The following is a 52,264-nucleotide window of genomic DNA, read 5'->3' on the forward strand; positions in this document are numbered from 1 at the left end:
TGATAATAATTGCAACTGGAACAAATCATTCCATAAGATATAGCTGAAACAAATATTGAGCAGTCAAAGTCCTTGTTTGGTAACTTTGCTCTGTATCTGATTCCTTTCATGCATTGGCAGATCTGGTGATGAGATACTAGAGATATACAGGGATATACATTTCACATTAATTTACATAAAATCTAGATCCCTACACAGATAACATGAATAATTTAGTCATATTCCAATGAAAAGCACAAAGAGACATTCTCTAAACTATCGAGAAAATATTCCAAGACTGATGGTTACTAAAGCAACATTAAAGCCTCACCATCCATGAAGACCTCTCGTAACAAACAGAAATGTATTTCTGCCATTATTGGTGCAGCTTTATAATACTCATTATGAAGTAGAATAACACAGTAAATAATAATCCCCGAATTTCTACGATGTGGTAGAGGCCTACAATACAGGAGTTATGAAAAGTATTATACACTAGCATACCTATGTCCTCAAAAATGCAGTCAACTTTATTAATGTTACAAAATGGCACATGAGTGCAGGGGGAGAAAACATATAAGTGTATATATATATATATAAAGAGGTATGTTATAAGGTATTTCTCCAAACATTTACTGTTTTCCTCATAATTTTTGAAAACCTGATTAAATTCGATGATTAATATATAAATTCTGTTATGATTCTTATTAGATAAGAATTTAGAGATATATTCCATTGGTTTATTCCAAATAGATAACCCTTAAACATGTAGGTTTCCTGGAGTTTTAATATAAATTAATAATTAAAATAATAATGACAATAATAAATCAAAAATAAAAGAAGAGTGCCATTGTTATCAAGTGAACGATAGTTTGACATCTCGTGTGTCTTCAACCGGTTCAAAAATTAATTTTGTCAATCTACTTCATTTTGGCGAATATATAAAGGATTGAGGTACCTCCTCCAGATATAGAAACAAAATAAAAGAAGAGTGTCATTGTCATCAAATCACAAGATGTCAAAATATCCTTCACATGATGACAATAGCACTCTTTTGTTTTTGCTTCTATATCTAAAGGAGTTACCTAAATTCTTTATATATTAATAATAATAATATTAATACGAATAATAATAATAATAATAATTATTATTATTATTATTGTAAAGGAGTATGAAGTAGCATTTCATGAATTTTAATTTTCATTTTGATTTAAATGCAACTGAATATTGACCTACACAAGTTTCCATTACATTGATTAGTAACCATTGTAATTGTAACTTTACTGTAATACTGGTACAGTTTCTTGAAGGTCTTCATTGTGATATCCTTTCCGATCGAACTGGTGAAAGTTTCATGTTAATTTTAGTATTACATTAAATAAAGTGGTGTTAAACGTTAATTCAGATGTGAACTTTATTTTGAATTCCAAGAATTGATTGGATAATTTCTCGTTTGTTTCTTGGAGTCAGTTATTTCAAAATATATCATTCGATTGATTATATTATGATTGATTATTTAGCACTTATTTATATTGTGTAAAATTAATTTCCCTTCTTATGTAAACATCTTAATTTTTGTTCGTGTCTAAAATTTATTACATTATACTTTTTGATAAAATTCTTCTATGCACAGGTCTTATTTATTTGTCCCTGGTCTATAAGCAGTACTAATTATTTCTCTAGATTGCTAGGCCTTTACAGTTCCAGGCTTGACAAGCTACCACTAAAATGGCAAAAGTGTATTGACAATATAGATGCATAGCTTGATGAATAAAACAATTCCTTGTATTTATAAAACATGAGCAAACTTTTTTCGTTTCTACAAATTTCATACTTTATGACCTAATAGAAGCATTTTGTACCAATGTGAGGAAATATATGAAAATATTCACAAAGAGGATATGCAAAGTTCATTTTACACAATCCAGTGATGAAATTATCAACAATTCATTTATCACAATTTATGAAACCAACAAAAATAAATCAAAATTTAAAAGTTAAAAAAAGACTTACTCTTTTTAGTTTCTTGAATATTTTATCAAGTAAGTCACTGCAAAATATGTAAATGTGAAAATTCCAGATTAGTAAAATGAATCTGTCATTATGAGGCTAGAGTCTAATATTTCAGTCTTTATCTTTTAACTGAAAGAAAGAATGAAATGGAATCAAGAAAAGGAAGTGAAACTAAAATTTAAGGAAATGTATGGCAGCTGAAAAGTTATAACCAGTGAGAGTGATTGGATCAGAGAAGGAAGGTGAGAGGTGAACAAGGAGTAAAGGAAAGTAAGAAATTAAGGCAGTAGTTTGAAAAAAGCAATTTCTCAAAGAAAGATAAGTAGGAATATACTGAAAATTGTAAGAGTGGGAGAAAAGATGGAGAAACTATTTGTGACAGAGGTAAGTAACAAATAAGAGGAACCATACTTTAAAAATAGATTTATTCACACACACACACACACACACCTTAAAATTAGATTTATTTACACACACACACACACAAACACACACACATACACACATGGGAAGGTAATAGTGATGGAGTTGGTGATGTGGGCATACTCCTAACCGAGAAATGGGTGGGTAAGATCATAGAAGTAGTTAGTGTATGTGATAGAGTACTTATGCTCAGGCTAGTCTTGCAGAATAGTATAGCTACAATTATATCTGTCTGCACCCAACAAGTGGGCCAACCAAATGAACAGAATGACCACTTTTATTTTTGATCTCCAACACCAACTTCAGGAAGCCAGCAAGCCACCTGATAACCTATTACTTAGGTGACTCTGTTAGGCAGATAGATTTCATTCTCACCAGACTGCATGATGCATGACTGCTCTTAAATGCAAAGACCCACCCTGGTGAAAAATGTAGCCCCAGCATAGACTAGTCATTAGTGACTTTAGACTCCAGGCCAGAAAGATGCTAAGAAGCAGCCAGTCTGGAAAAGAAGGATCTGGCAGCTTGAGAACCCTTTGTTTGGTCAGAGTTAAACTTCACTTTCTTTAGTGCATAGGTCAGCAAAAAATTTGAATTTTGTTGATCAGTATTATAAATGAAATAGCTGCCTTAAGAGATATGAACCTAGAGAAATGATGGATTATTATATTAAATGCCAAACAAATTTTCTTTAATGCCTTCTGTTGATTTCCATCCTTCTACTATTCATCAATAATACCAATAGTCTAATTGAGTAAGATTTGGAAGTATAGCAATTTAGTATACATATCCATCATATTATGAGATAATAATTTACAAGGAAATCAACAATGTCCCTTGCTCATTGCTTTAAAATTATCAACATTTCCAGGAGAGGTTTTTGTTTGCTAATAACTGAATTAATCTCAACTGATCAGATATCTCTAATTGCTGGGATAATCTCAGCTGATCCCCTATACACCATAATTGGAACCCTGCTATATATATATATGTACTTATATATTAACAGATTTAGGCATATGTTTCTTGCATTACCTCTCTTCATCTGAGCTGTCCATTTCATCTTCCTGAAATTAAAAGAAATGATATTGAACGTTAGAAGGAATGACAGAATTCCAACTTGTTACAACAGATTATACACAGAAGACCTTACTGAATATAAATAGTACAACAGGTGAGAGTAGTGACAATTTTCTGATGGAGATTATGCAATCCATATTATCACAGATACACATGATTTCTTTTTTTCTTATTTATAGTTTTAGCATGGTACACTGGTTTTGACATAGGATTTGAATGGAAGAAATCTTTTAACTAAAAACAGTGTCAAATGATGATATGAGAATTATTATTTAATCAATTTAAACATTGTGTAAAATTCAAAGTCATATGAGACTTAGAAATGTATACAATACCCCACAACTAGCTTTAAAAATGACTAAAAAGAAGAGACGAAAGAGTGTAAATAGAGAACAATTAAAAGGTCATGTTACTGAATAGTCATTTAATTTTCATGTATTGGACGATCTTTTATTTGACGTACCTTGAAAGAAAATTGCACCTACAGCCCTGATTAACATTTTAAAATCAAAATTCCAAACAACCTCTCTCTCAGATTGATAATAATTGCAACTGGAACAAATCATTCCATAAGGCATCTGAATAATTCCCAGATGAACACAATCATGATTCTATATAATATATTCCTGGCAGAATATAGCTGAAACAAATATTGAGCAGTCAAAGTCCTTGTTTGGTAACTTTGCTATGTATCTGATTCCTTTCATGCATTGGCAGATCTGGATGAGATACTAGAGATATATAGAGATATACATTTCACCTTAATTTACATAAAATCTAGATCCCTACACAGATAAGATGAATAATTTAGTCATATTATAATGAAAAGCACAAAGAGACATTCTCTAAACCTATCAAGAAAATATTCCTAGACTGATGGTTACTAAAGCAACATTAAAGCTTCACCATCCATGAAGACCTCTCGTAACAAACAGAAATGTATTTCTGCCATTATTGGTGCAGCTTTATAATGCTCATTATGAAGCAGAATAACACAGAAAATAATAATCCCCGAATTTCTACGATGTGGTACAGGAGTTATGAAAAGTATTATACACTAGCTTACCTATGTCCTCAAAAATGCAGGCAACTTTATTAATGACACAAAATGGCACATGAGTGCAGGGGGAGAAAACATATAAGTGTATATATATATAAAGAGGTATGTTATAAGGTATTTCTCCAAACGTTTACATGTTTTCCTCATAATTTTTGAAAACCTGATTAAATTCGATAATTAGTATATAAATTCTGTTATGATTCTTATTAGATAAGAATTTAGAGATATATTCCATTGGTTTATTCCAAATAGATAACCCTTAAGCATATAGGTTTCCTGGAGATTTAATATAAATTAATAATTAAAATAATAATGATAATAATAAGAGCAAAAATAAAAGAAGAGTGCCATTGTTATCAAGTGAACGATAGTTTGACATCTCTTGTGTCTTCAACAGGTTCAAAAATAAATTTTGTCAATCTACTTCATTTTGGTGAATATATAAAGGATTGAGGTACCTCCTCCAGATATAGAAAAAAATAGAAGAAGAATGTCATTGTCATCAAGTCACAAGATGTCAAAATATCCTTCACATGATGACAATAGCACTCTTTTGTTTCTGCTTCTATATCTAAAGGAGTTACCTCAATCCTTTATATATTAATAATAATAATAATAATAATAATAATAATAATAATAATAATGATAATTATTATTATTATTATTATTATTATTATTATTATTATTATAAAGGAGTATGAAGTAGCATTTCATGAATTTTAATTTTCATTTTGATTTAAATGCAACTGAATATTGACCTACACAAGTTTCCATTACATTGGTTAGTAACCATTGTAATTGTAACTTTACTGTAATACTGGTACAGTTTCTTGAAGGTCTTCATTGTGATATCCTTTCTGATCGAACTGGTGAAAGTTTTATGTTAATTTTAGTATTACATTAAATAAAGTGGTGTTAAACGTTAATTCAGATGTGAACTTTATTTTGAATTCCAAGAATTGATTGGATAATTCCTCATTTGTTTCTTGGAGTCAGTTATTTCAAAATATATCGTTCGATTGATTATATTATGATTGATTATTTAGCACTTATTTATATTGTGTAAAATTAATTTCCCTTCTTATGTAAACATCTTAATTTTTGTCCGTGTCTAAAATTTATTACATTATACTTCTTGATAAAATTCTTCTATGCACAGGTCTTATTTATTTGTCCCTGGTCTATAAGCAGTACTAATTAATTTCTAGATTGCTAGGCCTTTACAGTTCCAGGCTTGACAAGCTACCACTAAAATGGCAAAAGTGTATTGACAATATAGGTGCATACCTTGATGAATAAAACAATTCCTTGTATTTATAAAACATGAGCAAACTTTTTTCGTTTCTACAAATTTCATACTTTATGACCTAATAGAAGCATTTTGTACCAATGTGAGGAAATATATGAAAATATTCACAAAGAGGATATGCAAAGTTCATTTTACACAATCCAGTGATAAAATTATCAACAATTCATTTATCACAATTTATGAAACCAACAAAAGTAAATCAAAATTTAAAAGTTAAAAAAAGACTTACTCTTTTCAGTTGCTCGAAATATTCATCAACTTCTAAGTCACTGCAAAATATGTAAATGTGAAAATTCCAGATTAGTAAAGTGAATCTGGCATTATGAGGCTAGAGTCTAATATTTCAGTCTTTATCTTTTAACTGAAAGAAAGAATGAAATGGAATTAAGAAAATGGAAGTGAAACTAAAATTTAAGGAATTGCATGGCAGCTGAAAAGTTATAGCCAGTGAGAGTGATTGGATCAGAGAAGGAAGGTGAGAGGTGAACAAGGAGTAAAGGAAAGTAAGAAATTAAGGCAGTAGTTTGAAAAAAGCAATTTCTCAAAGAAAGATAAGTAGGAATATACTGAAAATTGTAAGAGTGGGAGAAAAGATGGAGAAACTATTTGTGACAGAGGCAAGTAACAAATAAGAGGAACCATACTTTAAAAATAGATTTATTCACACACACACACACACACACCTTAAAATTAGATTTACTTACACACACACACAAACACACACATACACACATGGGAAGGTAATAGTGATGGAGTTGGTGGTGTGGGCATACTCCTAACTGAGAAATGGTTAGATAAGATCACAGAAGTAGTTAGAGTATGTGATAGAGTACTTATGCTCAGGCTAGTCTTGCAGAATAGTATAGCTACAATTATATCTGTCTGCACCCAACAAGTGGGCCTACCAAATGAACAGAAGGACCACTTTTATGATATTCTTCTGCAGGCTACCTCCAAGATGAGTGACAATGATCTCATATTCATGACTGGGGATTTCAATGGGCATGTTGGACGGCAGCCCAGCATCTACCATCGTGTTCATGGGGGCCATGGAATTGGTCCCTGAAGCGAAGAGGGAGCAAGGCGACTGGAGTTCTGTGATGCAAATAACTTTTTGATCTCCAACACCAACTTCAGGAAGCCAGCCAGCCACCTGATAACCTATTACTTAGGTGACTCTGTTAGGCAGATAGATTTCATTCTCACCAGACTGCGTGATGCATGACTGCTCTTAAATGCAAAGACCCACCCTGGTGAAAAATGTAGCCCCAGCATAGTCTAGTCATTAGTGACTTTAGACTCCAGGCCAGAAAGATGCTAAGAAGCAGCCAGTCTGGAAAAGATGGATCTGGCAACTTGAGGACCCTTTGTTTGGTCCTTTCTTTAGTGCATAGGTCAGCAAAAAATTTGAATTTTGTTGATCAGTATTATTAATGAAATAGCTGCCTTAAGAGATATGAACCTAGAGAAATGATGGATTATTATATTAAATGCCAAACAAATATTCTTTAGTGCCTTCTGTTGATTTCCATCCTTCTGCTATTCATCAATAATACCAATATTCTAATTGAGTAAGATTTGGAAGTATAGCAATTTAGTATACATATCCATCATATCATGAGATAATAATTTCCAAGGAAATCAACAATCTCCCTTGCTCCTTGCTTTAAAATTATCAACATTTCCAGGAGAGGTTTTTGTTTGCTAATAACTGAATTAATCTCAACTGATCAGATATCTCTAATTACTGGGATAATCTCAGCTGATCCCCTATACACCATAATTGGAACCCTGCTATATATATATGTACTTATATATTAACAGATTTAGGCATATGTTTCTTGCATTACCTCTCTTCACCTGAGCCGTCCATTTCATCTTCCTGAAATTAAAAGAAATGATATTGAACGTTAGAAGGAATGACAGAATTCCAACTTGTTACAACAGATTATACACAGAAGACCTTACTGAATATAAATAGTACAACAGGTGAGAGTAGTGACCATTATCTGATGGAGATTATGCAATCCATATTATCACAGATACACATGATTTCTTTTTTTCTTATTTATAGTTTTAGCATGGTACACTGGTTTTGACATAGGATTTGAATGGAAGAAATCTTTTAACTAAAAACAGTGTCAAATGATGATATGAGAATTATTATTTAATCAATTTAAACATTGTGTAAAATTCAAAGTCATATGAGACTTAGAAATGTATACAATACCCCACAACTAGCTTTAAAAATGACTAAAAAGAAGAGACGAAAGAGTGTAAATAGAGAACAATTAAAAGGTCATGTTACTGAATAGTCATTTAATTTTCATGTATTGGACGATCTTTTATTTGACGTACCTTGAAAGAAAATTGCACCTACAGCCCTGATTAACATTTTAAAATCAAAATTCCAAACAACCTCTCTCTCAGATTGATAATAATTGCAACTGGAACAAATCATTCCATAAGGCATCTGAATAATTCCCAGAACACAATCATGATTCCATACAACATATTCCTGACAGAATATAGCTGAAACAAATATTGAGCAGTCAAAGCCCTTGTTTGGTAACTTTGCTCTGTATCTGATTCCTTTCATACATTGGCAGATCTGGATGAGATACTAGAGATATATAGAGATATACATTTCACCTTAATTTACATAAAATTTAGATCCCTACACAGATAACATGAATAATTTAGTCATATTCCAATGAAAAGCACAAAGAGACATTCTCTAAACCTATCAAGAAAATATTCCAAGACTGATGGTTACTAAAGCGACTTGGCCTTAACATACCCGAAGACTTCTTGTAACAAACAAAAATATATCTTGCATAGAAAAAAAATATTACTGAATAAACTGGTCTTCTTCTTCTTCATAACCAAACAGTATTTCATCCCCATCAACTCTACAGATCCTCTATAAAGCTCAGATGAAACCATCAAATATGTAGTTCTCATATACTTGAGATGGTACTGTTGCTACACAAAGTGACATCCTGGAACATGTGAAAAGAAAAGCCACATGACTGATTAAGCATTCACTTAATGTCTAATAGAGAGTCATGCTGACTCCTCTCTCTCTCTCTCTCTCTCTGCATTTCTGCCACTATTGCATTGGCTTTATAATATTCCTTATGTAGCATAATAACACAGAAAATAATAATCAACAAATTTCTAAGATGTGGTGGAGGATTACACTAAAGGGGTTATGAAAAGTATCATACACTAGCATACCCATGTCATCAAAAATGCAGGCAATTTTATTAATGATACAAAACAGCACATCAACACAGTAGGAGAAAACATTGATAAATGCCAGCTATCAAGTAAATGTATGTACACACACACAATCGAAGCATTTGAAGAATTTTATACAGTTGTAAAATTCGATTGAAAATAACTTCCACATGATACGCGCGCGTGTATGTGTGTGTGTGTGTGTGTGTAGGTATGTTATAAGGTATTTCTCCAAATGTTTACTGTTTTCCTTACGGGTTTTGAAAAATTGGTTAATTTCAGCGATTAGCATATAAATTCTGTTATAATTGGTTTATTCCAAATAGATAATCCTTAAACCGTATATGTTTCCTGGAGTATTAATATAAATAATAACAACAATAATAGTGATGGTGATGACAATATTCTGCCCAATACTATAGATTTGCTTGTCAGTTGTTTGGCCTTAACCACCTTAGTGGCTGACAATATGTGCATCTTTAATCACAACCTGAAGTAGTGTGATTAGTGTGCATCATAACCATGTGTTGAGAGGAATTCTTTGGGGTTTAAATAATTCACCTCTGGAAACATGGGTGTTTCATTCAATACCCTTAAGCAACCTTTATTCAGGGGCTTTTTGAGTGGGATGAGCTATTCACCCCGAAGAAAATTCTAACCTGCAAGGTCATGCGCTTTTAATCTTCATGAGATCACTATGTCAGGCACATGTGGTTGTAATGCACGCGCTTGTTGTACAAGTCAAAATTGTCACGTCCTGTCACAGGAAAGATAAAATAATGAAGCCATTACAGCGTCGGCTCAGGTGCCTTTTGGAATTATGGATAGGGTTTGTCTGAAATCACTAGACAGGAGAGAAATGCCTCCTATGGAGTTAATGCAGCCCCTGATGTCTTTCAGGGTCCTGTCCAGTGCTTCATGGGATCCTTTATGTGCCATGGTGCATTCATCCCAAACAATGACCTGGCACCTTTGTAGCACTTCTGCCTTGCCGGAGTCTTTTGTATTATTGCAGGTGGCTGAGTCAGACACAGAAGCATTAAATGGGAGTTTGAAGATCGAATGAGCAGCCTACTCCCGGGCACAGTAGAGTCATGGCAATTCCAGAAGAAGCTACAGCTAAAGAGATCTCCTTTTGTTGGCGTACTTTTGCAAGGAGAAGTTTAGTCACGAATGTTTTACCAGTTCCTCCTGGGACATCTAAAAAGAAAATACCACCTTTGCATTCACGAATGGAAGTGTAGACAGCGCTGTATGTGTGCTGCTGGTCCTGAAGCAACCTCGGCTCAGTTCCGTCGATGTATTATTGAAAAGCATCGATGTCGGAGGCTGTTTCCTGAATAATGCATATTGGTAGTATGTGTGAGCTCGTTCTGCTGACTTTTGGTAGACTATAAAATGAAAGATCGTAACTGCTGGAAGTAAGTAGGCTGCCCTCAATGTCGAGTGCTCTGTTGAAGAATTCATCATTGAAACTGATGTTTAAGTGGCAACAGAAGTTGTTCTTGGTGGTGGTAGTCCTCTGAAAGGTCTTCCTTGTATTTCTCCCATAAGGTGACAGGATCACTGAGTTCGCATGTTTGCAATAGCACTGCAAAGAGTTTTTGAAGACTCCTCGCTGAGCGTATTGTAACAGCTTCCACCATTGTTGTGTCAGACTGAGCGTCGTCTTCTAGCAGTCTGCTTTACAGCAGGCTCGCAGTATGTAGTAAAAACTTCACCTTTGAAGTTTTTCAGGTTGTCAAAAGATGTCAGTCCCATGACCTCATGCAGCAGTAGGCAAAAGTAAAATAATTCTTGTTGGTTAGGGTGAACTGTGTAAACTCTTCCAAGGGTGGGGTACACGATCTTAAGTTTGGCTGTCCCTCGACGGGTTGTCCTTGTTTTCTTGATTCCCAAATGTGTGTTTTCTTTTTCCAAATGTAATATGATGGAACCTGAGGATACAGGAGTGTCTTGGCAAAGGGGTCATTGTGCATAGTCTGAAGAAGGCAGTGAGCACGGTATCCATGGGTTCTTGTGCCAGCTGGAGAAGTTGACACCCTGGCTGCTCTCAAGATTCAAAACTTGAAAATAAATCGATTTTTTCAGTTTGATGTGGTTTTTTGTCGCACAGGGATGCCTTTGGACATAGAACAGACACTTGATAGAACTGCTATTACATGTGGTTTTTTGGCTGTAAAACCAAAGAAATTGGACTTTCCAGTAAAAAGTTTTCTACCGTGTAATTTTGCAAAATTGCGAAAAATCAATTTTTTTCAAAGTTTTTCGCAATTTTCTTGGGAATCAGAGGCCCCAAAGTAGTGCCAGAATATTTGTTTGAAATGTCACAACATAACGGTCCTGTTGACACCAAAATTATAAAAATGGGACGTTCCTGTAAAAACTTTTCATGTGTAACTTTAACCATTTTTTGCAAAAGGTGTGTGTGTGGTGGGGTCACTTCAGTTTTATCGAATTTTATCCTAGAAGGGTGTATCTGTAGGCATCGGTAATGTAGCCGTGACCTGCCTGGGTAAATTTGCTATTTAATAAAAAAAAAAAATCATCAAAATTGGATGAAAAATGTGGAAACGCATAAAAAGCATACACACACACACACACACACATATTTTGAGTTTTATATATATATGTGTGTGTGTGTGTGTATGTATATTCGTATATAGATATATGTATATATATGCATGTATATATATATATAGAGAGAGAGATATATATGTGTATGTATGTGTGTATGTACGTATATGTGTATATTTCAATTTTAGATGAGATATAAGCATATCTTGATCCTCTGAGGACTGATTTTCTAATGGCAGGCCACATGTACTCTATTCCATTGTATTAATTTTAAGATCCCAAATTGGATAGTTAGTGTTGTCATGTCACTTTGCTGTGGCTGGCATGGCTATACAATTTACAGAATAGACAGTGTTCAATTCCCATGGATTGCCATAAAACTTTTTCTCTGTCTTCTTGTTTATAAGATGGATAACACCACACCTTTGTATTGAATGAAATATGTTATTCATTGACAAACTTCTAGTTTACTCTTTTACTTGTTTCAGTCATTTGACTGTGGCCATGCTGGAGCACCACCTTTAGTCGAGCAAATCGAACCCAGGACTTATTCCTTGTAAGCCCAGCACTTATTCTATCGGTCCCTTTTGCCGAACCGCTAAGTGACGTAAACACACCAGCATCGGTTGTCAAGCAATGCTAGGGGGACAAACACAGACACACAAACACACATACACATACATATATATATATACATATATACGACAGGCTTCTTTCAGTTTCCGTCTACCAAATCCACTCACAAGGCATTGGTTGGCCCGGGGCTATAGCAGAAGACACTTGCCCAAGGTGCCACGCAGTGGGACTGAACCCGAAACCATGTTGTTGGTTAGCAAGCTACTTACCACACAGCCACTCCTGTGCCTGTGTAATCCAAGTTTTTTCTGGTTTGTCTAATCCAAGCAAAGGTTCCTTATTTGGACAATTGAAGTTGTAATGCTGCCTTCCTGTAGTGGTTAGCAGACATGTGTTTAATTCCTGTAGGTGATGTTACAATGGTTTTCCTCTTCTATATTATATATACACAAATATCTCTCTAGAATGCATGTTAATTGAAGATTTTCTTGCTACACCTTACTAAGGTACACCTATATATGCTCTATTAATTTATGGTTTCATAAGGAATGTAATGAAACTAAATCAAGAGATGTTAATATTTCACAGCTTTGATTAGCTGTCCAGAGAAATTAAGAAATGGCTCTATGGCTCTCTGAATATGAAAAGTAGTAGTTAGGTTGTACCAATATTAAAAGTTTTCTACTTCTGGTCATATGAAAACTAGCAGCTTACTCATCAAATATGAAAAAATTTTAGCCTGGTCTACCAGTATGATATATAGTAGCTGGTTCTTCTAATATTAAACAGTATCCAGCCATAGTAAAATGAAATCTTATACACTGTCATTAATAATCTCTTCTACTATATTCAAAAGGTCGAGATTTCGTGGGGAGGGGGCTAGTTGATCAAATCGACTCCAGTACCCAACTGGTACTTAATTTATTGACTCTGAAAGGATGAAAGGCAAAGTTGACCTCAGCAGAATTTGAACTCAGAAGGTAGCGGCAGACGGAATACTGCTAAGCACTTTGCCCTGCTTGCTAATGAACACTGACATTAATAATATTAGAGAAAATAGAAGCCTATTGTGCTGGATCTACAATGAGAGATGGCGTAGACAGTCATACCGATTGGAAGAATAGTAAATGGCTACACAAGTATGAAGGACAATAGCTTGGTCTACCAGCATGAAAAATAATAACAGGTTGTACCAATGTGAGAAAATATATCAAAATATTCATAAACAGGATATACAGCATCCATTTTATACAACCCATTGATGAAATTCTCAACAACCCATTAATCACAATTTATGAAAACAGTACAAAAAGAAAATAACCTTTAAAAATTAAAGAAGACTTACCATTTGTCTTGCCATGAAAGAATTGTCATCATGATCTAAGTCACTGGATAATCTGTAAATGTGAAAATTGCAGATTAGTAAAGCAAATTTATCATGATGAGCCTAAAGTTTAATATTTCAGTCTGTCTTTTAACTGAAAGTAAGGAATAGAAGAAAAATTGTGTTTTTGCATAAAATGGACTCAAGAAAATGGGAAAGGAAGTAAAATTAAAGGAATTGTGTGGCAGGTGAAAAGTTATACCCAGAGAGAATGATTGGGTCAGAGAAGAGTGACAGGTGTAATAATGGCAGAAAGATGGAGAAACTATTTGTAACAGAGACAAGTAACAAATGAGAGGAATCATACCTTAAAAAATAGATCTATTCACAGATAAATATATATTTACAACACTTCCAATATAACATCAGTCACAATATAGCAACAGTCCCAAAACAACATTAGTTATTAAATAGATATATCAAACCATATCCATATATATTTAGTGTTTCTGTGAAATTATGTCCGATGAGAGATCAGACTTTTAGGATAAGAATCAGACTGACCAGCTTCATTGTTACCTTGCAATTCACCAAGATCCACAGAATCTATATGGCTATTATTACTTATATTTATTTTTTCATAACACATAGTCATCAATGCTTCAAATATCAGCTGATATTTTTCATCAGATGAGAGAAATTAAGGAAAATACAATGAAATTTTTCAGGCCATAATGGTAACAGACATAGAAAGTGGGAAGATAATGTAAATGGTTGATGGTATAGTTGGGTAGACGGTATAAAGAAAGTGGAGAATTATTATTGTTGTTGTTGCTGCTGTTCGTCCAAGTCAGCTCATCTGCCTTGTTGCAGAGCCAGGAATCGTTTGTCTCTCTGAGGTTTATGTGCACATTGCTTTTTGTAGTGTTTTAAGCTGCTTTCTTTGAGGCCAATGTGTTGTCTTGCTTAGTGACTCTGTACGCTTCATGCTTCTCATTAAGTAGCTTCCGAATTACCTCATCTTTGTTGTCGAGCAGTTTTAGTATTTATGCAAGTTCTGACCTAGATGAGTGATCCAGGACTGTATAACGTCTCCGAATGCCACCCAGTCTACTCCTGTCCATTCATTTCCACTATTGAATTGGCTCAACTTACTGTCCACGTGGTCCCAGCTGACATTCAGTTTCGCATTGTGTCATTTCAATTTGCTGACACTTAGTCACTTGTTTGCCTGCTTCACTTGGATGTACTGGATGTAGGCTGGATGTGCATGTCCTGATTGCAATGATGAATCTGTGATCTGACCAGCATTCCGTACCACATATGGCCTTTGTAACCACCTGCCTCACCTCCTGACTATGTCATATCCAATTAGATGCCAAGGTTTGCTGCAGATGAGAGCTGCTGCGGATATTGCCAACTCCACTTCTCCCAATATCTCGATCCATGTAGCAACTCTGGCACTGAAGTTGCTGAAAAAGACGTGCTTGACCTTCTTAGACACAATTACTATGTAAGCTTCCAAGTCTTCCTAAATCTTATCATTAAAATCCTCAGAGCCAGTCATGGTGGGGTTGTAAGTACTGTGATGGTGCTTTCTTCTGATGTGAAGCTGCAGAGGCATCAGTCTTTTGGGGATGTTGGTTATCTTGCTGATAAGACTAGATCTGGGGGTAAAATCCATTCCTCCTTCACATTGTTCATCACAACTGAGGCCAAACTAGAAGAGGGTTAACCAATTTGCTCTCAGTCAGCTGACCTTTGTTTGCAGGTCTGGCCTCACATGGAGCTGCAATGTGTATGTTGTACCTGCCGAATTTCCTAACAACAAGAGCTACCAACTCTCAGGTCTGCTGTTTTGGTGCTGTCCATAAGTGCTCAAACATTCCATGAGCGAATAGTGAGGGATGTCAATGATGTTTGCATCTTGGTGTTTCGACTGCATTGCTTGAATCGCTGCCTTCAGTGGTATACAGACCAGAATAAGATGAAGTAAGCAATGTTTATGGTACCTTTGCCAGCTGTTCCTTTATGCCATGGAGGTGACCTGCACTCTCTTGGAGCTGCTCAGACATTTACACATCTGCCAAATTTCACTGCTGCTTCGGTCAGTGGAGCATGAAGCCTGCCCTGGGCCACCTGTCTTCAAGTTTGTAACTACAGCACCCACTGATGAATCTTACACTTACCCACTCACACATAACTATTGTATTCTGACACACACCTGTTTCTTCTTACCCTTTTCTAATCTCATTTTCACTTGAGTTCCACATAGACATCAACAGACTCTCTGCTATTAGAAATCACATACTAACTACCACTTCTTGTATCCATTACCATGTTGACCATCTGAAATATGACAAAGACAATCCCCTTCTCCTTCCCTTAATTTTCCCTTTTTTCTCTCTGAAAAGACTATATCTTTTGCCTCAATCTTTGTTGTCTTTTCCTTTTCCACATGGCTTAATTCATTGCTTTGTTTTATATTTATATTTTTTTAAAATTATTTTTGCTGAGGAGCATTAAGACCAGGATTTCTCATGAAATCAGTCTCATTCTTTAATTGCTGCTTGCTCTCAGCTTCTTGAGAAGAAGAAACAGGAATCTGTAGAATTGTTAAGTAACAATAAAACTGGTCATTTTGATCTTCATCCCAAACTGGCAAAAATCATGGTTTTGTGTAATTTTTTGAGATTTTTTCATATTTAATATTCTTTTCTACTCTAGACACAAAGTCCTAAATTTGGAGGGAGGGGGCCAATCGATGAGATAAAACCCAGTATGTAACTGGTACTTAATTTATCGACCCTGAAAGAATGAAAGGCAAAGCCGACCTCGGCAAAATTTGAACTCAGAATGTAAAGACAGACGAAATACCACTAAGCATTTTGCCCGGCGTGCTAACGTTTCTGCCAACTTGTCGCCTTCCTCATATTTAATATTACATAATTATATACGTATGTTGTGGTGGTTATCATTCATCCTCCATGATGTGGTCATTTCAGTTTCAACACACAAACTTTGGTCAAGTCTCTTGTTACAACAGTTGAATCCACAAATTAGTGAATACATTCTCCCCACCCACATCTTTATATTTTGTCAGTCTGTCTGTCTGTCAATCTATCTATCTATCTATCTATCTATAAATTTATTTTATCCTCTCTTTCTCTATCTCTCTCTTCCTCCCTCTCTTTCCATCCCTCTGACACCCTCTTTCTCTTGCTCCCTTTCTCACTCTCACTGTTTATGAATATAATTAGGATCATCATTTACAGATTCTATGGATTTCCCACTGAGTTCACAAACCAGTTTCAACTGCTCCTTACTTTGCACAAATCTGTTCATTTTATAATAGTAAAAGAAATCAATATCACAAAATCTCAATTTTTTTCCCCAATAAAACTGTCTGCTTATTAAAATTATTAATCCTTAAGAGAAATAAATGTAGAAAAATAACGGACTGCTATATTTAAATCCTGTCAACATTTGGTTTTTTGAGCCTTCAGTTGATGTCTGCCTTTCTGTTATTCTTAAATAATACTTGTGATCTAATCGGGTAAGATTTGGAAGAGCAGCCATTTAGTATATTTCAAACATTTAATGAGAAAAGACTTATATAGAAATCAATAATAAACTGATATTGGTAGTTGTCTCACTTGTTGGTTTGGGGTTATCAACGTCCACGAAAAATATTTTTGTTTACTAATTGCTGGGATAATCTCAACTGATTAAAGATTTTATCTTTCTATATACCATAACTGAAACCCTGCTATATATATACTTATATATTATCATATTTAGGGACATATTTCTTGCATTACCTCTGTGTTGCAAAGACTTCCAAATGGAGATCCTGGAAATAAAAGAAATGGTATTAAATGTGAGAAAGAATGATTGAGATCCATCTTCTGACAACACATTATACGAAGAAGAGATTACTGAATATAAATAGCAACAGTTATGTGGTGGAGATAATCTAATCCATAATATCTCAGATACACATGGTTCCATTTTTTTTCTTTGTAGTTTTAGCATGGTAAATTGATTTTGACATGGGATTTGGATGGATAAATTCTTCTGGTTAGAAACAGTATCACATGATGATGAGAGAATTTCTATTCAACCAATTGAAACATTTGTTTAAAATTTGTAAGCCGTATCAAACTAAGAATTGTATACAATACCATACATATACCTTTAAAAATGACTAAAAGGAAAGGAAGAAAGAGTGCAAGGAGAGAACTATTAAAAGGTTGCTAAACTCTAAATGCTTTCTGTTTCATTCTCTCTCTGTTGATTTCTTCTTATTCCTTTTTGTCGAGGAGCGTAGGCTCGAAACATAAAAGACTTTTCCAATTTTCCTGAGCGTCAAACTAATGCACTTGCTTGTTCCTACACCTGTCTTCATCTTTTGTTTTTCTATGAATTTGAACTATATATATATATATTGGTTTGTGTGTGTGTGTGTGTGTGTGTGTGTATACAGACACGCACGCACACACACACACACACACACACACACACACACACCCACACACCACACACACACACACAGATATTTACTAATGGTTCACAACATAAATAATAATATATATATTATCTTACTTGATAGAGAATCCCGTCTGAAAGTAGGTTATTCAGGTGTCTATAAATTTTTGTCCACTTCAACAAAAACGGCAAATATTTCAATTTATTCTTTGCTGTAACATAGATTTCCCAAAAAATAATTCATTTTATATTAAAATGTCCTTTAACTAAATCAAAATATTTAATATCATCAATATGGCTAATATGACATCTTATAATATTCCTTCAGACCAAGGCGACAATCTATCTTTATGTTCTGAGTTCAAATTCCACCTAGGTCGACTTTGCCTTTCGGAGTCGATGAATTTAGGTACCAGTTGTGTACTGGGGTCGATCTAATCAACTGGCCCCCTCCCCAAAATGTCGGACCTTACACCTATAGCCAATTTTTTTTATTGTTCATATTATTTCACAAAACAGTGAGCTGGCAGAATTGTTAGTGTGCTAGGTGAAACCCTTAGTATTTCTGCCAGATAGTGTTCTGAGTTTATATAAAGTGTCAAAAGTTGTAAAATGGGTTTTTGCATGAGCTCTCTGCAGACAATTGCAAATGACATGTTGATTGTTGTGCATCATTTTGATGCACAAATACCTTTTTTGGATAGAGACTTAACTGAGATGAGAAATAGATAATTTGCCATAATGTTTAGTGAAAACATCAGTAGCTCATATTTGGTGAAGATCCAACTCAGCAGTCCAGAAGTGGTTGGCATCTAAGGAAGATTCTTCTGAAATTATGGTAGGATATGCATGGAATAATTCATTCCAAGCTGCTACAGGATAACCAAACAATAACAACCAATCTATACTGCCAAAAGCTAGCATGTTTGAAAGCAGCCATGCATCAAAAACACCCATCATTAATAAACAAAAATGAAATCATCCTTCATCATAATAATCCTAACACTGCAAAAATGGCCAAAGAAGTTTGAGAAAAATAGACCTGGGAAATTATGCATCACTCACTTTATTCTTCTGATCTCGCACCAACAGATTATCATCTCTTTAAAAGTTTACAAAATCATTTCAGTGGATTAAGACTTAATTGAAAAGTAGAAGCTGTAATTTCCTTTTTCCCTTCTAAAACTAAGGATTTTATGAACGTGGCATTAAAAAACAGATGGAAAGTGGTCACAGATGAGAGTAGTAACTATATTATTGATTAAATAAATACGATAGTTTTTATAAATTCTTTTACTGAAACTTAAAAAACAGACAGAACTTTGTTACAACCTGATATTATCTACTTATGTATAATATTGAATATACATACACAGTTTATAGTCATGATGCTGCTGTTTTTAGCTGAGAGAAAATCTCCATAGATATGCTTTATTTAAAACACATATAGGAAAGAGACCAAAATTCCTCCTGGCAGTAACTCAAGAGAATGCCAGATGCATACAGTCTTGTGGTGGCTTGTCAATTATGTGTACTTGCTGTGCTGCATACTGAGACAAAATCTGTCCTCTCCAACATATAGGAAACAGTAAAAAACACATTCACTGATATTTCAAATAACTACTGGGTTAAATATATATTCACTGCATGAAATTAAAATAACTATTTATGCAGCATAATAAATGTATGTACACAATTCACAGGCAGGAGTTAAGTCTTCTTATGACTGAGTGTAATAATAAATGTGTGAAATTAATGGTTATCAAAGAAAAAGTCAAAGTAATTAGCAATCAATAAGAATATCTAAATTATAGTTTATTATTATTTGGAGAGGAGAAGAGAAAAAAGAGCAAGGTGTAAATCACTTATGGATAGTGCCACCCAGATTGGGATGGAAGATGATGTTGTGTTCAGATTCCCAAACATTAATAATGGTCACTTTGTGGGACATATAAAAGTAAAATAATGAATAACAGTAATTAAAAGACTGCAGGTTAATCTTCAATATTAAATAAGGAAGGGTAACTGATGCTAGTTTAACTCCAAATATTTCATTTGGGTTATTATTAATGCTGCTGAGTTTTTTTCTTATTTCAGGTAAAAAGTAATTATCATGTTCTTGAAGAACATAATATTCATAATATTCATTGCCAAATATCAAAAATATTTCATAACAATCTATATAAGTGTCATACTGACTGAACAATGACAATAAAACTTGTTTATAATATAGATAATGTAAGATAGGATTACTGTTTTAATGTTCGGAATATAAATAAAGGCAATTGATAAAAGTCATCACTATACTAAAGGGAAAATAAAATTTATTTAATAGATTGCCTCTAATAAACACTTGTTGACATGGTTAATCCCAGTACTGCCTGACTGGCTTCCATGCCAGTGGCATGTAAAAAGCACCATTAGAGTGTGATTGATGCCAGTGTTGTAGGACTGGCTCCAGTGTTGGAGATACGTAAAAAGCATCATACAAGTGTGGTTGATGCCAGTGCTATCTGACTGGCTACCATGCCAGTGGCACGTGAAAAGCACCATTCGAAAATGGTTGATGCCAATGCTGCTTGACTGGCCCCTGTGCCGGTGACATGTAAAAAACACCCACTACACTCTCAGAGCTGTTGGTGTTAAGGGCATCAAGCTGTAGAAACCTTACCAGATCAGATTGGAGCCTGGTGCAGCCTCCTGGCCCACCAGTCCTCTGTCAAACTGTTCAACCCATGCCAGCATGGAAAGCAGATGTTAAACAATGATGATGAGGATGATGCAAAATAGTTTTATTGAATAATATTACACATTATGAGAACCAATTTGAGGTAGAAAAGTGCAATATTTTTATGAAATCAGTAAGTTTGATGTTAAAGAGCAGTAATGTTTATCTTTCTATAAGCTTCTGTTGTCCGTGCTCTAGACCCCTTCTTATCTTTAGTTTATATATCATGTTCTAGACGAGAACAATTTTCAAGTAATTATTTCTATGGATAAGATCAAATTTGGTACCTCAAATCTGGGAAATATTCATCGGTTCAGCAATTATACAAGCATACTGTTTTTAATATCTATTTACAGTAATGTAGAGAAGGGGAATTTTTAAGTTAAATGTCTTTACCACAGACAAAGTACAATGCTAATGACAACATGTAAAACACTGACATTCCAGAAACTTTTTAGATATTTTTTATTACCTTTGAACACAGCCTTCTTGATTACCACATCAAAGTCTTCACCTGAGTGTATATTGTAAACAGATAACAAGTGTAGTTGTTCCAGGGACTTAATCACACATTTAAACAGCTCATTTATCTCATCTTTATTCAAATTCTTTTTAAATTTACGGATAATTTCCTTTCTGATCTCATCTCTCAGTAGCGTTATTCTAGAAAGACAAATTATTTCAACTTTTTATAGTGATGAAAGAAAGTTGCATATAAAGAATAATATAAGATCTACACTGATGTCACAAACAAGATAGACTTCTTACCTTGGTGCCCTAATGATAAATAATGTCATCCAGGCTACACTAATAGTAAAATAGATAACAAATGATGTTTGCTGAGGGACCTCACCCTTGATGGAACAGAGCTTAATTAAAGGAGGAAGGGTACCATCCATAATCTTTACAGGACATCTGAGATTGGTGAAGAAAAGACATGAATAAACTACAATTCAGAGATTATTGCTAATGAATTCTTGGATCTTGTAAATAGATAACCTAGAAGTCATAGTGTGGGTAGGCCTGACAAGAAATGGGGAGTTCAGCAGATGTGAGAGTGAGAATGGCTGGAGTAAGATAGAGACAAATGGATGTGGTTCTAATGAAGGAGTCTAGTAGAGGGGAGGAGAGCCTGGCTTAATCAAGATAATGAGAAAAGGAAGTGGTTCTATGTATGGAGTTTAGCAGAGCAGAGAGAGAAAGTATATAGAGAGGAAAAATATAGAGGAAGAATATAGAGAGGAGAAACAAGTGGTTCTAAGACAAGAGTCTGACAAAGAAGAGAGGAATATAGAAAGAAATATAAGTGGTTATGAATTTGAAGTCTAGCAGAGGGAAGCGAGAGTATGGCTGGAGAAATATAATGAAGAAAATAAGTTGTTTTAAAGATAGAGTCTAGCAGAAGGGAGACAGAGTATGCCTGGAGAGAGTTAATGAGGAAAGAAAATAGTTCTACGGATGGAGTTTAGCTAAGGAGTGAGAGAGTGTGGGTAGAAGAAAATAATGAGGAAAGGAAGTGGTTCTAAGCATAGAATCTAGTAGAGGGAAAATTGAGCATAGCTGGAGAAAGATAATGAGAAAAAGAAGTTATGAGAATGGAGTCTAGCAGAGAGGTGAGGGAGGATGACTGGAGGAAGACAGAGTGAAATGGAATTAGTGCTGAGAATGGAATCCAGGAGAGGTGAGAGGCAGCATGTCTGGAGGATATTAACGAGAAAAGGAAGTTGTTCTGAGGATGGGATTTAGCAGAGGAGCAAGAGAATGTTGCTGGATGAAGATAGAGACCAATGGGAATGGTTCTGAGGATGGAGTCTAGAAGTGGGACGATATAGCATGGATGGAGGAAGATAATGAAGAAAGAATGTGGTTCTAAGATGGAGTCTAGCAGCAGAAACAGGGAGTGTCACTGGAGGAAAATGGAGAAAAAATAAAAGTGGTTCTAAGGAAAGAGTCTAACTGTGGTGAGGTGGACAGAGCATGGATGGAGGAAGGGAATGAAGAATGGAAGAGGTTCTAAAGACGGAGTTTAACAGAAGGGAGAGAGAGAGAGAGAGAGAGAGAGAGAGAGAGAGAGAGAGAGAGAGAGAGAGCATAGCTAGAAGAACAGAATGTGTAACGAATGTGGTTCTAAGTATGAGTCTAGCAGAGGAAAGAGGATCATGGCTGGAGGAAAATAATTAGGAATGGAAGTACTTCTTGGAGGTGGAGAAGAGTGAAAGTAATGAAAGTTAAAGAAAGAAGTGGTTATAAATGAGGAAGGAAATGTGAAATTTGTGGAAGTTAGTGGAATAAAATAAGGAAAGGAAAACGTTCTAAGGATGGATTCTAGCAGAGAGGAGTTAAGGAATGATTGAAGTAAGATAATGAGACATAGAAATGGTTCTATTTGTGTTGAGTAGGGAGGGGAGAGAGAGAGAGAGAGAGAGAGAGAGAGAGAGCATGGCTGGAGGAAGATAATGAGGAAAGGAAGTGTTTCTGGGAAGTACTGGAATGGAGAAATGACGAAAGTTGAGGTACATAATAATTGCCTATTACAGTAGAGGAATAATATCAGGGATAAACAAGTGATGAGCGTAGGACATGAAATGTGAAGCAAAAGTTTCCTGAGGCAGTGGGAATTGTGGTGAGGTAGAGCGTTTCACGAACAAGCATGTGCCAGAGGAGTAGGTTATTAGTTCTGCTGTGGTGGGCAGGCTTTCTCAAGCACAGCAAGGTGCTAAATATCTTGGTCCTTTGACATCTCCAAGGATCAGCAACTTGAGACTGGCCCCCAAAGCATCACCCCTTGTCTTTCTGAGTCTCCTTCTTTGTTATGACGTGCATGTACACGTTGGTTGTAAAATAACATTACCCAAATAAATATTTGGAATGTGGTTGTGTAGAATAACCTATCGCAGAATTATGTTCACAGGGAATGCGCTCCAAATTACTCGAATGTAGGAACGATACAGTCGACCAACACTGTCAACTGCCTTGACAGTTCTCACAGTTCTTACTCATTGAAATCCATTAGTCCACTTTCAGTCACGTGGGAGGGGGTGTTCACGATTCTGCCATATCTTCCTTTTTTAAGAATTAAACTCATGCGGAGTTTAATATCTTTTACGTTTAGGGTCTAATTACAGTGGTTCGGTTCTTTTCCTTTTTCTGGCACTTGGACATGTGGTTTCAATCTATTTAAGTGTTGGTACCTCAAACATATCATAAAGTACTTCCTTGGGAATTTCATCTCTCGTGGCCGTTTCTTCCGTAAATCGTTTTCTAAGCAGGTTTGTCTTTTATATTCAAAATTTTTACCTTTTACCAAAGATAACACTTTTCCAATCTCTTTAGTAATCACACTGCCCTGCCACATTTCTTTACCCTTTCTATATATTTTAAAGAAAACTATATCAGCTATCTTGAGATATTTTGAATTATATTAATGTTTGCTATGTTACTCGGTAACAACTTGTCAAAGACGAATCTAAACTTTCTAAGGAACATTAATTCTGCAGGTAACATTCCAGACGGGGTTTTTGGATTAGGTGTTACTCGGTACATTCATAGAAATTGTTGAAGTGTTAGGTCATCCGTTACTTGATTGTTCGCCTTATTAAAACACTCTTAAAAGCATCGATAAAACGATTGTCCATTTGACATTAGTTGATACGTCAGTGTAGTCACAAGTTAGATAACGAACATTTTACAAGATTTTCTGAACTTGTCTGGAGTAAAATGAGTTCCATTATCAGATACATTTGTATCCAGAATACCATATCCGGTGAATGATTTGTGTAAAAAGTTTACTGTAAGCGGGGATGTCGGATTTTTACATTTATGCATTTCAAGCCGCTCAGAAGAACTGTCTACCACAAAAACGTAATATGAACTTATTAAGTGGCCCTGCTTAATCAACATGCATTCAAGAGAATGGGTTATCTGTTGCCATTTTGTGGTTGATGATTTTGCTGCTAGGGCACAACCTCTGCATGTTCTCACTAGTTCTTCAATGTCATGGCCCATCGTTGGCCAATACACATAAGTTCTGATGAATGATTTTATTCTCAAAAATCCCTGGGTGGCCAATGTGAAATTTCTTTAGTATTCCTTTCTGTAATGTAGCTGGCGCTACTAATCCTTGTGTGTACATTAACACATTGTCACAAATTGAGAAAAGGTTCGAATTTGTGTTGCGTTCTGCAAGACACATATTTTTATTTCATTTTTTCAGCCTTCACAATTCCTTTCATTTTCTAAATAAATTCATTGTTTTCCGATTTTAATTTTGTCTTGTAATGTAACTGATAATTCACATGTGACATGACATAGAATATTTTTAAACTTCTTTTCTCGCTCCCAACGCAGCAATCACGGCGTCTTCAAACGGCTCAGTATTTTTTGGTATCAATATTGACAATCGGTGTGTCCTAAATATTTAGATTGTATGAACTCCGCCTTAAAAATCACAATTTAGTAATATGATACCCCAGCATGGCAATCTGTTCACAGTATGGGTAGGTATTCCTTTCTATGACCCATATATAGATAATAACAGACGATGATATGTCTGTAGTCAAAAATTTATAAGGTCTAAAAATCTATGAAATATTTACACTGTAAACATAATCGCGAGAGCCTCTTTTTCGATTTGGCTGTAATTTATTTCTGCTGTAACAGTGAACGTGAGGCATGAGCCACAGTCTTCATGATGGTAACATCTTCATATTTATGTAGTATTACTGCTCCGATACTGTACCCACTGACATCTAAAGGTACTGTAATCTCCACTGCAGGATCGAAATGTGTTAAAGACAAATCTGATGATAATATCTTTTAATTTCGACGAAAACCTTCTGACAATTTTCAGACCATTTCCACATCTTTTTTAGTAGATTATTTAGTAAAGCTGTTACCTTGTGCATATTTGGTATATAAATTTCATAATAGATTATCAGGTATATATAATAGGATTGTAAGGTAGACATACTTAATGGAGTGAAGTATATTTTAAATCGCATCTGCCTTCGGTGGATCTGGTCAACCACAATTTTTATCAATGTGTTGTCCTAAATATTTAATATTCGCATTTCTCCTCGCTCAGTTTGAAAACATAATCTCTTACTTTTTCAAAAACACATTTTACATGCGTGACATGCTGATCTTGGGATTCACTTTTAATTAATATATTATCCACATAGGCCATTATGAAGTCACGCTCTGCTAGCATCACAGCCATCACTCGATGGCTAGAGCAACTTTTATGCCAAACAGAAGCCGAGTAAATTTCTACAGACATTTATGGGTATTAATTGTTAGTAGCTTAGAACATTCATCTTCCACTTGAATTTGCATCAGAAAGATCTAATTTCGAGAAAAATTTACCACAATTCAGTTTCGAGAAGATTTCCTCTGGGATAGGTAATGGGCACTAATACTGTCTTAAATATTCTCTTACTCCTGTCGAGAAAATTGCACAAGCACGTATTTTATTGTACTTTTTTCTAACGTATATACTATTGAACTCGCCCAGCCTGAGTAATCAATCTTTCCAATTACTCTAATTTTTTACAGTCTGTCTAATTCTTTATTTATCTGTTCCATTGTTGCAAATGGTAAATTACTTGTGTGTTTGAAAACCAATAATGAATTTTCTTTTACCTAAAAGTTGGCTTTGAATTTATTGCACTGATCTTACTTGTCCAAAAAACCATCAGGGGGCTACTTTATTCACTTCTTTTCAAAAACTTTCTACCTCTGTATTTGAACTAGCGTATGACTCCATTACATTTTTACAAATCTTGTTTATGTACAAATCCCATAAGTCAAACAGTTCCATCCAGTCAATCCCAGAAAAGTTGCTTGTATTTTTTTATACATAAGATTTCGCCTTTAAAATCTTACTGCTAATTTTGTCTTTAGAAATTAATTTAATTCCTGAGATACCACGTGCAATCATCGAGGATTTTTGTAGCATAGATTTCCCGATTCTTTTCCATGTGTTTTCAATAATTAAAGTAATGTCATTACCTGTATCTAGTTGTTATTTTACATTTCTTATTAATTTTTACATCCATAAATTTCCTTTGCATCCCGTTTGTATTTCATGTCGCCGTAAAAGTGGTGACATTATTTTTCTATTGAACTCTTTTCTTGTTTATTTTTTGGTGGAGGGGAGTCCAGTGTGATTTTGTATGACCTATCATACCATACTTGAAGCATTTTAGATTTTTATATGGATTAGTTTTCTGCTTTTCATTACTGTATATAAGAGCAGTTAATCACTTCAATTTGTTTCCTATCATGTCTTAAGTTTATTATTCTCCAGCATTCCCCAGCTATTCCTTGTAGTGTTAGCTTCTGATTCTGCTCAAATTTAGTCAGCATTCAGTTACAAATTTCTGCATTTGCCATTAAACCGTGCATGAAAATTAAGAATTTTGGTAATTCATTGATTTTAAATCTCTCGCATTCCCTTATAACAATTTCAGCATATGTAATAAAATCATCGTCCTCTTTTTTGTATTATTTATGCAGTACCAGCGCATATCAAATAAAGAATTTTTCATTGAAAATTTTGGATACAGTATCCACAGTTTCTTCAAAACAAACTTCACCCAGTCTCTTTGATAATATGTAATAGCAATATTTCTCATCTTGGCTAGCCCTAACTTTCTCAATGAGAGTCGAGATTTTTCATCTTGTCAGTCGAAGCCATCTTCACTAAGAATTTCTTTATACCTTCAAACGTAAGCAGGAAAGTTACTGCCCTCATTTAGGTCACATGCGAGTTCTCCTATGGAGTTTGCGACCATGTCAGGAGTGAATGAACTGAATGTATTTTCTATTTTATTCTGTATTAGCTGTACTAAGATTTGCTATTGCTTCTGAAACCCCAACAACCGTTGATGCTGCTGCTGCTGCTTCTACAATTGCTAGTTTTGTTGCTGTTTTTGTATCAACAACAACTGTCATTGTTCATGTTGCTCTGTTTGAATTAGAGCAGCTGGTGAACTTCCCGCGTTCTAGCAACAATCTGCCCAGCATGAGCTTCGAAATAATCTCGTCGCCAAAAATGTTATGACATGCGTTTACACGTCGGGGTGTAAAAAAGTATTACCCAAATAAATATCTAACATGTGGTTATCTAAAATAACCTATTGCAGGATTATTATGTTTACAGGGAACCCGTGCCACTTGAACGTGGGTACGATATTAATCCTTGACACATCGCCCTAACATAGTAATCAATACGGTCAACCAACACTGTCAACTTTCAGTCAAGTGGGAGTGTTCAGGATTCTTCCACAACAATCTTCTACAAGTTCCTTCTTTATGCAATTGTCCTCACCAATATGCATCACATGACTGAACCACGACAGTCTTCTATTTTGCACACAACATTTGATTAGTAACAGGTAAAACCTCTGAAATTTTTCCCACAATTTAATTTCGAGAAGATTTCCTCTGAGCTAACTAGGTCACCTGCTAATTAGGTCACCTAAGTGAAAAAAAAAATTTACTCTTACTTCAGCACAATGACAAAATTATTATTCGATCAAAATAAAGAACAAACCGAATAGATAAGTCTGTATGCTCTTCCTTTACAAATCCAAATAATTTTCGGTAAACACTTGCCATAACGTCTGCTGCTCCACCAGATCCCTGATAATAAAAGAAGAAATTTAAAGAATTCATTAAAATTAGATCTTCAAATAAGAAGTTATCTAAGAATGAACAAATATTTTGAAAATTCCTTTAAAACACACACATACTATCCAATAACGTTGTCTCTCTGTAAATAAAGGCATTATATAAAACGAATTTAATGTGAGCTTAGCTGTAACACATTTCAGGGATGATTTATAGTGACATTATCAGAACCAAATTTCAATGACAATAGTAAAATAGATAGAGTCAACTGTTTTTTCTGGTCTGAGACTGAACTAAATTGTTCTGGTACTAATTCCTTAGAGCCGAGTTGTGACAATATAAAATAAAGTTATGTACATAGAAACACATGTCTCAACAGTGGATTTGAACTCAACACATGAATGTTAACCACTTTACCATCTCCTCCTTCTCTCTCTCACTCTTTCTTTCTTTCTTTCTCTTTCTCTCTCTCTCCATTCATTCATTTCAATGAAAGAGAAAATAATTCTCAAGTTAACATCAAACATCAATCCAAAGAAGCTGTTGTTAACTCCTCCTGCGTTGCTCTTACTTCCATTGCAATCTATAAAGTATCATGAATCTGTGGTTTGTGGTTTACTTGTTCTTAATTTTGTTGTGTATAAGAGACTGGGAACAGGAGGTGCACAGGGTGCAAGTGCACCTACTAACAATTTTGGTGTGTGCAAAATAAAAATTTGAGCCCTGTATATATGTTTCCGAGGATGAGGGAGCAGTGTTTAAAAATTGATCTGTAAAAATTTGTTTTCAAAGCAAGAACCATGAACTAAAATGAAAATAAAACCAACAACATTCCTAGAAACACATATTACTGAACTAAACCATTTTTAACATCATTATTAGTAGAATATATATATATATATATATATGTGTGTGTGTGTGTGTGTGTGTGTGTGAGCGCGCGTGTGTGTATGTGCATAAAAGCGTTGTAGTTCGCTCGAAACATTGTAATATCAAAGAATGTAAAAAGAGAGAAAAAGAGAGTTCTGGCAATACAGAAGGTTTAATAAAATCTTTATATTTCAGGTGCCAAAGCCATCTTCAGAAGAAAAGAATTGTTTAAGAAAAATTCAGATTGTTCTTTTATTCTGAAGATGGGCCTTTGTGCCTGAAATGTAAAGGTTTTACTAAACTTTCTGCATTGTCTGAAGCTGTTTATTTTTTCCCGTGACCGACCAGACCATCAGATGTTGCTAAACATCGCTGGTCACAATGCGTTCGCATTGCTTTAGCTTTCGAATGACGCCACCCCGCTGGCTAAGCGAGCAGGCCAACTGACGAAAGAGTACAGCAGGGATCACCACCCCCTGCCGGAGCCTCGTGGAGCTTTTAGGTGTTTTCGCTCAATAAACACTCACAACGCCCGGTCTGGGAATCGAAACCGCGATCCTATGACTGCGAGTCCGCTGCCCTAACCACTGGGCCATTGCGCCTCCACTTATATATATATATATATATATATATATATAATATATATAATATATATATATATATATATATATATATATATATATATATATATATATATATATATATAATATATATATATATATATATATATATATATATACGGTTAAGTAATTGAGATTCTAGTGAATTCTAAAGAATTCACATGAATATGGTCCTTAACTAGGATGCACCGGATATCTATATGGTGTTAACCATACGACAAATGGGGTGATTATAAATAGGAAAAAAGCTACAAGAATGGATTAAAATCTCGGTACGATCGTTTCGTACGAGGACATCTTTAATAAGCTACAAAAATGCAGTGAATACAGATGGCTCGTACTCGTCAGCCGAAAAAATATCGGAGAATTCCCAAACATCAAAAGGGGTAGATACAAAAGAGGTTGTAAGATTAGCTGCATTGAAGAAAGTTCGATTCATGGAGATCCGATGAAAGGTTTTAAACCTATAGAATTCATGCATGTCTACATATAGCTCATATTGAATATTTGATCAAGTTGTATGAAGAAATTTTCGGATACAGTCATGCAAAATTTCTGAAAATCCGAGTAAGAGGCAAAGTGACTGCCACATCATGTATAGGAAAGTCTGAGTAAAAACATAGTGACTGTCATATCGTGTAGAGGAACAGATTGTTATTGAAATTTACAAGAATCGCAGATAAGTTCGATTTTTTTGGAGATCCGATGCTTTGTTTGCTTTGTTTGTTGTAAATACCAATAATAAATCACACATAGAAAGAATTAAAAAGAAGATTAATAGGTTCTTTAAAGATTTCAACCTTAGCATAACCTATGAACCAAACATTAAAATAGCTAATTTTCTAGATATTACTTTAGACCTTAACTCCAAACTACATTATCCATTTAGAAAGGAAGGGGAAATCACTAGTTACGTAAATAAATTATCTAATCATCCCCCAAATATAATAAATTCCTTAGTTAGAAATATTTCCATAAGAATATCCAAATTATCATCTAATTGTAATATATTTAACTCACACTCAGGACATTACAATGAGGCGTTATCTAGAGCAGGATATAACCAGAAAATTACTTTTGAAGATACGGAAAAACTAGGAACTCATCATAATAATTTAAGTAAATTAAACAGCAATAACCACATAAATAACAAAAATGATCAAGTCGAAAAGATACATAGATGTGGATCTAATACAACTTATAATCGTAATGATAAGTATAAGGATAAATACATAGACCATAACACAGATAGCCCTGATAAGGCAACCTTAAATAAAATTAAAATAAATAAAATTAAAATTAAGAAACACACTATTAGTAACATAGACAACAACAATGACCATACCAGAAAGGATAGTAGAAATAGATTTACAACGGCAAAGTACCCTAATGATATTAAGAATATTAATAAAAACATAACAGAGAATACTTATAATAAGGGTAAAATAAACTGGGATAAAACTAGCAAACATGCTAACATGAACATTAATAAATACAAAGAATCTGATGATGGGACGATTAATTCTAATAACCCTAACTCTAGTGGGAAAAATTCTAGCAGCCCTAACTTTAATTCTAAGAAATTTAATAAGAAAGACATAATATGGCTAAACATCCCTTTTAACTGTGCGGTTTCATCAGATATTCAGGGTAGATTCAAAACAATTCTAGAAAATAATTTCCCATCCTCTCATAGATATCATAAAATTATTTCTAAAAAAACAGTCAGAATTTCTTATTCAACTCTCCCAAATATGTCCACTTTAATAGCTAAGATCAATAATAATAACATAAAACTAACCAGAAATAATTTAATAAATAAAAATAAAAATACAACGGAAAATTGTAATAACAGTACGAAAAATAATAATTGCAACAATAATAATAATAATAACAATAATGAATGTCATAAAATAAATATAACCAAAAGCCATGGATTTGTTAATAACAATAATAACATAAATAGGAATGATTATGTTAGTAATAGGAATAATACCATGAATGTAAGTACAGCGAATGAGAGTAACAACATTATCGGCAACAACACTACGCATCTGCATAACAATATCGACAACAATACTAATAGCATCAACAATATCAGCAATGATAGTAGGGTTATAGAACCAAACGATAGTGTAGGAATACCGACAAATGATAATACTACTTTAGAAGATAACATCAACTGCAATAATGATAACATTATTTTAGATAGCAGCACCAATAATAATAATAATAATAATGAAAGTAGGGCTTTAGAACCAAATGAAAATGTAGGAATACCTATAAATGATAATACTGTTTTAGATAATAATATTAACTACAATAATGATAGAGTTTTTTTAGATAATAACAATAATCAAAATCATGATAAATTTACCCGCTCTGCTTCGAGCAACAGTAATATAAGACTTCTATCCTCAAGGTATTCCACCTCTAATTATAATGCCCCTAGATGTAACTGCAGAATTAAATCAAAATGCCCGGCCCCTGATTTATGCGGGTTAATTAACATAATCTATAAGTGCTCCGTAACCACAGATAATAATAAGTTCTCTTATGTTGGATGCACTGTAAATTTTAAACAGAGATTGAATAACCATCTCTCATCTTTTAAATTACGTCATAAGGCTGATAGCACTACTCTTTCTAGTAAAATTTGGGAACTAAAAAACAATAATATCAAATATAACCTTAATTGGGAATTAGTCAGAAGAGCAAAACCCTATAAAAATAGCAGAGTAGGCTGCCAACTTTGCTCCATGGAAGCATTTGAAATACTAATGTATAAAAATAATGGAGATATTCAATTAAACAGCAGAATTGAACTTGGAAATTCTTGTATACATGCTCGGTTTAAGACTCTTAAATATTTTAAATGATATTTTAAATCATATCTCAATTGATAACTGTATACTGAAATCATTTTACATAAAATTCATTTTGACTTACATATCACTCCTACATAGTATATTATATATTTAACTGGAAAGATAAGTTCTAACTAGCTATGATTATAATTTTTTCTCTCTCTGATGGTACTATTAAATACTTATTGACTTAAATTATTTGATTTATTTCTATTGGACCATATTATTAATAAATTAAATCTTGCTCTATTTTTATCTCCATTTCTTAGTCTATTTTTTATCCCTTTACAAATATTAGTTAGTTAATTCTCTTAATTTCTTTTAAATTTTTAAAAATTAATTCTGCTAATACCAGACCTATCGTAGTGTATTGTGATGTGATATAATATATCAAAATAATATAATATAATATAGTGTAGTATATTATAGTTTAGTATAATAATAATATAATTGTTTAATTTCATTTAAAAACATTATGTATGTATTATAGTTTAGTATAATAATAATATAATAGTTTAATTTCATTTAAAAACAACCCCATTTTTCTTTCCTTTCTAATGACCTCTTTGTAACGTGACAATCTATTAATAGTAACATTTATAAATAAAGAAATAAATTGTTGACCTCAGTTCGAATTTGTTCCAAACAAACTTAGACTTTTTTGTTAGTATCAAATTGTGCCCATCCCCTTAGCTTCCCCTTTCCTTTCTCTTTGACAGCTTAAATAGCAGTAACTGATTAAATTCCTACCCCCTTCCTCCTCTTTCTGTGATTCTTTGAAAATTTCATTAACAACCTGAACCACTACAATATAAGACTGTCATTTGTGCTTCTCATTCGGACTCCCTGATATTTTCGCATGATTGTACCCTAAATCTCTCCACAAAACTGGATTACGAACTATAAGGACATACACAAATTTTGTAAGTTCAAGACTTTTTCATCGGATCTCCAAAAAAATCGAACTTATCTGCGATTCTTGTAAATTTCAATAACAATCTGTTCCTCTACACGATATGACAGTCACTATGTTTTTACTCAGACTTTCCTATACATGATGTGGCAGTCACTTTGCCTCTTACTCGGATTTTCAGAAATTTTGCATGACTGTATCCGAAAATTTCTTCATACAACTTGATCAAATATTCAATATGAGCTATATGTAGACATGCATGAATTCTATAGGTTTAAAACCTTTCATCGGATCTCCATGAATCGAACTTTCTTCAATGCAGCTAATCTTACAACCTCTTTTGTATCTACCCCTTTTGATGTTTGGGAATTCTCCGATATTTTTTCGGCTGACGAGTACGAGCCATCTGTATTCACTGCATTTTTTGTAGCTTATTAAAGATGTCCTCGTACGAAACGATCGTACCGAGATTTTAATCCATTCTTGTTGCTTTTTTCCTATATATATATATATATATATATATATATATATATTACACATAAATGCCTCACACTAAGAGGGACAAAGTCATTACTACCAAAATTACACTAATCATACTTAATGCAGTTCTTCAAAGCAAGACATTTAAAAAATGAATTTAGTTCTGTATCACCGTGATTTCACATTTAACTTACGTCTTATGATCCTCAGCAGAACTGATTCTGAACACATCATAAATAAACCACCAACCTTACCTAGCGAAGACGAACAGACATCTACAGACGAATAGATGTCTGTTCGTCTTCGCTAGGTAAGGTTGGTGGTTTATTTTATTTATGATGTGTTCAGAATCAGTTCTGCTGAGGATCATAAGACGTAAGTTAAATGTGAAATCACGGTGATACAGAACTAAATTCATTTTTTAAATGTCTTGCTTTGAAGAACTGCATTTAGGTATGATTAGTGTAATTTTGGTAGTAATGACTTTGTCCCTCTTAGTGTGAGGCTTTTATGTGTAATAATGCCCTCTATACAATATAGATATAATTAATTTGTTCAAAAGAAAAAAAAATTATTTTCGAATTCTTTTCTCTTATGAGGTTTTTCACGCTAACTACCTGATAATTTCTTGTTAAGATTCCTTATTAAGAAGTTATCCTTAATTGTTAAATTATATATATATATATATATATATGTAGGTCCCGGGTTGAGTCGGGGTTAACCACAGTAAATAAGGTACTCAATACATAGCAGAGTAAAGTAATTTATTTTATAGAAGGAGCTTCTACAGGACTAGAACTGTTTCATTCAGATGAAATCTTCAGGAAGCTGGCTGTCAAAATAAGTTCTGGTATTTATGCATTTAGGCAGATTTAATGGAGTGGTGGTGGGGGACGTTTTTTGGGTAGGTTGGTATTTAGGAGATAAACAGGGCACAAGCTATTGTTCTTAGGGGAGTGGTCAAAAGGCCAGAGTGTTATTTGAAATGAGAAGAATCAGTGAGAAAATAAATAAATAAATAAATAAATAGAATAAATGAATAGAAACAGATATATGGGATGGGATTTTAGGTAAATTAGAAGACAATTGCTTTTTGGTGGTCAAGAAGAGGTAGGCAGTTTGTTATTGTTAGGTGGAGGGAATAAATAGATAAATATACATGAAAAAACATAAAATAAATATACATACAAACACACATACATACACATGCGAATATACATACAAACACACATACATACGCACATATATATACACACATACATACAGATATATATATATACATACACACATACACACATATATATATATATACATATACATATACATACATACACCTACATATACATATACATACATAGACCTATATATATATATATATATATATATATATATATATAATATATATATATATATATATATATATATATATATATATATGAAAGAATGGAGTCGAACGACGATTTTAACAAAATTCCTTTACTCTCGACACATGTTTCGAAGGCTGCATATTCCTAATTCCGAAGGAATAAAGGGTGCATTATGCCGCCATCTCACCAGGAAAGACAAGGAACTTATGTCAGCACCATGAAGAGCAAGCACTTTTAGATGACTGCCCACATGATGTCCACAGTAATAATGAGTGTTTCTTTAAAATATCCCGTTATAAGCAATGACGTCAAAGTTGGTTGGATGGAGAATGTTCTAAAGAGTTCAAGAGTTCAAATTTTGTTGGGAGGAGAAAGCTCTAGGAAGGGGATAGAGTGCAAGCTGTATTGTATAGGGATGCGTGGGTGTATTCTATTGTTAATGAGTTTCAGTGCTTGTGTGTGTGTATGTATATAATTGGATTCGTGCCTCTGTGTGTGTGTGTGCGTGACTGTGTGTGTAGGGTGACAAATGTCAGAAACATTTAGTAGTGAGGTGACAGATTTGTGTCTGTGCGTTCGATTGTGGGTATGATAGAGAGAGAGAGAGAGAGAAAGAGAGAGAGAGAAAGAGAGAGAGGTGGGGAGATGCAGAGAAAAAGAGGAAAATATATCTCAACAAATTTTGTAGTAATTGTTCATGTAACGTAGTAGAAAAAAAGAAATTGTCTATGGTGGTGTTGTATAAGTGAAACTAAATTATTAAAATCAAAGACGTTATCTATACTAAACATCATTCATATGAGAGGAAAGTATGTCTCTGCCATTATTTGCACTTATAGGATTTTTCTATAATTGTGTTTACCAAGGGAAATTTGGAGAAAAGGATAAAGAAGAGTTCGGAATTACAAAGGCCACAGAATTTCCTGCCTTTATCAAAAGGAAAAGATACAGATAATATGGACCAGTCCAGTTTGAAAGTTATATTGCTGTCCTTAAGACGCCAAACTAATTTACTTAGTCCTGTACTCTGTTGTTTTCTCTTATCTCGGAAAGTTGAATAATGATTGGAAATTCTCTGGGACAAACGAGAAGTTGTCGCGCCAATATAGAAGACACCGGTACTGGAAGAAATCCTACACTGGTAAATGGAGTTTTTAATTTTGGAATTACTGGATAAGAACTTTAATCTGTTAGGGTTTTCCTCCGAGATTAAAACGGAGTTTCTATTGTTCTGATTGCTGTTAACATTACTGCTAGCGTTGATCACTACACTATTTCTATTATTGTTATTATTATTAGTTGTACTATCACCGGCAATATCCCTGACAATAGAAATGCTGTCGTTGTTACCATCAACACTACCACTGTTATTAATTTGACTAATACTATTACTAATATTACCATTGTTAATACTAACGCTGTTACGAATGTTGTTATTATCAATACTACCTCTACCATTACTATTGTATGTTTGGTTGGAATTAGTGAGAATAGTGTTGTAACTCCCGGGTGAAGAATCTTTGTTTAGCAGCTTATTATTATGGGAGGCGATAATTTGCGAAAGACTTTTAGTGTTAAAGAATGCAATCCTTACCCTATACGAATTGATAATCGAGTAATACCTAGAATCCCTGGGAAAGTTCTTAGCTACGGCCTCACGGAACTGTAAAGGAAGGTTTGATTTGATTTGCTTCCCGAAAGGTATAACAAACCAGATATAGTTTTTTGTGGATTTAGAATTGGTCATATTGCTACCATTGACAGTAAAGGGAAAATTTCTATGTTGGAAATTTGGGGTTGGTTGTCTATTTCCTCCCCTGGTCCGTAAATTACTTTTCTTATTTACAGGGGTGCCGACATTGTTAGAGCTGGAATCATTATTCTCACTATTTCTATTGTTATTAGTTTTCTTATCCTGAGAAGCATTTATTGGTTTAGAATGGGCCGGGTCGGTGTATGATACGTTATCTCTATAACCGGCTTTTGATAAGGCGGCGTTGTAAAATTCCGCTTTCTGGTTAAAGATGTCGACATTGGCAGACAATTTCGACAGTCTTAAAGAAATGTTTTTAACTAAATTATCGGTAATTGTTTTGGCATGGTTGCTGAAAATGCTGATATATTTAAGATTAGTTTTCCTCTTTTTCTCTGCATCTCCCCACCTCTCTCTCTCTCTCTCTCTCTCTATCATACCCACAATCGAACACACAGACACAAATCTGTCACCTCACTGCTAAATATTTTAAAGAAACACTCATTATTACTGTGGACATCATGTGGGCAGTCATCTAAAAGTGCTTGCTCTTCATGGTGCTGACATAAGTTCCTTGTCTTTCCTGATGAGATGGCGGCATAATGCACCCTTTATTCCTTCGGAATTAGGAATATGCAGCCTTCGAAACATGTGTCGAGAGTAAAGGAATTTTGTTAAAATCGTCGTTCGACTCCATTCTTTCATTTATTCATAGTTAAAAAAAAACACACGAGAACACGGGATCCCTGCCCTTGGCATATAGCTTCAACCGTGTTTTCTGACGTGAATTTGCTACCCAGGTATCGGTTAACCGAATTATCCATACTAGGATAATTCATTCACCTTCATATATATATATATATATATATATATATATATATAATATATATATATATATATATATATATATATATATATATATATATATATATGTATGTGTGTGTGTGTGTAGATGTGTGTATCAATAAAGATATAGAGAAAATCCCGTTTTTAATCGTTGAATTCACCTTACAGAAGCTGATGATCGTTTCTGTTGTGTCAACATGTTTAGCTACAAAATATATAATTCAAATCAATTTGTCCAAAAATACATGTTAATACAATGTTTTCAATTCGAGCCAAAGCTAGTTCAATTCAAAGTGAATTAAGAAAATATCTCCAGTACAAGAACACGTACAAAAAGAACGTTAAGAAGAATTATAATCTAAGAAATTTTTGTGTTCAACTATTTGTGACATCATTGGATAACAGAATAGTAAAAAAATAAACATATGAACTCTACGTTATGACAGTTAGAAACAAATGTTTTATGTTATATCTATTTATTAAATATACTAAACATTTATCAAAACATTATGCTTATGATATATGAAAAGCAATTATAATTAAGAACTACCAGTGAACTAAAGTAACACCCCTTATTTTTCGAGCCCCATCTGGAGTATTCGAGCAGTTCCTTGCAGTGATGTTTTCTGCAAGTGCTCCACCCTCATTGCAGCCCCTATTTGTTCCATGTACTTCTCAAGATTTTTATTCACTCTTCTCAGGGCTCCGAAAATTTTTCAGCGACTACAACTTCTTAACCTCCCAAGCTAGCCTAGCATATCTATCGACTTTTTCTTCCTTATCGCATATCTTGTTATCAGCTGGGCATGCTATATCTACGATCCAACATAGTTTGTTGTCTTCCTCAATTAAGACTATGCCTGGCTTCCTATTCTCTATCTCATGGTCGCACTGAATCATAAAATCTCACAGGATCTTTGCATTATCATTTTCGATGATGCTTTCGGGTTTGTGCTCATACCAATTTTTTGCCCTGTCAAGTTCATACTTGTTGCAAAGTGTCTAATGGACAATCCTTGCTATATTGTCATGACGTCTCTTATATTCCTTCTGGGCTAGTGGCGTACATTGACTGGTAATATGCCATACGGTTTTACAATTTTGTCCACAAATTCTGCACTTACCACTTTTTATATGTTGCCTATTCTGTATTTGATGTAATTGGTTCTAAATACTTGATCTTGGGCAGCACAGGTTAGAGCCTCTGTTTCCGGTTTTAAATTACTTGTAGTCATCCATAGCCACCTTTTTTCTGTCTGTCTTATCTTTAACATCCCTATGAAATTATCCATGCATTCTTTTCTTTATCCTCCAATTTTCAGTTTCATTCATTCTCAAGTGCTAGTACAGTGCTTTATCATTGCAATCTTTCATCCTACTCAAGCCTGACCTTCTTCTAATTATCGCGGTTCTGTGGCATTTTTTACATACCATGTTATGTTGTTTTCTTCTGCTCCAATGCTATGTTCACATCCAATCAGTCCTCTTCCCCCACTTTTTTTTGTACATACAGTCTGTGTCACTTTTTGGGTGGAGTGTCCCATATCTAGTTAGCAACTTCCTTGTCTTTCTGCCTAAGGTGTTTAGTTTGTCTACTGTCCATGCAATTACCCCTACTCCATATCTAAGGAGTGAAACCGCCCATGTGTTGATAGCTTCAATCTTATTCCGTCCGTTTAATTTAGACTTAAGGATCAGTCTCAGTCTGCGCAAGTACTCCACCTTAAATTTTTCTGTCATTTCATTCTCAGTCAGTTTATCCATTTCCAATCCTGAACTTCGTCTCTTTTATCTGATTCCCAACATCCCCCGACGGTATAGATAGCCCGTCCATACATTTGATTTTGTCTCTCTTCAAGACTAACGCACCACATTTTTTCATTCTGAACTCCATTCTGATATCAGCACTGAAAGCATCAACGAGAACTGATTTAGGATTCCTCTTTACCATAAAGTTTGAGGTCATCCATGAATAACAAATGGTTGAATTTTTGTTGGCGGCTTTTGAATACATACCTAGCCTTTGGTTTCCTAAGTATCAGTGTTAGTGGCATCATGCACATTACAAAGATCAGTGAGGACAGGAAGTCCCCTTAGAAGATGCCTCTCCTGGTTTCTATTGTCCATAAACTTCTTCCATATGCTGCCAGGTCTGTCCCCCACTTCGCCATACTTTTTCCAAGCAATCGCTCAACATTCAATGCAATACCAAATAGGTTCATACACTCCATGATCCAAGAATGTGGGATCATATTGTATGCCTTACGATAGTTGATTCATGACATGGCTAAGTTAGTTTTCCTTTTCTTGTAGTCTCTAAGTACAGTTTTGTTCACCAGAAGTTGATCCTTAGTACATCTGTACATACACTTGCAACCCTTTTTCTCATGTAGCAGGACTCCATTTTTTCAAGGTGTCTGTATATTGCCTCTCCGACTATTCCAGCCAATAATTATCACATAAGTGGCAAACAGGATATCAGCCTGTAATTGTCCACCGTATTGTCTTTTCCGATATTTTTCAAGCACAACACTATCCTACCCATTGTCAACCATTCTGGTGTTACTTGGTTGGCATTTAACAAGGTGTTGAGCTGTGCAGCTATTCGTGTATGACATTCACCAAATCTTTTGATCCAGTAGCCTTGAACTCCATCTGGTCCTGGGGCCTTCCAGTTGCTAATTTTTTGCTGATTTCCTTCACTTTCCTAATTGAAATGACTAGTTCTGCCTGTTTTGGACAGACTACTGTTTATTTCAGTTCTTGCAGCAATCCAGCACTCTTGTGCTCCTTGTCTTTGCTCCAGATGTCACACTAAAACCTTTGCCTTTCATTGTTATCTGGTATCAACTTTTTCTGCGTACACTCTCCATTTATTTCTTTATAGAATCTCTTCTGATCTACTCTGAATAATCTATTCTGATGATATCCCTTCCTTCCTTGGTCGTATCTTACCATCTTTGCTTTCATTGCAACGAGGCGCTGTTTCAGTTCCTCCATTACCACTTTCAAGCCCTTTCTTTCAATATTATACTTGCTGTTCAGAGCCCTGTATTTTTGTTCGCTTCCAAGCTCCCCCTTCTCTTTTCGGTCTAACACAGAAATGACTTTAAATGCCTGATTCACCCAAATCCTAATCTATATATATGAACGTGAGTGTATCTTTGTATGTATATATAATATAATATAAGGGTAAATAATTATTAATTTTAAAATCAACAATTATTACCGAGTAGTTTTCGGGATGGAAATATAACCATTATCGGTAGGAACTTTTACAAAAGTTCTTTATATATATATATATATATAAATAGGGTAAGCAACAGGTTGCTTAGCCACACACCGAAAATTTAGAAATAGCAGTCAAAAACTGCTTATTTCTATTTTCTACCAATATAACTCCACATATAACATATACATGTAACTTACATATGTAAAAAGAAGGGAAAATAATGAAAACAAAGTCTTTGGTCAGTTACAGACGTGTTTCTGGGTTAGAATTATAGATAACTCATTCCCGTCTTCAGCGCAACATTCCGTTAGATTATTGATTTGCAAATACTATTTACCTACCTCTTGCATCCCGATCTCGTGTCATCGGAGATAGCAGAAGATAGTCAGCACAAGCCAAATCCATATAGACGAATGAATTCGTATTTTCCCTCCAAAATTACCATGTGTGTTACAAAAATAGTTCCTCAGAAAGAGAACCGTGATTTGTCATAAGGGAGTGAAAAATTCTATTATTAATAATATAAGGGTAAATAATTATTAATTTTAAAATCAACAATTATTACCGAGTAGTTTTCGGTATTGACTGCTATTTCTAAATTTTCGGTATGTGACTAAGCAACCTGTTGCTTACCCTATATATATATATATATACTCTTTACTCTTTTACTCTTTTACTTGTTTCAGTCATTTGACTGCGGCCATGCTGGAGCACCGCCTTTAGTCGAGCAAGTATATATATATATATATAAAGAACTTTTTGTAAAAGTTCCTACCGATAATGGTTATATTTCCATACCGAAAACTACTCGGTAATAACATAGGAAAAGGAAAGATCCAAGGAAGGGAAGACGAAGAAAAAAAAATCGCCAACAATACACACGCGGTCACAATATATATATATATATATATATATATATCTTAATAAAATAGGAGATGGAATGTGTATTTGACTTTATTAATTTACTATTACCCCCAACTGCCTTTGAGCTAATAACATTCCTCACTACACAATACTAACAAAACTGATAATCTATTAACCTATCCAATCAACAGCCGCAAACAAAATAATCTACAGTCGCACTCACTCTTCAATACTAAAAAATTGCTGACCTGTTAAACTCTCACAACTCTTCAGTCATCCTGCTCATCATCTCCATCGTTTGACGTTCTCCTTCCATGCTGGCATAGGTTGGACAGCTTGACAGCAGCTGACCAGACAAGCATGCACTGTACTTTTGTGTGTGTTTTTGTCATGGTTTTCAGAGCTGGATGCTCTTTCTTATACCTACCACCTTGCAGAGAAGGCTGGGTGCTTTTTATGTGACAGCAGCACAAGCGAGACCAGTTTTGGCATGGTTTTTACAGCTGGAAGCCCTTCCAAATACCAATCCTTTTACAGTGAGGATAAGATGCCTTTTGAGTGGTGCCAGTAGGGTCATCGTGTATCTTTGCAAGTTAGGGCGTGACAGTGAGACAGAGAGACAGAAACAGGTATCTTGCTGTAAAGGAGCCACATGATTACCCACCCAGAAAGAGAGAGAGAGAGTAAAAGAGAGAAAGAGAATGAAAGAGAGAGGGGAGAGGTGGGAAAGAGGGTTATCAAGAAAGAAAATAGTAATCGGTGAGCTGCTGTAATGGAGATAGATGGTTACTTATAGTCGGAGCGGAGAAGATACATGGTTACCCAGAGGGAGAGAGGGAGGTGGAGAGTATTAACAGGAAAGAGGATAGAAACGTGCGCTGCTGTAAAGGAGATAAATGGTTACCTAACAAGAGGTAACAGCAAGAGAAGGTGGGAGAGAGCGTGATCAAGAATTAGGGGAAAAACGGATGTGCTGCTGTAGAGAAGATGCGGCTGTCTTCATTCATACGTATCACATGTCCACTGAGTAACAGAAACTATCTACTACCTCAAGAGAACCTCCTGAGCATTTGAGAGAGCGTCTAAGTGTGCTCTTAGTGCTTATTGTTCTTGTATATCTACCACAAATGAAGATGACCTTATCTGTTAATCTACCTGTGATTCCACTGCATTACTTATGTATCCCAAGCTTCCACTTGATGCACCGAATGGAATTACTTTCACTCCACATATTCATCAGGGTCATTATTTGACAGAAATATAGTCTTATCTTCTCTTTTCCTAACAACAATTCTGGTCATATCTAGGTTAATGTTATGGTCCTTTGATTCCATACCTGGAATTTCTTCTCCAATTCTGCAACAGATTCTGCAATAATAGTGAGACAATCAGTGTATAGCAGTTCCCATGAGCATCCAGTTTTGAATTAATCATCAGGGTCTGAAGGACTATGATGAATAGGAGAGGACTAGAGAGTGAGCTCTGGTGAAACCCTATCTGTACTCTAAATTCATCATTGTATTCATTGCTGACTCTCACCTTACTGACAGCACCCCTGGACATGGCTTGTATGGCTCTTAGCTTCCTTAGAGACCACCAGATAACAGAGCAGAAGACGTTCTCGAAAGCTTTCTTCAGGACGACGAAAGCTAAGTATAATGGCTTACTTTTAGCCAAATACTTTTTCTGCATTTGTCTCACTAGAAAGATGGCATCTGTGGTACTCCTCCAAAGTACAAAACGAAACTGCATCTCATCTAGTTTAATTCTATTTCTAATCACTTCAGCTATAACTCTCATTATAATTTTCAGAAAATGGTCCAGCAGTCTGATACCTTTGTAGTTGTTTCTAGCTAATGTATCACCTTTATTCTTGTAGCAGCTATCTATAATATTACTATACCAATCATAGGGATGATGCTTTCCTGAATAAACTGATTGACTATGTGAGTGATTTGGGTGTATCGCACACCACCGGATATTTTAATCTTCTTGGAAGTGATACTCGATGGTCCAGGGGCTTCCCAGGCCTTCATATCCTTAATTTCCCTATCACACTGATATCATCTTTGATGTCTGGTCCTTCAATTGGTTCAGTATTTGAAAGACTCTCCTTCTGTCATTCTTTTTCCACATTTAGTTACCTTTCACAGTGGCACTTCCATGCATCTTCTCTGACTCACTAAGTGCAGGCATACCATTATCTATTCGCACACATTTCTCACCCACCACATCTTTGCACTGCTTTGCAATCCTGAACACTTCACGCCTCTGATCCTCACAATGTAGAACATTTGCAAATCGTTCACCTTCTCTTATTCCTTTTGTTATGTAAATCGGATGCCTAGCTGCCCTTCTGGCTATCTTATATAATTCTCTACTTCCAGCATTTTTCTAGTTTTTCCAGGTCTGTTGTCTTGCTTTTATAGCACTGTCCAACTCCTTGTTCCACCACCATGTCACCCACGGCCTAGCTGGGATTTTGCACCAGCCGCAAATTTGGTCTGTGTCCCCCAGTAGATTGTCCCATAGGAATTCCAATTATCATCTAAGGTATATTTTCCTACCTCCTCTTTCACTTTAACATCAGAGACTTCCATTAACAAGTCTCTAAATTTCTGTTTCCTTGTTGGGTCCATAACCTTTTCTAATAGGTTTTATCACTCCGATTCATTCTAACACTAATTCTGAAGTCATTAACTAGACTGTGTGTACACTCTTCACCTAGAAAAAAATTCTAATTTGTGAGGAGCTGCCTATCTTATTGACCCGCGAGGAGGTAATTGACCTTATTTATGTTTTTATCAGATTGATAAGTGTTTAGGTGGATATTTGGTTTTCTGAAGGTAGCAACTCAGAACTCTAGCAGCCTTGTTCTCTCCTGAGGGGTCGAAGAGGGAGCCGATAAACTCGCTGAAATTCCAGCATGACTCAAATTTATTTATAGAAATCAAGATTTTTGAGAGAAGCATTGACACGCTGGACATAGCATAAGTAAGATATGGGAATTTATGGACACCATCTCAAAGTTTTAACAAGACTATAGTAATATATGGATAAAACATCATATCGCATCTACAGTAAGGGAATATACAGTAGTGGAACATACAGTAGTGGAACATCATATTGTAATTTTAAAATCTATAAGCATCACAATGTTTTAGCAAACGTAGACAATTTCATAGTTTGAAATAACAGGCTTACACATTTTTGGGGGAGACGTACAATAGTCATCCTATCGTATGAATGTTTATAGCAGCATTGAAGACCGAGTGGGAGAGGAGAAATGAGAGATAGCATGGTCAAAGAGGAAGCAGGTAAACTCGCCAAAATTCTAGCATACAGCAAGTTTATAGAAATCTAGATTTTTTAGAGGAGCATCGACATGTTTGACACAGCATAGGTAAGATGTTTCTACAAACATAGACAATTTAATAGTTTGAAAGGAGCATCGACACATAGGTAGTATTGGTGAACTGGCAGAATCCTTAGCGAGTCTGGCGAAATGCTTAGTAATATTTCGTCTGCCATGTTCTGAGTTCAAATTTCTTATCATTCCTCTGGCAGTTGCAATGACAGGACAGTTCTCGTTTATGATACCACATCTTTTGTATTTCAATTACCGGGTACTTATATTTACTTAATTTCTCAAATACTTTTACAGATATATTTTTATCAGTGGGATTACTTAGATCTATTAGTCTACAAGTATTTTCTTCTTTTTCTTTAATGACTATGTCTGGTCGATTAACGTGGATCGCTCTGTCCGTGTTGACTGAAAAATTGAAGAGGATAGTAACATTTTTTTACCTTCAATGACTGGCTCAGGATGATGTTCATATCAGTAAGCAAAAGAACTGATTTTGTAGTGTTTTTATATTTACCAATGTAAATACTGTCCTACCCTATCGTGATAAATTTTGTTTTCGTTTGGTGTCAGCACAAGGCAACCCGAGACGAGATGGTCTATTGTTTCATCAAATCTATCACACAATCTGCATTCATGGTCAGAACCATTTTGAAGAACGTTGGCCTGGTAGTTTTGTACGTGCAAGCTTTGGTCTTGTGCTGCCAGTCTGAAACCTTCAGTCTCTGCTTTCAGTCCTGTTTCCCAGCTACTGATGGCTGATGATTGGTCTACATCTGTGTTTTGACTTCGAAGTATATAGTATACATGCAGAGGCTTCTGGTTGCACTGTTCCTCAATTTGTTTCTGCCCGTTCCATTTTGCAGTCTGCTTGATTTGTTTTGCTTGTTTTGTGGCAATGGTTTCAGATCCTTCATCTATTTCAGGGTTAATACCAAGTTCCTTTGCAAATTTCCAAACTTCTTTGACAATCGAATGTGAAGTTTTGCTCCTTTCGTGTTTGCACAGAAGCATAATCGTCCAGCCTCTGTACTAGATAAGTACCTGTTCATTGCCATTTTGGAAGTTTTATAGCACCGTTCTACCTGCATCATTCCTCTTCTCCTATTATATCTAGGTAGGTACTGCTTTTGGTTGGTGTATGTTCTTAGACGTTAGTAGCTAATTTGTCTTCCAGTCCAGGTGTTGAAGCCTTGTAAGATACCAGTTAATGATGCTAAAACTATATTAGACTGCTGGAAGTGCCACTATCTTAAAGGCTTTAATGCAATTTTTCAAGCTGAATTCAGTTTTTAGTATGAGTCATATTCTCCTGTAATACTCCTTTCTTATACTTTTCCGTCATAGTAGCATGTTCTATACCATCTCCTTTGTTTATCCTCAGGTATTTGTAATTTCCTTGTGAGTCAATCTCTTTGATGATAGCATTGGTAACTAATTTCATGGAAGCTGTTTGTCTGATCTTGCCACTTGTAAAAGTTGCTGTAGTGCACTTACCAAGACCAAAATTCTTTTATCATTATTGAGTGAGAGAGCAGTGCATGACATCAGAATGTCACTGGGATAAAATATACAAAGCCTAGTATACCCATCATGACTACCCGCCTGATAAGGGTACACCAGATACATGCATCACAACCATATGTGTTCGTGATATAGTGAACTCATATCATGATAAATAGTGCATGAGCTCACTAGTGGGGCCCAGTTAGAATTTTCTTCATATTGAGTAGCTCATTCCACTCAAAGTCATTGAATAAGGAATATTGAAGGATGTTGAACAAAACACCAATGTCTCCAGAGGTGAATTATCCAAACCCCAAAGAATTCTTCTCAATACATGGCTATGATGCTCCCCCACTACTTCTGCTCATGATCAGAGATGCACATATCATCAGCTACCAAGGGACATGCTCAACTGGTTAAGGTCAAGCAACTGACAAGCAAATTGAGAAGAATATTTGCTGTAGCCCATCTTTTATATCAAGACAATACAATGTACATGATTACACTTCCAATCAGTTAAGATCCGAAGCCACCTGAGCCACTGCCTGGTACTGCATCAGGGCAATTATTATTATTATTATTATTATTATTATTATTATTATTATTATTATTATTATTATTATTATTACTATTGCCTTTGCACAGCTTCTAATGCTGGAGATGTACTACACTGTCAGTTGTTCACTACCAATGAACTAAGGTAACACCTCTTAGTTTTTGAGCACCTTCCGGAGTATTCGACTGGTTCCAAGCAGTGCTGTTTTCTGCAAGTGCTCTACCCTTATTGCAGCCCCTATTTCTTCTATGTACTTCTCAAGATTTTTCCTCACTGTTCCCAGAGAGCTCCAACAATTATTGGTACTACTGCTACCTTTTATCACCGACCACAACTGCTTAGCTTCCCAAGCTAACCTATCATATCTCTTGACTTTTCTTTCTTACTTATCGCATAACTTGTCAGCTGGGCATGCTATGTCTATGATTCAGCATTGATTGTCTTCTTTCTTAATTAAGACCATGTCCAGCTTCCTATTCTCAATCTCATGATCGCACTGAATCATAAAATCCCATAAGATCTTTGCCTTTCTATTTTCGATAATTCCTTCAGGTTTGTGGTCGTACTAAGTTTTTGCTCTGTCAAGTCCATACATGTTGCAAAGTGTGCAAAGTGTCAAATGGACAAGCCTGGCTATATTGTTGTGGCATCTCTTATAAAAATCTTAAGAGACGGAATATAAGATTATTATTATTATTATTATTATTATTATCATTATTATTATTATTATTATTATTATTATTATTATATGTTCGACTTTTGCTTTGTATTTGTACAAGTTGGTTCCAAGTCTCATCCAGAGACCTCAAAAGAAAACAAGTTAGAAGTTCATGCTGGTGTTATGAATAGGGTGTCATATATTTGGTTTTGCACATAGTATTGTTCTAGAGAATGTTTAAGAAAACAAAAAAAATATAAGTTTGTTTTAACATCTGAGATTACATAGACTGTATTTTATGTAGGACATGGGCAGTTCCCATGAGCACTATCATTTGAATTTCTGCCATTTTGGGGTTTCCTGGTACCTGAGCTAGGTAAAAATCAGCCCCTTTTGCTATTATTCATAGGGCACCTATGACAACTGGTATTGTTTTAGTCTTGAGGCTCTACAGTTTGCCAATTTGTACCTCAAGATCTTTATACTTGGGCAGTTTTAGGTATGACTTGACAAATACATTTACATCGATTGGGACAGTCATATCAATGAGGCGGCATGATTTTTGTCTGAAGTCTGGCCTATTTGCATCTATCTTTCTGTCAGTTTGAATGGGGAAGTTCTAGAAGAGTGAGATGTGATCATTTTCAAGCACTGGAGGTGGTTTGTGTTCCCACCAGTTTTTATTATAGGACAGGTCCAGGTTTTTGCAAATCATTCAGTGAATATTTTGTCTATCAATATCTCAAGCCTGCTGAGATACTCTGTATGCGCAAGAAGACTGCACATGGAGACAACATGATCAATGGTTTCGTTTTGTTGTTGACATACATGACGTGTTGGCCTGGTAGTTTCTTGTAGGTAGGCATTGATTTTGTGCTACTGTGATAAACCCTTCTGTTTCTAAATTTAAGCCAGAAGACATTAGCCATTGATGGGTAAGGGCTTTGTCAACATCGGCATTATTAGCTCTCTTTGGGCATTTGCCATTGAGAGGTTTTTCTTGCCATTTGTCAGTAAGAATATCTAAAGCAGCAGTTTTAGCACAGGTTTTCATAGGCTTAGCTTTTCCTCTGCTTGTTTCTTGTATATCTAATTCTGGAAACAGTTGAATTTGGAATTCACTTAGATATTCTTTTGCCTGTTTTGTTACTGAGTATGATGCTTTCTCGCTTTCATGCTTTGAGACAGGTTTTTCAGGTAGGTGTCTAAGCCAATTGTGGTAATCTTCATTGTAAATTCCAGTTGTAAATTCCAGTTGTTAATTCCAGTTGTAAAAGTCCACAGACACCATCTTTTCTTGGCAGGTAAAGTCGTTCTATATCTGATTTAGGGTGGTGCATTCTATGCATTGTCGACAATTTTCGTATTTTTCTGTCAAGATTACATATTTCAATAATTGACCAATTAATGATATTGAAACTGTAAGTCACGACTAGTATAGCTAAAGTATTGATTGCTTCGATCCTGTTTCTTGCATTCAGCTCTGTCTTGAGTATTGCCCTAACCCTGTGGTAATATTCTCTTCTGATCCTTTCCTTCATCACTGAATGTTTGATTCTGTCCCCTTCAAATATCTTTGGTAAGCCAGGGATCATTCTCATATAATTTTCAGTTCCCTTCTTGATCATTCCTAGTGCTCTTACGATCACTGGTATTGTAACCGCCTTGAGATGCCACATTTTCTCAATTTCAATGAGTAGGTCTTTATATTTTCTGAGCTTGTCAAACTCTTTCGCCGAGATATTATGATCACAGGGGATGCTCATGTCGATCAATAAGCAAACTTTATTGTTTTGGTCTTTCACAACAATATCTGGTTTATTGGCTTTGATGGTTCGGTCTGTATGTACTGGAAAGTCCCACAGAATCGTTACATTTTCTCCTTCAATTACAGTTTCAGGGTGGTGATTATACCACTTGTCGGCAGTTTTGATATTGTAATGCCGACTTATTAGCCAGTGTAGATATTGGTCAACTCTGTCATGTCTTAATTTATACTCCACTGGTGCTAAGACTTTACATCCAGAGATTAGGTGGTCCACTGTTTCAATCATGTTGTTGCAGAATCGGCATTTTGGGTCTGCTCCATTTTTCATCACATTGGCCTGGTAGTTCCGGGTTGATAGGCTTTGGTCTTGAGCAGCCAGGATGAAACCTTCGCTCTCTGCTTTTAGCCCTGAGCTCCGTAGCCACTGATGGGTTTGCTTCTGGTCAACATCAGCTTGTTTGCTGCGGGCCACATATTTGCCGTGCAGAGGTTTCTCCTCCCACCTATCAGCCAATTGCTCGTGCGCTTTTTCGTTGCCATTATTTTCACCTTCTTTGCAACAATAGTTGCCGTACTTCCCTCGGGTTGTTCAGTTTGGGTATCCTGCACGAGATCAATAGTAAATTTTTTGCTTTCCTTTATGATAGAATGAAACTTCTTTCATCTCTTGTGATTTTCCACGAGCTTTAGCATCCAGTCATTCGTTATTTCAAGATATTTGGCCAGTCCAATTGTGGTTGTTTTGTAAGCTAGTTCAAATTGGATCAGGCCTCGACCTCCTTGGGCTCTGGGAAGGTAAAGGCGATCTACGTCTGCCTTTGGGTGGTGCATCCTATTACAACTCAGCAGCTTGCGTATGTTCCTATTATTATTATTATTATTATTATTATTATTATTTTATTCTCTTTGCACAGCTTCTAATGCTGGAGATGTACTAAGGTGTCAGTTGTTCACGACTAGTGAACTAAAGTAACACCCTTTATTTTCCGAACACCCTCTGGAATATTTGAGTGGTTTCAAGCAATAATGTTTCTGCAGGTGCTCCATCCTTATTGCTGTTTCCTATTTGTTCCACGTACTTCTAAAGACTTTTCCTCACTGTTCCCAGGGCTTCGACAATTATTGGTACTACTTCTATATTTTTCAGCAACCACAGTTGCTTAACCTCCCAAGCTAACCTGTTATATCTAGTGACTTTTCTTTCTTCCTTATCGCATAACTTGTTGTCAGATGGGCATGCTATAATCTATAATCCACTTCACGGAATTGATCGGGGATACCCTCACTGGATCGAACCAGATGGTGTGTCTAGATGTGGTAAGTCTGTTCGCCAAAGTCCCAACTATCAGCGATTCAAGAAAAACTGGTGACAGACACCTGTCTAAAAGAACGCACTAGTATACCAATAGGAAACTTGATGGAAATGTTGACCTTTTGTGTAGAAACTACCTACTTCAGAATGGACTGTAATATATATTGAACGTGTCAAAGTGCTGTCATCTGCCTGTCGGCTCTACTCCTGCAACTCAACTTGATTTCGAGCCGGGTCGTCTGCTGCTGGAGAGGACCGATCAGGTAAAGGACCTGGGTATCTTGGTGGATTCCTCCTTTTCGCCTTCGGCCCAGTGCGTCCATGCTGCCAACAAAGCGCGCGGAATTCTGTTTTTGATTCGACGGTCATTCGGAATGCTCACAGCAGCCATATTCCTACCACTCTATATCACGCTGGTGAGACCCATATTGGAGTATGGGATTCAAGCCTCTTCTCCTTATCTCCTCAAAGACATACAGCATCTCGAAAGAGTCCAGAGGTTGGCTACCCGCATGGTTCATGGTCTCAAAAATTTGTCCTACGAAGAAAGGCTGAGGACGCTCGACCTTTATTCTCTTGAAAAACGCCGCCGCCGTGGTGATCTCATTCTCGCCCACAACATCATAAGTGGGAAGTGTAACCTCTCGAAAGAGCTGTTCTTCACTCCTGCTCCGGAGCGTCGGCTGCGAGGTCATTCCGAAAAGCTCTACCTGCGACGATTTCATCTCAATCGAAGGAGAGGAGCTTTCTCCGTCCGGGTTGCGGATCCGTGGAACAAGCTGCCAGACGAGATGGTGAAGATGCCAATGACCGCTTTGTTCAAAGCCTCCCTGGACCTCAAGTGGCCTGAACT

General features: G+C 35.3%; 1 protein-coding gene across 1 annotated transcript; it reads right to left on the bottom strand.

The window, feature by feature from the left end:
• Positions 1-2,016: 2,016 nt before the first annotated feature.
• Positions 2,017-28,440, bottom strand: LOC115229221. The gene is made up of 9 exons (XM_029799612.2): positions 28,356-28,440; positions 21,273-21,463; positions 18,190-18,284; positions 17,406-17,437; positions 13,606-13,657; positions 7,715-7,746; positions 6,094-6,133; positions 3,451-3,482; positions 2,017-2,121 (listed from the first exon to the last, which is right to left on the bottom strand). The coding sequence occupies exons 1-9, from the start codon at positions 28,418-28,420 to the stop codon at positions 2,118-2,120; spliced, it is 543 nt and encodes a 180-aa protein (XP_029655472.2). The 5' UTR covers positions 28,421-28,440; the 3' UTR covers positions 2,017-2,117.
• Positions 28,441-52,264: the final 23,824 nt, after the last annotated feature.

Source organism: Octopus sinensis, unplaced genomic scaffold (assembly GCF_006345805.1).
Source record: "Octopus sinensis unplaced genomic scaffold, ASM634580v1 Contig12143_ERROPOS52264, whole genome shotgun sequence".
In the NCBI taxonomy this organism is placed as follows: domain Eukaryota; kingdom Metazoa; phylum Mollusca; class Cephalopoda; order Octopoda; family Octopodidae; genus Octopus; species Octopus sinensis.

What these genes read in the sequence shown, in the direction of transcription:
- LOC115229221 (XM_029799612.2), bottom strand. Translation starts at nt 28,420, where the DNA reads ATGGCAAGTGTTTACCGAAAATTATTTGGATTTGTAAAGGAAGAGCAT. An exon ending in CAGACGGGATTCTCTATCAA is followed by an intron (nt 17,438 to 18,189) that starts GTAAGATAATAT and finishes TTTTATTTCCAG; the next exon opens with GATCTCCATTTGGAAGTCTT. An exon ending in ATTTCGAGCAACTGAAAAGA is followed by an intron (nt 3,483 to 6,093) that starts GTAAGTCTTTTT and finishes TTTTAATTTCAG; the next exon opens with GAAGATGAAATGGACAGCTC.